We start from the raw sequence: 72089 nt of genomic DNA, 5'->3' as shown, positions 1-72089 counted from the left end.
ACATCAGCCAAGGCTCTAAGCCAAGAAAGCAGAAAGCCCTGTGGAATTCTTCCTGGAAGCCACTTTGAGATGTCCCTCCAATAAGATCTTCTGGCAGCCATCCTCTGCTGCCATTATTATTATTATTATTATTATTATTATTATTATTATTATTATTATATCCTCTTGTGGAACATGGCCTTTTTAGACTCTGGAGAACTGCTGGAGGCTAAGGAAATGACAGATGGTCTAGCAATGCAGAAATGGCTATGAAGAAAGTAACTCTGTCATGGGATGAGAACAAAACAACAGTCCTAGAAGAGGCCCTAGAAGAGAGCAGGACCCGGGAGCTCTTGGGACCCTCTTGGTCCCACCTCTATCGCCCCATTGCCTCCACAACTTCAGTAGAATTGGAGCAGCCCCATCTAAGGAGAGCACAGCTATTACCCAACCCTTGAACAGACCAGATATTTATGGCTGTGTAAACACAGCACGGGCTCCTTCCGCATGATTTGGAGCTAAATGCAGTGTTACTTAATTAATGCACATGCAGCACAGGAAACCATGACACCTATTAGAGTCCACAGGAAATTGGGATCCTCCCGGGGCCTCTGTAGATGGATGCTGGTGGAAAGACAAAGGGCCTGCCAGGCTGGCCAGGAGAAAAAGAGAGCCCCCCCCCACTAGGATCTGAGGAGCACCCAGGGGGAGCTTGACCAGGCACAGCAGCAGGAGGAAAGCTGAAGCTGCTGCACTGCTAGAGGGGCAGCCCAGGAAAGCTCCCTCTGAGATGCAGTGGGGCTGGGAGGATCCCTTTCCTTGATGGGGTGAGGCAGCTTGAGATGTGCCTGCTTCCTGGGGGCTGCCCCCGCCAGTTGATGGGCATTGCCAAAACGATGTCATCAATTGTGTGTGGTGGGGCTTACCTTCACCCCCCTCCAATATTCGATTCAAGTTGGCACCTCTGTTCCTGAAGCACTCCAGGAGAAGCAGCATGCCAGCGCCCTCCGTCCTCCTCCTCCTCCTCCTCCTGCTGCTGCTGCTGCTGGGAGTGGTGGCTGCCTTTCCTGGGTGCCTTCGAAGAGGCTGGGCTCCTCTCCAGGTGGGCTGACCCTTTTTGCTGAAATGGGCAGTGCATGGATCAGGCTGTGAGCTCATCAAGGTGCCCCTGGGAACCTTGAGAAGGAACCTTTTCAAGCCACAGGCCTTGCAGAGAAGAGGAGCATTTTGCAGGAATGAGAAAGAAAGGTCTGTCAGTGCAAATCAGAAATGCATGGGGGCGGGGAGAGAGAAAGGGAGAGATCTCTGGGGGCTGAAGGCTAGTACAGCTGCAACAACAAAGAAAACATATGGAGAGTAGTGGGGGGGGGGCGATGATCCCCCTCATGCTTCTCTCAGTCTCCGGCCAGTTGTTGATTTAAAACTGTTTTTCTTCTATTCCCCCTGAGGGGTGGGCTCTGAGCTGGGCAAAGCATCTGAGATGCCCATTTCCTTCTTTGGAGAACTTTGGAAAGGAGAAACTCCCAGGCTGGCTGCCCCCAGTCTCTGAGAGTGTCTGCAGCCTCCGACCTTGGCTCAAATGGGACATCCCCTGGGAAAGCTGAGAGTAGGTGGTGGAGATTCTCACACTACGGACTCTGCTGTGAAAGGGAAAGCCTTGGGGAGGAACAAGACCAAGGAAAAAGCTGCTCTACAAAATTAAAGAGCCCCGAAGTCCATCCACCGTATTGCCCAGAGGAGTTGGTACCTGGAACCTGGTGGTGGGTTCCCTGCTCCTGATCCAAGTGGGGGCCACCACAGTACAATCAAGAACAACTCACAAAGACCTCTCAAAACACCAGAGGGTTGAGATACCTCCTTCTGACCTTGAACTAACCTCTGGTTTCTTGACCCATAAAGGGAGGAAAGACCAAACGCAGAGGTGAATACTGCAATCTTTGCATTCACTCAGATCACATTCCCAGTGTGCTCCCTCCTGTTCTGGGCATGGGCAGCACATTGTGTAAGTTTGTAGGAGTCCCTTGCTCAGCCTTTGCAGAGAGAGAGGCCTACTTTGAGATGAATTGTCATCATAAGCTTTGCTTAGCATGAGCTGCTCCAGAAATCAGACATAGGGCAGGCAAGGCCCATTTTGTTCCCATGGAGCAGCTCCCGTTTTGCAGTTGCATCTTAGCTGAGGACTCATCCACATTTCCGCTCGTCCCGTACCTAGAAGACACGGGTCCAAGTCATTTTCTGCTTGTCCCGTCCTTTCTAGTAGTGGCGTAGCATGGGGGGGCTGAGGGAGCATGGTCCCAGGCACATTTTTTGAGGGGGCGCAGTTAGGTGCCGTTTCCTTGTGCCTGGCCACCGTTCTGCTCCCAGGTGTTCCCAAAGTGCGCTTTGTTAGGGGTGTGCCCAAAGTGAGCTTTGCCCTGTGTGCCCACCCCAGGTAGTGTTTGTGTATGTGCCACCACTGCTCTCTAGGCATGGGACTGAGTGCCCTGCACTTTCCTTAGGAAAACATGCTCTTTACTGCTGAATCGGAACAAACTTGCCATTTGTTCTGATTCAGCGGCAGACCCTGATGGAAAGTGGCAGGACAAACAGAGGTGTGGACAAGCCCTAATCTGGGGTGAAATGTTGTTTTGCCTCTCTTCTAAACTTTTATAAAATTCTGATTTATTCTCATATGGGTGCATAGAATCCCACCAGGTGGGATTACTTTTACACCAGTTATTGTAATCTCCATAACAATAATTCTACCTTTACAATCTTTAAAAATCTGCTTCGGATCTAATTTAGCATTTACATATAGGACCACTCCTCTCATCTTTCTTTTTTACTTATCAGATGTTATAAATTCCACTTTTGAAAAGCCAAACTGAACTGCCCTTTGGCCAGCGTAAAGGCAGAGTTGGACAACTGCATTTCAAATATCAGGGCTTAAAAGCAGAAGGGGAGAAGCTGCACACCTGTGAAACCTCCCTTCTTTGGGAAGCAAGGAGGCAAACAGAAAGCTCCCCCAGCCCCTTCTGGTGGAGCTCTGCCCCCCATCTCCTCTCTTCCCCCTGCGCTATGCCTGGAGAAGGCCTGGCTTTTATTAAACCCATTTGGAGGTTCAGCTCAGGCCTTGACAGCTGACCACACTTGCTCAAAAGAAATAAGAAAACTCTTGTCGGGATTCCCCCGCCCCCCCACCCCGCCCATCCTTAGATGTGTAATGGGTTTCTTATGTACCAGCAAAGAAAATCTCTCTCAACTGGATCACCCATTTTCTTGTCAAAAACTCTTCGGACAAAAGCTAATCATGAATAAAATGCCTTGCCATTTTTCAAAAGAGTTCCCCTATTTGAAGTCAGAATGTTTTGTGAGAGAGAGAGAGTTTAAAGGAGTCTAGAGAATCTGAGGATAATGCAGACCAGAGAAGGGGTGAAGGCAAAGCTCTTGGGGGCCCCCTGCTCCCCAAGAGAACAGCAGCAGGAGCTCTGCTTCTCCGGAGGCTCTGGCTCACTCGCAGGGCACCTCGTTCTTCTGCCTCTTTGGGTGGATCCAGATCCACAGCGGAGGGTGGGAGCCATCCCTTGACGGCTGCCAAGTGGACAGCAGAGAGCCCCCCGTCTCCTGGCTGGCCTCCGGCATTTCACAACATGAGCTTTTGCGATGGGCCTGAAGCCACGCTCATCTCCAGCAGCTCACCTGAATGCCTCCAGCTGCAGCCAGCTCCCCTCTCTGGAGCCACAGAAGGGACAATGAGGGCCCCCAGCTGTGCTTATAGGGGTTGTGAGAACTGCATGATCTGATTCGAATCCTGCAGCATCAGCTCATGCCGCAAGAAGAGCGGGCTTCGTGGCTTCGGCCCTGAAAGACTGAAAGCTCATAATGAAAACAGTTCCCTGTTTTCTTAGTATTACTTCAGTTTAACAACTCCCCCCCCCCCCCCCCGCCCAGCACTTTCTGTGCTACCTCTCACAAACAAAGACTGCTTTCATGAGGCACTGGTGACTATGGCTTCCCCAAATCCCCCACCATATTCACTCTGGAGAAATGTATGGGGCCTGTTTTGCAGAAGATTCTCTGGGCCCATGAAATGCTCCAGTTTCTTTGGGGAAGCACACCAAGAGCAGCTGCAGAGCTCAGCTCTGGGAATCACCTGCTTTTCATCTTCCTGAGACTGCACTGCCACTGTGAGCCACAACCACAGAGTTTCCGTGTTCACTCCCCAGCCACTATTTTGTATCTTCCCAGAGCCCAGGTGTCATTCTGGACTATGGGAGGAAAATAGGCAGGAATCATGCAGAGGAAAACAGTATGTGCATCTGATTCTTCCTGCCTAAGTGCAGAACCTTACATTTGTCCCTACTGAAGTTCACTTTGTTAGCTTGGACATAGTTCTCCAATCTGTTAAGGTCATTTTGAATTCTGATTCTGTCTTTTGCAGCATTAGCTACCCCTCCCAGTTTGGTGTCATCTGCAAATTTGATGATCGTCCCCTCAATTCCTTCATCCAAGTTATTTACAGTATAAAGATTTTTTTTTTATTAAAGATTTTCTTGTTTTACAGAAGTAAGTTGAACAACAACAGGACCAGGGCAGAACCCTGGGTAGACAGAAGGGTTGTTGTTTCCACCACAATGGGCATTTTGCTAGTTAGAGCAGGAATTATTCTATCCACCTGAACCACAACCCTGTATGGAGATAATCAAAATTTTCATTTCACAGATGTAGTCCTGAGGCTGAGTGTGACTTTCAGCTTGGATAGCTGAGCAGATACTCTGCCCTCTGCCCTCTTCCAGTCCTCACCTTCTCCTTGATGCAACCCTTATTTCAGATCAGCTGTTTTCAGTTTAGAGGATTTCAAAAGCGAACTCCCTTCCCACATCTGGAACTCAAGAAGAGCAAGGTTCTTTCTCCCTAATAGCAGAGATACAGAAGGACGCAAATCGATTGAGCTGAGTTGTAGCCCTTGGACAATAATGGATCACACAGTTGACACCAAAGTAATCTTTCTTGACTACCCTGTGCTTGACAAAGAGATGGGGCAAATTATCCTTGATTGTTTTAATTATTCAAACTCTGATTTGTCTGACAGTTACAAAGCATGGCAAGAGGGAGGGAGCGGACGAAGCAAATCTCTGATGCGGATGGGGAAGAGAATCAGAAACCCGGGGGGGGGGGGGGGAGAGGGTTGTGTTTGTGGGTATATGCTGGCCCAATACATTTTGGCACCTAAGGCGAACCACAACATGCCTCTGCCCTCCCCCCTCCAGGGAAGAAGGAGTGAGTGAATATCTACATTGGGAACAAGGGAGGAATAAAGATCTCTGGGGAGGTGGGGAAGGGAAAGAGGAGACCAGCAGTGCCTCCTGTTCACCAAGAGGCCACTGTGGTGCTGGCATTGGGGGAGGCTGCCAGGAGGTGGCGCTGCCACCATGGCAGCAGCAGCAGCAGCAGCAGCAGCAGCAATGCATTCCTTGGAGGCTGAATCTATGGCCCCTGTGGAGCTTGTCACCTGAGGCAGTCACCTCACTTTGTCACATGGGTGGGTGGCCCTGTGTATGTGTGTATGTACACACACAAACAGAGAAACAATCCTGCCATGCTCCATGTGCGAAGGTGCTGATTTTCTGGCTCCTTAGCATCCTTGGATGGTGCAGAAGGTGGTGGTGACTGGGGATCACCGTGGAGTGGAATCTCACACTCCAATCAGCGCAAAAGCACCAGCTGAGTCATAGGTTTTTTTGGGGGGGGCTCCCCTCTAGTGAGGGAGGGTGATGCACCTAACCTGATTTTTTCCTTATGACAGAAAGCTTCACCTTGGAGCATGATATCTGAGAACTTCCTGCCATCCTCCCTAGCTTGGCTCCCCAGTGGCTGGCCTGGGGCTGGAAGCTCCCTGTCTTGTATCCCCATGAAAGAGTCCTGTGTGACTTAGAAGCTTGCTTGCAGCAGACTCTGGCTGGCCCCAGTGTTTTCCCAGGTGCTCTGCAATTATTAGAAGAGGCCACAACACGTTCAGTGCCCCCCTCCCCTGAAAGATGAGAGAAGGTGGGGTCTGTTGGTGATACTGTCTCTGTGCTTCTCTCCTCGCCTGCCCACCTACCCCCAACCTTTCCCAGCCCTTCGAAAGAAAAGCTCTTCCAAGGGCAGATTTAATGAAAGCCATAATTATCTGGCTCTCCCTCCTTTCCTGGGCAGTTGCTCAGGACAATGGGGCGCATTGAGCGCCAATGGCATCTGGGCTGAGCAGGCTGAGCAGATAAGAGGGCTCCCTTGTGCTGACCATCTGTGGAGCTGCATCTTGGAGATCTGGCTTGGAGCAAAAGTGGGGGGGGGGGGGGAGCTAGCAGCAATAGGAGAGGAGGTGGGGGCTCTTTTGCAAGAGATCCTAAAACCAAGTTCTGGATGCCCCCTGATCACAGCCTTGGCTCTATTGCGTGAAGGGGCTTCTGTGTCTGCAGTCTTTCTCCAGGGCTTGTGAGCTGGGTTGCTGGGCAGGGCGAAGCTTTGGAAAAAGACCCTTGGTCCTTTCTGGCAGCCTCCTTTCCTTCTGGACATGGGTGGGTGGGTGGGTGTCAGAGGGAGAGCACCTTAAATAGGGCAGTCAAGAGCATCCCATCCATTGCCACGGTGTTCTGTGTGCGTACAGATCTACATGTGTTTATGGGCTGCCTGTCACCCACCGTTATGCAGGAAATGGCAGGGGCAGCCGGGCCAAGAAGGTGCCTCGCGTGTGAGGCAGGGCAGGAGGAAACCTCAGTTGGAGACACACATCAGAAAACCAGCTCAAGATCCCATTTTGGCTGCGATGGGAAATATTTTGGATCAAAAGGGATTTATTTTAAACAGTTATGAAAGGGTTTAGTGGTTCCTTGCAAAGGAGGCTGCATACATAGCACACTTTCAAAGCCCATTCAAAGTGCATTTCCCACCCTCAAATTCTGAGCACTGTCGTTTGTTAGGGGTTGCTGGGGATTTTAACTCTGTGAGGGGTGAACTACAGCGCCCAGGGGATTTGCTGAAGGAAAGAGGGTGCTTGGAATGTACCCTACGCAGAGTGTATCCTGCCATACAATGAGGTGGGGAAAAGCAAGGACAGATTAAGACTTTTAGAGCCCCTAAACATTGTGAAGATTAGGGTGCCCCACATAAATCATTCAAAATAAAAAGCAACACTAAGACATAAAATAACATTTTATTGGTTACATTTCATCCTGTCTCTTATCTCAGCCGGCTGAAATTTTAAAAAACAAATTACACAGTGATATATATATATATATACTCAGAAGAATATATCAGTAATAAAACTTTGATTACTTATTGCTGCTCATGAGAGGATCTGAGTTCCTTGCATTATTTTGATCTACTCCCCCTAGGTCTATGCTTTAAAAAAAAAAATCAAATTACTGTATTTTTCGCTCTAGTTTTTGGAGGAGGAAAACAAGAAAAAAAAAAATTCTGAATCTCAGAAACCAGAACAGCAAGAGGGATTGCTGCGCAGTGAAAGCAGCAATCCCATTTGCTGTTCTGGCTTCTGTGATAGCTGCACAGCCTGCATTCGCTCCATAAGACGCACACACATTTCCCCTTACTTTTTAGGAGGGAAAAATGAGTCTTATAGAGCAAAAATTACAGTATTTTGTGGCTCTTTGCTGGTGCTCTGAGCATGTGTTTAGCCCACCTATTGGGTAATCCAGCACTGGGGGAAAGTTTGAAATATTCTTGTTTATTGGCTTTTGAGAGTAAATGGAGCTGTGGAGGGGAAAGAGCTGAGGGCTGGGAGAAAGCCGATTGCCTGTGGCAATGCAAGGAGAAAGTGATGTTTCTAGTCCCTGGGATTAAGGCAACAGGTCTCTTTCACACTCAGCAACACTGCAGCCAACACTTTGTCAATTGCTTGTGCAACTGCCTTGACATGAGTGACGTTTAAAGAATCCAGCCTTTGCAAATTCCAAGGCAAATGGACTTGATCTGCACTTTCTGGGCTAATGGGCAGATCATAACTTTAATAATTCACTCTGTTTCACACTTCCCTAATACACCAGTAAAGTCTTCAGCTCAAAAATATATATCAAAATACATTTAGAAATGCATTATTCAGCTATGATATGCCTAAAATATTTATTTATTTTGCATGCATATTTCAATTTGTGCATATGTTAAAACCTTGCAAATTAAGTAATGTGGAAATGCAGATGTGCAGATGTGCATATCTGCAGAGTTATGCAGATGTGACAGACATTGGCTGTAAATAAATGGATGTGTCCCTTTCTCCCTTCTCATGAAGGTGAGTTTTTTTTCAGGATGGGGGAGCCTTCCCAAGGCCCCTCATCTTGTGCTCTGTTGCTCTGTTGTGCTGCTGCAGGTGGGGAGGGTTTCTGGTGGTTGTCCCTTCCCCCCACCCTCTCTCTTTTTAAAAAATCATGTATTAGTTAAAGAGGGGACCATTACGAATAGAATTCCTTTGTGGCACAAATTGCCAATAGTTTAATTCTGAAGAAATGCCCAACAAACAGAACCTGGATGATTAGGGACAAAAATAAGTGGCTCAGGTTCCATATGTGTCAGTGAGGAGAAGAAATTGGAACTGCAGAGGCCCCAGGGAGGCATGGCAGGAGGTGCCCGTGGAGAGGAAGGGCCGCTGCCCTCAAGGGACTGGCAAAAAGGTAATGGCAGCAATGCAAGGTGCAGGAGACCCAAGGAGAAGCTCCTAGAAGGGAAGCTCAGGGAGGCTCTGGAGCCTGAAGCAGCAGAGGGCAGTGGAACAGTCAATGTGAAGGATATGGAGCATCTCAGCTGAAAGCATCTCAGACCTGAGAGCTTTCACCTTCATCTCCATCGCATCCCCCACTGCACCTGTGCCCAAATCCAGAGAATGGAATCTGCCCGTGGAAAAGGGATTGTGCACCAAGAGAATTCCATGCATGGGGGGGGGGGGCAGTGAGTGTGTGTGGAGAGAACCAGTCTGAACCAGCAAGCTAGGAATGCGCATGGAAAGGCCCTCGCATACCTGGAGGGTGGGGATTCACCTGGACACCAGCTTGTGCAGTGGGAACCCCAGGATGCTGAAAGGAAGCATTATGGTAACACTGAAACCTTCTGCTTCTGCAGAGGGTGGGAGAGGAACAGAAGAAATGCACAAAAATGTGTGTGTGTGTGTGTGTGTGTGAGAGAGAGAGAGAGAGAGGGAGGGAGGGAGGGAGGGAGAACTCCTACAGCCAACCTTGCTATAAAAATGGAACAGAAGAATGGCACAATTCTCTTCAGAGCATCATCCAACATTTAAGAAAATTTATCTTAACATTTGAAACATCAATCAAAACAAATAAAACAGGGAGCAGCTCAAAACCACCTATAAATTATTGTAATATTTGCAAGAAGAACCACATCTTAGGTAAACATGTACAATGTAAAGGTTCTGTCTGCCGGACCCAAGTGCCCCTGGGGATGGGAAGGGTCCTTTGGCAGCCTCTGGAAATGGGGCACTTTCTTGGCTCTTGCAGGGTCCCCCCCCCCCCATCTAACTGCTTGATTCACAAAACCGCAAATGCCACCAGTCTTTTGCTCAGTCCTAGAGAGGGTCTTCAGCAGTCTGATGTCACCTGGAACATGGCATGGCTGCAACCAGCTACTCAGTGCCTGAGCAAACATTTGGCAGGGCCAATTCTCGCTCCCACAGCCATGGGTAAGACAGGTTTGCATTTGTTTTCATTAGTGGCTTGCTAAAGTATTTATTAGCCATTACATCTCAATTGCAAATTGATGAGGTTTCCATATCTCCGTATGCAAATATAATACGTCTGGCTTGAATATTGATGGACTGGCAGGAGATCAGGCTAATTCTCATAATCCCTGGGAGCCCATCCTTGAGTTATTTGCATTGGAGTCTCCCTACGAAAGACCACCCACTTTTTCCAGCAGCGCTTCGGCCCTTGGATGTGGCCAGGCAGGAGCAGAGTCCAAGGAGGAGGAGGAGGAGGAGGAGGAGGAGGTGGAGAACACTGGAGCCCTTTGACAGAGAAGCCGAGGCCCAAGAGCTGTTCCCCGGCAGCTTTGAGAGGAGCTTTAGAGAAAGAGGCAGATTTGAGTCCAGCTGTGTAAATGTTTTCAGTTTCACTGCTGAGGCCCTGATTTTGAGCTTGTGCCAAGACAAGCTGTGCTCAAGTTGTTTTTGGCAACGCCTCCCGGCTGAGGAATGTCAGCATCACTTTCAAAATATGATGGTTTGTAATTTGGACCACAGGATGAAATCTGAGCTGCTGCTGGGTGCCTTGCTATCATCTCATTACCTGCCCCCCCCCCGTCTCCCCTCCCACTCTCACCATGGCAGCCTATCCCCACTGCAGGCCATGGGCCACATCCCCCTGGCCACATCCCCCTGGGCACATGCCTCAAGCTGCACACACCCATCTCCATAAGGGGCACCAGTGGTCCTTCCTGCACACATCCCTTCCCCCTCCGTGGGAAAGCAGCTCTGGAGAAGGCAGGTTGCTTCACTGTGCACAGCACAAGGGCCTTTGCTAGGCTCACTCGAGGCATCTGTGCAATTATCCCATTAGGTAAAGCTGGCTCTTCAAGCATTATACCCCCTCCCAAAGAATCCTGGGAATGATAGTTTAAGGTGCTGGGAATTGTAGGTCTGTGAGGGGTAAACTATAGTCCTCAGGGTTCTTGGGGTGGAGGAGATGTGCTTTGGATGTGCAATAAGTTTTCAGCCCATCTGTACATTCCTGGCTGTGCTGACTGTAGCCTCATCCACACTGGAGCTTAATGTAGATTTAAAGGTGCCTAGAGGCTTGTGCCTATAGGGATTCTTTTGGTGGCATCCACACAACATCTTCCTCATCCAAGTGGCAGCCTGTAATTCTGTGGGGTAACCAGCCTCATATAACAAACATGCTTATCCTAATTAATGCATGAAGGGGTTAATGCCATAGAGTAAGCTGTCTTGCCAGGCTTAGCTAGGTCACTCCCCCTCACCTTGGAGAAAAGGTAATCAAGCCTATTGTTCACCCTCAGTCTACCTGAGACGCTCAGCATGTAAAGAGATCTGAGCGGCTTGCTCCAAGCTCAGACCTCATGGCTCTTACAAACCACTCCTCAATTCCTATACCGATAATTATTTAGGAACTTTTACCACTGTAACTAAGCCAAGTTTTACTGCCTCTGCAACTTTTTTTGAACGCTGTATGGAAAAGCACATGATTCTGACCATTGGAGAGTTTGTAAGTAAACCATTTTTACTTGCAAACCATTTTAAACCTACCAAGCGTGTGGTCTTTTTCTTTGCTGAGGGAAGAGGCAACTATTTGGGAACTCACAAGGGCATATTTTAAAGGTTTAACCGTCTATATTTGCACTGCACATAGTGTGATTTTAAATCTCTGCTGGGGTTGTCTCACCAAAGAGTACTTGCCCCAATCCTGGATCTTGGCACCCAGGAAATTCTTTTTATATCTTTTTTCCCCTTGCCACCAACAAATTCCCTCACCCACTCAAATCCAAATTTTCTCAATCTGTGGATAATCCAAGAAGAGAAGTAAATCCAATAGAGAATTGCTGTGGGCGCATGTGGAGTGAGCAGGGCTTTCTACAAGGGTGGCAACATTTTGCTGGGTGCGTTCTATCCCTCCCCGCCCCCCGCCCCAGCCAGGTGGCCCTTCTTGACCCATTGTTGGTGAAGGCACATTCCCTGTGCTTTTATTTTTAAAACAGCTCCTTTGCACAGAAGTGCTTTTGCACAAAACAGCTGTATTAAAATAAAAAAAATTAAATTTCCCCTTGCAGGCACAGAAGGCGGGAAAGGAAGTGGCAGCATTTGGTGCAAACAATTGCAGAGGCTTGCCTGTCTTGGAGGAACATGTGTTTTCAACCATTTTTTCACTGTTATTTCATGCCAATCTGAGATATCAAGAAATATGTGTTTCAAAAACAATAAAAAATGTTTTCAAGGTGCACATGCCAAGTTAAATAAGTCCCCATGTGCATGCACACAACGGACATCAGCGTGGGCAGGGACGTACTCATGGAGGGGACACAGCGTCAAAAAATCAAGTACTACCTACTAGCAGGGAGGGGAATACCCTGGTTTAGACCTGGCAGTGCTCATGGGGGGACGAAGGCCCACCAATGGCCACATGGCAACAGTGACCCAGGTGTGCACAAATGCCCTGGTGTAGCATAGTGACCATGAGATATTTGGGCCCTGTAAATGATGACACTGTGGGAGGCAGTGGAAGACAGGGGTGCCTGGCGTGCTCTGGTCCAGGGGGTCACGAAGAGTCAGACACGACTCAACGACTAATGATGACATTGAAGTTATTTCTACCAGAGCCAGAAGTCCACTGGTGTTTTTTGTACACAGAGATGATCCCCACAGAAGAAAGGAGGAGTATATTCCCTGCTCCATACCTTTGTTTTTCTCGCTTTACATGTATGTGGTTTGACCATCAAGGAAATTTCCAAGAAATCCTGGGAGAGGTTCCCTGAAGGAGTTCTCCAGAATCCTTTCTTTGAATTCCCTAGTCCTCCCACAGAACCACAGCTTGCAGAATCCCTTGGGTGGGTGGGGTGGTGAGGATTGTGAACTAGGATGTCAGTTGCCTTTGAAAGTGGGGTGCAGGCAGGCTCCGAGGATCAGGAAGCCAGGGGGGTCCTGATGTTGCTTGCTCCTTCTGCACTGGAGATGACCGTCACTTGGGAAGAGACGCAAGGAGGAGGGATCAGGGAGGCTTGCTACTCACAGGGTACACAAACAAGCCTTTTAATTTAGGCAATGGGGATTTTCACCACTGTGCTCCCTCATTTATGGCAGCAGCAGGTGGGGACTTGGAGCAAACGGATCTGGGTTATCCTCTGAGCTGGCTGTGGAGAGACTTCTTAATAGAGAGATCCCAGCCTCCGTGCTGCATCTGTGCTTAGGTTCATAAGCCATGCCAGAGCGATCGTCTTCCCATCCACCCCACTGGGATAAGCCTCTGAATGTGCTCTTGTTCACGAAGCAAATATGCAAGGAGCAGGCAGCCTCTATAAATAGGACTAGGCATATGGGAACGCTGGATCTGAGAGGTGGCTGACGGCCCTGTGACAGCTGCCCTTTGCTCTTTGGTAAGGCAGCGGGAAATGGGATCCCACACCCTGGGTCCTGTTCGAGGCTAGAGAAACGGCAGCGGGAAGGAATTCTAATCTGTACCCCCTTTCCTTGGTTCAACCAAAAGCCACGATCTACTTTCTGCCCCCCCCCCACGCTCCCCACCATGTCCTTGCATGAGACGCCTGACTGAGAGGCCTCAGAAGCAGTGGAGGAGGCATGTTCTGGCCATCTGGAGTTCTGGAGAAGACCCTCTTCGCCTTCGACCCAGCCACTTTCTAGCATAGGGATTTGGTGGGAGGGGGTGTGGTGTGCAAGGAGGGAGATGAGAAAAGCAGGGGGGTGCGGGGAGCTTCGTATGTGAAGAGGCACAGCTTCTGCCTGGCACTGCCACCTTCTCCACCTTCACCTGCCCTCTTTTTTGATGTTCAAAATATGGCAACTCTTAATATCTTAATATATATATATATTTCTCACCTACCTGGAGATTTAAGCCCGCCACCTGGAGGGGACCAGGCAAACCTGAAGGTTTCAAGTCAGACCCGGCGGTCTGGCTACCCTAACTCTGGCAGGTGGTAGGCTGAAGGCACACAGCGATGGATCCAGGGATCATGTTGTGCTGGGTTTATGGCCCACACGCCATGGAACAGGGCCTTGGCAGCTGCCTGACTGGCTCTGGCACTTGCAGATTCTCCCTCTTGTCAAGCTGAAGGGCAGCAGCTCATCTGGGGCTGCCCAGTCATTCTCTTCCTACGTGCAGAACCCCCTCCCCAACAGGGAGGAGGCCCCTGCTGAGGGTATGTGCGAGGGTCGATATTGTCAGTCAAAAGACAATGATAAACCATGAAATAAAAATGTGGAAACATTTATTTATTTATTTGTGTGTTTATGGAGTTTTCAGAAATAACAGAGTACAAACAACAGAAACAAAGAGCAAAAACTGCATGAAGCACATTCTTCTGATGCATTGAGGGTTTGGAACACTCCTCAGCATAGACATCACAGAGAAATAGATTTTGCCAAGGGACATTTTTGGAAGCCAGAGTTGCAGATCGATAAGGCAGCCTCACCACACAGAGACAAGTGTCGTTGCAAATCTATTGACGCTTGGTTCTAATCCTAACCTTTTAAATCTCCAAACACAGTTAAGAAATTCTGTTAAATTCAGCGAATTTAGACCCAGGGCTGTAGAACCAAGCTTCTCTGTTGCCAGCAGTCAGGGCCAAGGAGGCCAGGGCAGCCCATCCTGTTTTGCCACCTGAGGCAAAATGGGAAGCATAGAACCATAGAGCTGGAAATACCCCTAAGGGTCATCTACTGCAACCCCCTGCATTGCAGGAATATGCAGTTGTCCCAAACCTGCAGCCTTGGCATTATTAGCATCACACGCTAACCAACTGAGCAATCCAGGTGCTGCTGCCCTGTGCCAAAGTATCCCTCACCTGGGTTGTGTGGCTGCGTCAGCAGAGCAATGGCGGGTTCTGGTGAGCTCTTGCAAGCTCTCGCTGAGCTCTTGCAACATCTCATGGAGCACAGGAGATACAATGAAAAGTTGGCGAGAATGCGTGAGATGCTGGTGAGATCTGGCTGGAAGCCAGCCGTGGCGGAGGGGGGCACTGGCGGGGGTGCTGCCTCTTGGTGTCCTGCCCCCTGAGGCTGCTGCCTCAGCCCACCTCATGGATGGGTTATGTGGGAATGTCCTTTTTTTTTTTTAAGTAATATTTATTAGATGTTTTATAGTTACAAAAAGAAAAAAGGTAAAGAAAAACAATATAAAAATTCAACAAACAATACATCAAAAATAAAAAAGAAACAATACAACAAAATAACAAGAAAAAACAAAAACATTTAAACACATCCAAATTTCATATCTTTATCTTTCATTTGCTTGTTTCCTCGATTTCCTCACACCTCCCTTTTTTGTATTCTAATTCAAATTAACTGGTTCAGCAAATCCTTTCCCTCTTTCTCAGTTTTTTGATCTATAATTTATCTTAACACAGTCTTGCTTTCAATTTTCCACTTTTGCGCATTAACAATCAGTTAATGTGGGAATGTTCAGGGAGGCAGGAGAGGATATATTGTTTATTAATATCCTTCCTAACTTGTGTTAGCAAGTTTTATAACTTAGCAGAGTTTTAATATTCCCCTTTAAACACACAGCGGGTAGCTGGTTGCAAGCTTGTTTAAGTTTCTCAATACAGATTCCTGGTAAGGTCCCGTAAAGGTAAAGGACCCCTGACGGTTAAGTCCAGTCGTGAACGACTCTGTGGTTGCGGCGCTCATCTTGCTTTACTGGCCGAGTGAGCCGACGTTTGTCAGCAGACAGTATTTCTGGGTCATGTGGCCAGCATGACTAAGCCGCTTCTGGTGAAACCAGAGCAGCACATGGAAACACTGTTTACCTTCCCAGCAGAGGTCCCAGCAGAGACCTATTTATCTACTTGCACTTTGACGTGCTTTCAAACTGCTAGAATGGCAGGAGCTGGGAATGAGCAATGGGAGCTCACCCCATTCTGGGGATTCGAACCACTGACCTTCCGCCACAAGTTATTTAAAGATATAAAAGTAGTTTACTCACATCATCAGTTCACAGTTGGATCCCTGAAGGCAGACTTAGTTACAGATATATACATGCGAGTCTATCCCATATGGAGATAGTCTCTTTGTCCTCTGTTGGCTGAAAGCCAACAGGGCATCTCTAGCTAAAAAGCTGCTCCAACGATGAGAGGAAGTCAAAGAGAAAGATGGCTGCATGCCTAGTGCTTTTATTACCTGCACAGGTAAGGTCACACCCATATTTAGTCACATGCAAGAGGAAGGATGCTCCAGGTCAGGAGGAAACAGGAAGTTTTTGACTGGCTGGAACAAACATCCCCTTTGCATATCCACTCTAGGCAAACAAGGAATGTTGTACTTGACTGCTACTTATGTATCACATCCCACAGGTCAGACCTGACTGTGGTCTAATCTTTGCCTGTGACATCAGAGCAGTCAAGCCAATGGGAGCCTGGCTAATGAGATGCTATCTCAGCGTGTCGAAGAAGCTGCTTTGGAAGAAAAAGGTCCAGGAGGCTGGGTGGGGCGGACAGGGCTAGCTGTTTGCAGTATGGCCCTCAGAAATGCCATGGGAGAGGGAGGCTGTGTGGAAGCACTTCAGTGGGCAGAGTGAAAGCCCATCGCATGAGAAGTGGGGTGGGGGCAGGCAGGGGCTATTGCTTCTTGCAAAAGGCAAAGCTGGCAAAAAGCAAGGAGCTGAGCTGGAGGTAGGCAAAGGGCAGGTGGTGATGGGCAGCTCTCAAAGCCCAGCCTGCTGAGATATGTATACGTGTCTGTAGGTATGTACACAAACACACACACACACCCGGCTGATAAGGTTTACGGCAACAGTGCCAAATATTATGGTGCCAATTCAATGCCTCGATGCACCCCATATTCCTCACCCCGTCCTCACATTGGATGGCATCACACAACTGGGATTTTGTAGAATGACAGCAATAACAACAATAATCTTAAATCAGAAGAATTTTTGGCAAGCAAATCCACACATTCCAGCACCAAAGGGCCACCGTCTCCTCCTGTGGCAGCTCCTTCCCTTGGCAGGCCTCACCTGCTCCTTGTGCCCCCCTACTGCTCCCCGAGTCCCAGCACCCCACATTCTGTCTCTAAGTTGCACTTTGCTTTTCATGGATGAATGAAGTCATCCTCTCTTTGGTTCTGTGCCTCATCCCTGAGAGGAGCTGTGAAATCTCAGCTGCGTTTCCTCTCTCCTGCGCATGAGACAGCATCTTCTCCCAGGCCTCTCTCCCGGCATCTGTCTTGTGCGCAGAGTGGAGAAAGTGCCCACGAGCTGAGCCAGGCAAAGCAATTGCATGACATGCTCCATCATGTAGGACCAAATCAGGCGCTCCCTCCATAAATCCACAGCCAAATCACTTTGTTGCCACATAAGAATCTCACGCTGGGTACAGCTAAAGGAGGAGATAATCAGGCGGCTGCTGAGATGTTTATCGCAAATGGTTGCAGGCTTCTCTGCCGTCAGCAAAAGCGGGTGGTGGGTGCACACAGGAGTAGCACAGAGCCTGTGGCAGTTTCAGATCATAGAACGACCAGACACCTGCCAGGTGAGTGCCAATAAAAATGTGAGATTCTCCCTCCCTCTCTAAGCCCCTTGGCTCTCTCTCCGCCCTTGTCTCTCTCCTTCCTGCCAGCAACAGTGCATGGCTCCTCTAGCAAGAGGTTTCCTCGCAGATGCTCTCTTCTTCGCCCCCCCCCCTTTTCCTTGAGTGCCCCTGCACCAGCCTCCTCTCAGACTGGTGAGAAAAGGAATCATCCCCTCCTCGGGAACGCTGGGCAAAATGTAGGGACTGCCTTCCTGGAAATGGGGGCGACATGCTGCTCTCCCCACTGCTCTCCTTCCATCCCTCATTGCTGGGGCTGGGGGGGGGGAATGGAAGGGGAGAGGAGAAGGTTAGGGATATATGTGCACGTGGAAAAGAGTGGGGGAGAGGGAGAGAAATAAAATGGTAGAAAGCTATATACAGGATGCTTTTGCTTGCTTGATTTCCCTTCCCTAGCCTGGTGCCCTCCACATACCAACAGCATCTCCCATCAGATGCAGCCAGCAAGGTCAGGGGTCAGGGGTGAGGGGAGCTGAAGTCCAGCATTATGCCAGATAGCCCCCGCTTAGGGGAGGGGGCTCCAGGAAGTTGCTGGCACCAGAAATAGTCTTTGCCCTTCAAACCAATCCCTTCACTGATCATGCAGTGACGTTGACACCATGGAGCAGTTAAGGGCCTCACATCATGCACCCCACACAGTCACATACAAAACCCAGAGACAAAAGAGTCAAATGTGTGAAATGTCCTCTCTTTCACACAGGTTTTGAAAAAGGCCATTCTTTTCCTGTGAGCAAAACCTTGATCACACTTCCACCAAAACAGGACTGGATTCAAATGAGCAATGTTGTCAAAAGTTGAGAATGGAGGACAACTTCTAAAGCGCATTCCTGGACTGCTAAGCTCCCAGCCAGGGTGGCCATGTTCTACTGCACTGTGACTCTGAAGGCCAGTTTCGTGTGCAGGTCGGGGGTGGGGAGTGAGGAAAGCACTGCTGTTGCTGCTGTGTGCATGGGCTGTTTGTGGGCTTCCCAATAGGGGCAAAGAGAATGCTGGACTGGGTGGGTCCCCTTTGGTCTGATCCAGCTGTTGCAGGGCTCATCGGAGGTGAGGGAGGCCTTTGGCTTCATGCCTTTGGCTTCCCATTGGGACATCTGGTTGGCTTCATGCCTTTGGCCTGATCCGGCCTCAGGATTCTCCTTATGCTCTTCACTGATGACAACTGGAACGCAAGTGGCCATGAAGCTGAGACCTACTGCCCCTGGCGAGGCCTCGGAGGGTTCATCTGCTCTGTCTCACCCCACAGATATTGGCACCTACAGCTTGGATGGAGGAAGAGAAGGAAAGGGTTTGACATGGGCTGGTTGGGCTGTTGCTCTGCGCTGCATAAGTTTCCGTAACCTCAGCTGGCTCCGTCCCTCCCACCCCCCAACAAAATGTCCCAGGTGTTTGGAACTCTGAAGTAGTGAGTTTCCCAAAGACCCCTGGAGCTGTACTTCTGTCTGCCACCCTGCAGATGACATTGCTTGCCCATGGCTCATTTCACCGGAGCCCGTTCTGAAGAGAGCCAAGATGAGATCACCCATCGCTAAGAAAAAGCATTATGGCAAGTTGTCAGATCCTTCTTGGACTATCTCGGGGGAAGATAGTTAAGCTCCTTCAGAAAAAAAATGTGTCCTACTACTACCAATGATGAGAGACGGTGGCAGTGTCAGACTAGGACCTTGGGAGACAGGGCTTCAAATCCCCACTCAGCCAGGAAGCTCACTGGGTGGCCTTGGGGCCAGGCCCTGCCTCTCAGCCTAACCCACTTTAAAGGGTGGTTGGGGGCAGGGTTAGATGAGAGGGGACCTATGTATGCCATGTTGTGCTCCTTGGAGGTGAGATATAAACACAATAAGAAATAATAGCACAATAAGGAAGTTCTGGCTGACACTTTTCCTACCTCTTGGTAGTGGGAAATCCCTGCTTCTAATTCTGCAGCAGTGGCTTAAGGGGAACCCCCAAGATCCAGGAAAAGGCTTCTAGGACAGGGAGTGCCCCTGTTACGGCTGCACACGAGTAAGCTGCCCCTTTTCTCTGTTCTTGCTCAGAAGAGCAGCCTTAATAAATTCCACAGAAAGGGGGAACAAGTCTGGTTTCCTTAAAAGTGATGTTATCCATAATTATCTATGACACAACATGCTACATATTAGTTATTTTTCCCTTAGCAGATGATCAGAGCACAGCCAAGCATTGCAGCCCAGGTAATTGAATGTCTTCTTTAAACAATGTGCCAAGTGAGCATCTCCCGACAACTTCAAGGACGAATCCCTCCCAGGCATCATTGGGAACCTTGTTTTCAAAAACGAGGAAGACCGAACGGTTGAGTGTCTCCAAGGCAGACCTAGAGCCCACCTGGACTACAACTCCCATCCACCACAGTGAGCACGACCAGGCTCCCATCATATGTCCCTGCTAGTTGGGGCTGATGGGAGTTGTAGTCCTAAAATCTGGAGGGCACAAAGTTGGCCTGGGCTGTTCACCTGTGATGGGTGCTCGCTCTCTGTGCCTGGAGTTGGGGGGGCTGGGGGTCCATCTGCAGTGGCTCCATGGGATGGGCCACTCGTGTAGACAGGACATCATTCTGATGTGGAGTAAGGGTGCTGTTTATATCACCCACTATGAAGAACACACGGTACTTGAGTCAGTAGCTTTGAAGCCCACAGATGTTTCCAATGGTGCCCACAGACTACCCTCCTTGCTGAAGAGGTACAACCTGCAGCAGCAGCAGCATAGGAAGAGCGAGGGCTTTGCAGGGCCCATGGCAGCTCATCTGTGCCCAATGCACAGATTGCAGGGGATGCTACTGAGGGCTGTTCCAACTAGGGGGAATGGTGAAATGGAGTCCCCAGTGTTATTGCAGCCATGGAGAAAGCCAGAACTTTCTGACACTTAGAACCAGGCCCCAGCAAAACCAAAGCAAGTCAACAAAGCTAGCAACTGAGAGAGAGTGTTTGAATCCCGCTTGTGGGTTTCCTGTAGGCATCTGGTGAGCCACTGTGAGAACAGGATGCTGGACTAGGAGGTTAAGGGGTGATATGATAGCCATGTTCAAATATATAAAAGGATGTCACATAGAGGAGGGAGAAAGGTTGTTTTCTGCTGCTCCAGAGAAGCGGACACAGAGCAATGGATCCAAACTACAAGAAAGAAGATTCCACCTAAACATTAGGAAGAACTTCCTGACAGTAAGAGCTGTTCGACAGTGGAATTTGCTGCCAAGGAGTGTGGTGGAGTCTCCTTCTTTGGAGGTCTTTAAGCAGAGGCTTGAGAACCATATGTCAGGAGTGCTCTGATGGTGTTTCCTGCTTGGCAGGGGGGTTGGACTCGATGGCCCTTGTGGTCTCTTCCAACTCTATGATTCTATGATTCTAACTCACCCCACCCCACTATCTCCATTGCTCAGGGAGACCCTGCTTCCTTCTGGGCTTCTGTGTGGAGGCATATTTTATGAGTGAAATCTTCTCATGAAACTGAACTTCCACTTTTATTCTGCCCACTATCAATGTGTGCACTTTGTCACAAACAATTTTTCTGGATTCTTCCTTGCATTTGCCTTCTGTCAGTGAGAGACCAGATGTCTCGGAGGCTCAGGGTGGATACCTTACACAACCCCCTCCTCTGCATGTGGGCATGCTGGGTTGTATCCAGCGTGGCTTGTGGAAGGGAGGAGTTTCAATAGGAGTTGTTTGGGTGTGGGAGAGCAAAGCTAGAAATCTGGCTACCTTTCAGAAATGGATCCTGACGTTAGAAAGTGCAGAGAATAGGCAGGTGAGTAGTTCAGGTCCTTGTACAAGGAGAAAGCTAATGTAGGCCTTATCCCCTGAAGACAAATGATTGAATTTACAAGTCCTGGTATGCAGAGTTTGTTGAAGGGTATATGTTACTTCCCCTTCATGGATCACTGCCTTGCCGTGGTGAAGGGGCTTGAATAACTCAGAGAAGCTATGAGCTATGCCGAGCAGGGCACCCAAGATGAACAGGCCATAGTGGAGAGTTTTGACCAAACGTGATCCACCTGGAGGAGGAACCGGCAAGCCACTCCAGTATCCCTGCCAAGAAAACTCCATTTGCAAAGACAACAGGCGTATAAAAGTTATGACGCTGGAAGATGAGCCCCTCAGGTCGGAAGGCGTCCAACATGCTACTGAGGAAGAGCGGATGACAAGTTCAAGTAGATTCAGAGCTGATGAAGCGGCTGGGCCAAAACCAAAAGGACGCTCAGTTGCGGATATGCCTGGAAGCGAAAGGAAAGTCCAATGCTGACTTCCGGGTTGAGCGCCATCGATCATGGCGGCTTCCCTCTGAGCAGCGGAGGGGAGAGCTCCGAAAAAATAGGGTTCTACCGCTACGGCGACGCGGTGAACCCCTGGAAACGTAGGCGGAGGAAGCCTACGTCCGTGGGACTCGGCGGGCACCATTAGCGCTCCCCCAAAATGTTTCTGGGGCTCGGTAAGAGCTCCGGAGTGCAGCGGGGGTTGGCGCGATGCTGAGAGTCAATCGCTTCTTTTTTGGAGAGACGTCGCGTAGCTGTGATCGGAGCAGCGCTCAACTTCTTCTTGAACAATTTGGATTAAAAAGAAGGATCCGTGAGTAGGAAAAGTACAAATCTTTTAAAGGAATTTATGAAATTAGGCAAGAATTGGGACTTAATTGGACTTAATTGGACTTAAATAAGTAATGCAATCTGACACCGAAGCGGGAAGGTTTAAACAGGAAGTCAGCCTTCCGCCTGTAAATAGTGGAAAGCAAAGACTTGAGGACTAAAACCCTGTAAAAATAAGGATTGAAAGGGTTGAAATCTGACGTCTTTGGAGAGAAGTTCCCCCCTCAGGAGGCAGGGAAAGAGGGGGGAGAACTTGAAATTCTTTTGCCTGCGTTAAAAGGAGTTAAGCAACATCAAAGTTCACTGCCTGGACTCCCGGTCCTGACCTGTCAAAATTGAAAGTGAAGTTTTGCGGACTGTGAAAGTGCTTAAAGGAACTTTTTATTAGGATAAGAGAACTCTATTTGAAACTGAGAGTTGTGGATACTGTGAAGGAACATTATTGTTACAAATTTGCCATGAGAGGAGAGACGGGAGACATATTATCCTTCCACCATTAATGTCTGTTAGGTCCCCCTGGTGGACATTGAGACTGTTACAGAGTAACAAAGTAACTGAGGAAAATTCCATTGTTTCTCTTTGAGCTGATAAATAAGTTGCAGCTGCAGAGTAACCTTGAAACTGTTGGCTTATGGCACAGGAAAAAGGGAAAACACAGCAATTTCAAGACAAAACAACAAGATCTGGCAAATCCTTTCACACGGGAAGGAGGGGATCCTTTCCGGAATCAACAGGAGGTGCCTCTGTTTTACCTAAAGCAAAAGGAATGTCTTCAACAGAAGACCTTATTACAGCAGGATTTGCAAAACTACAAGGATCAATAGACAAATTGACAGAAGTGGGAGAAACAAAAAGACAAGTCGCAGAAACAAATAAAGGAGTAACAGAGGCATCTTTAAAAATAGATCAAAATACTGCAAGTATAAAACAAAATACAGATTCAATTAAGGAATTATTGGAGGCATCGGCAGAAACAAGAAAAATTGCTGAGGAGGCAAGGGAAGCTGCAGCAGCTACAGAGGAGAAATTACCACCGATGAATAAACAACTTGAGCACTATAGAGCAAGATTTTCTATGATTGAGTTAAAAGACAAACAAACCAACCTGAGAATCAGAAGCGTGCCAGAAATTGAGGAAGGAATCCTGCGGGACCTCCTTACACAAGAATTTGAGAAATTTTGGAAATTGGAGCCGGAAAAAGAGGAATTTAAGATTCTAAGCGCGTTTCGACTGGGAAAAACAAGTAAAAGAATTAAAATTTGAGACTGTCTGGTTACGTTCAGAACCAAAGAAGAAAGAGATAAGATTTTGGGACTACACTTTCAAAAACCATTGGTAATTAACCAATCCAAAGCTGAAATTTTCAAGGACATCCCAAAACACCTCTTGGACCTCAGGTCAAATTATAAAGACTTGGTTATCCAATTGAGAAAAAACAACATCATCTTTAGGTGGGAATTTCCGGGAGGGCTCTCTTTCAGCATCAAGGGAAGAAAGATAAAAATAAAATTAGTGGAAGACAAGGACACATTCTTAGAAGTCTACGAGGAGGATCTACGGAAAGGAAAGTGACAGACCCATCGGAGTCATCAGAGGAAGGAAGTGAAGACGTGACAGGAGCAAAACCGAAACGGAATCGGAAGAAAAGGACACCGCCGGATTCGGCAGATAAAGACAAGACATTGGGTGCATCTGGAGGAACATAAATAGAACAAATTCATCATGTCTCTGCAACTTTTAAGTTGGAATTGCAACGGTCTAAACTCGGTTCGAAGGAGGAAATCGATTTTTCACATCTTAAAAAAAGAACAATTGGACTTGATTTGTTTACAGGAAACACATGTGACTAGGCTCCATAGGAAAATTTTAATTAATAAAAGATTGGGTCAAGAATTTATTTCATCTGACAAGGTAAAAAAAAAGAGGAGTAGTAATTTATGCTAAAGAGAGCCTTTCACCAAAATTTATCTTTAAGGATGAACAAGGAAGATATTTGGCAATTGAAATACAGTATCATGGGCAGAAGTATTTGATAGTAGGTGTTTATGCACCAAATGAAGGAAAATCCGAGTTCTTTAAGAAGCTGCATGAGACATTGAATGACTATTTGGAGTACAATGTGATCTTGATGGGAGATATGAATGGAGTTGTTTCAACAAATATGGACAAGGCACAACGACAGGTAGTCACCAAAGATGGTAGACTACCGAAAACCTTTTTTGAATTGACTGATAACTTGGACTTGATCGATATCTGGAGAACTAAAAATCCTTTAGGAAGAGAGGGAACCTTCTTTTCTGAAGCCAAAATGACCTGGACACGACTCGACCAAATTTGGATCACTAGAGGACTGGCACCGAAGATAAAAAAAGTGGAAATCTGCCCAAAGACTTGCTCCGACCATAATGCAGTAAAGATGGCAATGAATCTACTACCAATTGGTTCCTTTAGATGGAGAATGAATGACTCTCTTTTTAGAGATAAAGAAGTAAATAAAAAGGCCCAGAAAACCCTGAAAGACTATTTTGAGATAAATTTGAACACTACGGTGGAGAAAAGAACTGTATGGGACGCAAGTAAAGCTGTTATGAGAGGGTTCTTGATACAACAAAATATGCTTAAAAAGAGACTACAAAAGGAAAAAAGAGAGAAGATTCTGGAAAAGATTAATGAGGGAGAAAAGAGATTGAGAACAAAACCAAAATCACAGGAAATCTTAAGAGAGATTAAGTTATATCAAGTTGAATATATGCAAATGATAAATCAAGAAATTGAATGGAAGATTAGGCAAATGGGACAGAGAACTTTTGAATCGGCAAATAAATGTGGAAAGTTATTGGCATGGCAAATAAAGAAGAGACAAAAAATGAATACAATAACAAACTTGGAAGTGGAAGGAAGAATCATACAGAACCCAGTTGAAATAAGGACTGCTTTTCAAAAATATTTTAAACAGTTTTACTCTCAGCAACCCCAGAAGGAAGCAGATATAGAGGAATTTCTGAAAGTGAATGGGCTACCGAAAATATCTCAAGAAAGTAGATTAAAACTGAGCTACAGGATAACAGACCAAGAGGTTGAGAGTGCCATTCAGAATATGCAACTGGGCAAGTCCCCAGGACCTGATGGGCTGACTGCTAGATATTATAAATCACTGAAAGACTGGTTAATTCAGCCATTGAAAGAAGTCTGTAATGATATGCTTCAGGGGAAAAGAGCACCAGAAACGTGGAAAGAAGCTTTTGTCACACTTATACCAAAGATAGAGTCTGAAAAACATCAACTTAAAAACTACCGCCCTATATCATTGCTTAATGTGGATTACAAAATTTTTGCAGATATTTTGGCTAGAAGATTTAAGAAAGTTTAAATAGAGGAGATTCACAAGGACCAAGCAGGCTTTCTCCCAGGGAGACATCTATCAGACAACGTGAGGAATATAATAGACATTTTGGAATTTTTACAAGAAAAAATAAATACAAAAGCAGTTTTGATATTTGTGGATGCGGAGAAAGCCTTTGACAATATTTCTTGGAGCTTTATGAAGAAGAATCTCCAAGGTATGGGGGTAGGCCAAGAATTTGAAAATGGTATAGGTGCAATCTATTTTGAACAAAAAGCTAAATTAATTGTTAACAATGTAGTGACTGAGGAGTTCAGAATAGAGAAAGGAACACGACAAGGTTGCCCAATTTCCCCTTTGCTTTTTATATCAGTCCTGGAGGTGTTGTTGAACATGATTAGAAAGGACCAATTGGTCAGAGGGATACAGGTCGGAGTTAAACAATACAAATTAAGAGCATTTGCAGATGATCTAGTTTTGACATTGCAGGAGCCAGAATCCAGTGTGAAAAGAGTTTTAGAACTGATTCAGGAGTTTGGTCGATTGGCAGGTTTTAAACTAAATAAAACAAAAACAAAGGTCTTGGTAAAGAACTTAACAGAAATTGAGAAAGAAAGGTTTCAGAATGAGACAGGTTTGACATTAGTGAAAAAAGTGAAATATTTGGAAATTATTATGACTGCTAAAAATGGGAATTTATATAAAGACAATTATGACAAATGCTGGTCGGAGATAAAGAAAGATCTACAAATATGGTCTAATTTGAAACTCTCATTAATGGGTCGTATTGCCGTGATAAAGATGAATGTATTGCCAAGAATGCTGTTTTTATTTCAGACATTGCAGATTATAGACAAAACTGATTGTTTCAAGAAGTGGCAAAACGACATATCTAGATTTGTCTGGCAGGGCAAAAAGCCAAGGATAAAATTTAAAATATTAACTGATGCAAAGGAAAGAGGAGGCTCTGCCCTGCCAGATTTGAAACTATATTATGATGCAGCAGCTTTTTGCTGGCTAAAAGAATGGCTACTTCTCGAAAACACAGACATTTTGGATCTAGAAGGATTTAATAATGTTTTTGGTTGGCATGCATATCTATGGTATGACAAGGTTAAAGTGCATAGAATGTTTAAATTTCACATTGTTAGGAATGCATTGTTTAAGGTTTGGACGAGGTATAAAGATTTACTTGAAAACAAGACTCCAAGGTGGTTGTCCCCAATGGAAGCAAAAACATTAAAAAAACTCAATATGGAGGCCAACTGGCCAAAATATTGGGAGATTCTAGAACAAGATGGAGAAAAATGGAAATTACAGAGTTTTGACAAATTGAAAAATAGAGTTCGTGATCGGCTTCATTATCATCAGATAATGGAGGCTTATAAAATGGACAGAAAAATTGGCTTCCAGGTGGAAAAATAAAAATTGGAAACAGAATTGCTAGAACCCAAAACTAAGATTTTGTCAAGAATGTATAACTTGCTGTTGAAATGGAATACACAGGATGAGGAAGTGAAATCAGTGATGATTAAATGGGCACAAGATCTGGGTCATAATATAATGTTTGCTGACTGGGAACGGTTATGGACCACTGGTATGAAATTTACGGCATCTAATGCTTTAAGAGAGAATATTATGAAAATGATATACAGGTGGTACATGACACCAGTCAAGCTTGCAAAATTTACCATTTGCTCGATAATAAATGTTGGAAATGTAAAGAGGTTGAAGGTACATTCTTTCACCTTTGGTGGACGTGCCCAAAGATTAAGGCATTCTGGGGGATGATGTATAATGAGCTGAAAAAAGTATTTAAATACACATTCCCGAAGAAACCAGAAGCCTTTCTCCTGGGTATGGTCGGCCAACAGGTGCACAAGAAGGATAGGACATTCTTTATGTATGCCACAGCAGCAGCAAGAATACTCATCGCACAGCATTGGAAGACACAAGAGCTACCCACCCTGGAAGAATGGCAGATGAAAGTTACCGACTACATGGAATTGGCAGAAATGACCGGCAGAATCAGAGACCAGGGAGAAGAGACGGTGAAGGAAGATTGGAGGAAATTTAAAGACTACTTACAGAAACATTATAAGATAATGAACGTTTGATGATATTGGATTGATGGTGAATGGTTATTAGTAAAAAAGTGAATAGAAAAAGACCCAACATTTTTCAGATTTAAGGAAATGCAATTATCTATTATGCATTAAAATTACTAGGAAATTAAAAAATGATAGAGGGAAAGAATTTGCAGACAGAATATTAGATTTGGAATACAGAGAAGGGAGGTCTGGGGAAGTCGGAGAAATAAGTTAATGCAAAGAATGTAAGAAGACAAAAATTGTTTTTAATATTTTTATTTTTCTTTTTTGTATTTAACTGTTTTTGCGTTTGTGTGTCGTAGTGTTTTCTTTTCTGTTATTTTGTTGTGAGGTTGTTTGTTTTTGTTGTTTCATGTTTATTGTAAAACCCAATAAAATATTATATATAAAAAAAGGAAAGTCCAATGCTGTAAAGAAATATATTTCATAGGAACCTGGAATGTAAGAACCATGAACCTGGGTAAGTTGGATGTGGTCAAAAATGAGATGGCAAGAATAAATGTTGACATCCTGGGCATCAGTGAACTAAAATGGACGGGAATGGGCAAATTCAGTTCGGATGACCATCATATCTACTACTGTGGGCAAGAATCCCGTAAAAGAAATGGAGTGGCCCTCATAGTCAACAAAAGAGTGGCAAAAGCTGTACTGGGTTGCAATCTCAAAAATGATAGAATGATCTCAATACGAATCCAAGGCAGACCTTTTAACATCACAGTAATCCAAGTTTATGCACCAACTACTGGTGCTGAAGAAACTGAAATTGACCAATTCTATGAAGACTTACAAGACCTTATAGAAGTGACACCAAAGAAGGATGTTCTTCTCATTATAGGGGATTGGAATGCTAAAGTAGGGAATCAAGAGATAAAAGGAACAACTGGCAAGTTTGGCCTTGGAGATCAAAACGAAGCAGGGCAAAGGCTAATAGAGTTCTGTCAAGAGAACAAGCTGGTCATCACAAACACGCTTTTCCAACAACACAAGAGATGACTCTACACATGGACACAACCAGATGGGCAGCATCGAAATCAGATTGATTATATTCTCTGCAGCCAAAGATGGAGAAGCTCTACACAGTCAGCAAAAACAAGACCTGGAGCTGACTATGGCTCAGATTATCAGCTTCTTATAGCAAAATTCAAGCTTAAACTGAAGAAAGCAGGAAAAACCACTGGGCCGGTAAGATACAATCTAAACCAAATCCCTTATGAATACACAGTGGAAGTGAGGAACAGGTTTAAGGATTTAGATTTGCTGGACAGAGTGCCTGAAGAACTATGGATGGAGGCTCACAACATTATACAGGAGGCAGCAGCGAAAACCATCCCAATGAAAAGGAAATGCAAGAAAGCAAAGTGGCTGTCCAACAAGGCCTTACAAATAGCGGGGGAGAGAAGGCAAGCAAAATGCGAGGGAGATAGTGAAAAATACAGGAAATTGAATGCAGATTTCCAAAAAATAGCAAGGAGAGACAAGAAGGCCTTCTTAAACGAGCAATGCAAAGAAATAGAGGAAAACAACAGAATGGGAAGAACCAGAGATCTGTTCAAGAAAATTGGAGATATGAAAGGAACATTTCGTACAAAGATTACCATAATAAAGGACAAAAGTGGTAAGGACCTAACAGAAGCAGAAGACATCAAGAAGAGTTGGCAAGAATACACAGAGGAATTATCCTGAGAAATCTCTATGTGGGACAAGAAGCTACAGTTAGAACTGGATATGGAACAACTGATTGGTTCAAAATTGGGAAAGGAGTATGACAAGGCTGTATATTGTCTCCCTGTTTATTTAACTTATATGCAGAATTCATCATGCGAAAGGCTGGGCTGGATGAATCCCTAGCCGGATTTAAGATTGCCGGAAGAAATATCAGCAACCTCAGATATGCAGATGACACAACCTCGATGGCAGAAAGTGAGGAGGAATTAAAGAACCTTTTATTGAGGGTGAAAGAGGAGAGCGCAAAATATGGTCTGAAGCTCAACATCAAAAAAACGAAGATCATGGCCACTGGTCCCATCACCTCCTGGCAAATAGAAGGGGAAGAAATGGAGGCAGTGAGAGATTTTACTTTCTTCGGCTCCATGATCACTGCAGATGGTGACAGCAGTCACGAAATTAAAAGATGCCTGCTTCTTGGGAGAAAAGCAATGAAAAACCTAGACAGCATCACCTTGCCAACAAAGGTCTGCATAGTTAAAGCCATGGTTTTTCCAGTAGTGATGTATGGAAGTGAAAGCTGGACCATAAAGAAGGCTGATCGCCGAAGAATTGATGCTTTTGAATTATGGTGCTGGAGGAGACTCTTGAGAGTCTCATGGACTGCAAGAAGATCAAACGTATCCATTCTGAAGGAAATCAGCCCTGAGTGCTCACTGGAAGGACAGATCGTGAAGCTGAGGCTCCAATACTTTGGCCACCTCATGAGAAGAGAAGACTCCCTGGAAAAGACCCTGATGTTGGGAAAGATGGAGGGCACAAGGAGAAGGGGATGACGGAGGACGAGTTAACCCACAATTAAAAGCTAGTAACAAGAACTAAACCAACCATGCAACAATGTTTAGTCAGTCAATGCATGAAATACTGTCCTGTCTGAAGTTTCAGCTTTCCTTGGTTCCCCCAAGCCACACTTGCAGCCAGAGCCAGGATTCTGAGGGTCTACCCACTGTCACCCCCCATCTTGGTGAAAAGCACCAGCCTCCTTCCCTCTTCCTCCTCCTTTATCTTCAGCACACACAGCTTAAGACCATTGCTCCACTAGATTGGGATTGAGATTCGCAAAATTTAAGGGCTTCTTGGTTTTGTATAATTGTCATGTCCTCTCCTGGAATGATCATGTTGGAGTGCCCTGGCCCTACTCCCAGAGCAGCATTTTCCTGGGGAAAATGGAACAGATGCCTCCTTTCTTCAACTGATAGGTCAGGACAAGCAAGAATCTCTCCCCGCCCCCTGTCCCCCCCCCATCTTCTTGTTCAACTGCCTGTTCAACACACCCTCCGCAGCTCAGCAGGAACTATGCCTGGCAAACTGAGCTCAGAGGCCTTAACCTGGAAGGATGAGACATCTTCTTCCATCGTGGCTGTTGCCATCCTTGCAGGGACAGCGCTGGCTCCTCCTGGACTTCCAAGAGTGTGCAAAGGGCTCCAATAGCCATGCCTTGTATAAATAATCACTTCCATTCTCTGTAGAACTACCTCAAAAGCATCCAGTGGGTCAGCTGGAAGGGTACTAGTTCAGTAGTACAGCTGCTTTGCATGAAGGTCCCAGTTTCAAAGCCTCTTCCAGCGATAATAAACGGGCTCCTCTTGAGCCTAGTGGACAACTTCAAGCAACATGAAAGAGCATCTGACCACAAAACGAACAATTCCTCTGGTCCAGATGCTATAAATCACACATTACATACCAACAAATCATTGGGGGGGGGGGGATCAGAGCCCAAGAAGAAGAAAAGCAAAAACATTAAAAATTTAAGGATGTCCAGGATAATTTACCACACCTGTAAGAAGCAGTGGCAGAAACTTTTTAACCTATTATCATCTCTTGCCACAACTGGAACAAATAAAGCCAACTCACGAGATATTAAAGAGACATGCAAAGCAGGCACATTTAAGACAAAATCTAAGCTCCGACCTGAGAAAACAACTCCAAGCGTGATCAAAGAAACTATGCCATCCATGGCCGTACCCCACCAGAGCCCTCCCAGGACATCTCTAAAAACCGCAGATAGAAGCGAGTCAGTAACCCTAAATATTGATGGGAATTCATCGCAGGATTGGCTAGCATTGTGCCCCCAAAAAGGATGGAACTTGGTTATTTTACCAGGTATTTTACCAGGGGTGGTAAAAACATCTGACACAGTTGCCATAGAGTACTTATATCAAGACGATCACTCGGTACGAACTCTGATCACATTTCTAGATCATAACCTGGTAAATTTTATTTTTAGAGCAAGAAATTTATTTAAAAACGAAAGGATAGAGCTACTAAGAATTTTTGAAAACAGAGCACCAATAGCTCCCCTCGTGGCTCCCAGGGGTGATAGGATGCTAGGAACAGAGGATCAAAAAGGGGGGAAATCTAAACAACAAAACAGATCCCAAATGAGCCAGCTGGACCATCACAAACAAGATCCATCAACCTTAAAAATGAAAGATATATCCCGCCTTGATGTTCAACCTCCTACAAGAGACAGCGAGGACTCCGTTTCGGCAGAAGAACACGCCTTAATAAACTGTTTCTGATCATTGCAGCCCTCAGCTCAAAACAAAATCTTGGATAGACTAGACATACTCAGAAGCAGACTGGTCAAGAAGAACGAACAAAATGAGACATCGGAGGGACTACATTTGTGGCCCATATCCCCTAATTGCCTAGTGGATAAGAGGAAGGTGGGAGGCTCATTTAAATGCATAGATCCAGATCTCCAACCGCAGCCCCCATTGATGTATGACAAGGCAGGATCAAATCAGGAAGACAAACCCCCGAGATCAGGGCTTAGTTACCTTAAGCTGTCCCCAAACGGATTAGCTACACCTCCAACTCCACACCCCATTCCTAAGATGCAGAAAACTGAGGTACATTGTAACCTCATTAAGCAGACACCCATCGATAGAGCCAATGAGAGTGGTTTTTTAGACACAAAAGGGTTGCTGGACAGGGTAGAAATGACGAATCAGTATTACGGAGGGACGGGGGCCTAAAGCTGCTATCCTGGAATATCGCAGGATGGCGTGCAAAGAAAAACAATCAACATTTAATGTCCTATTTTAAGCAATTTGATATTATTTTTCTTCAGGAGACATGGCATAGTGATTCCATATTGCTCAATGGCTATAGTAGCCATTCTTTACCTGCCACCCCATCCTTGAGAGGAGGCAGGCCCTGTGCAGGCTTAGCTTGCTTTGTCCCCACAAAGCTAGAACACTCCATAATACCTTTACCCAGCTGCAACTCACTAGCAACGGCCGCCTTACTCAAACTCAAGAGAGCCTCTTTAGTGCTGGTTAATGTCTATCCCCCCCCCCCCCGTAAAAAAAAATCGGCAATTAAGGCCCATGGGCAGATTTAGAGGCCTTCCTAGAGCCTCTCGAATCTACCTACCCTACTGCTCCAGTCGTTATCTGCGGAGACTTCAATGCCTGAATGCAAACAGATGATAACTGTCTATATACTCAGTACACTCAGTTCCTGGACCAGGATAGCCAGACACACATAGGCGTTACACGCTTCTCTAAAGATCGCAGATGCAACTTTTCAAGGCTCTGCTTAGCAAGCCCTGGTCGCATAACGGAGGGAACTGTTGATATTAAACAGCATCAGAGAGGGGGACTGACCTGGGGAATACACACATTTTCCAAGGCTGGCGGTAGCGTTATAGATTATATTCTAATCTCAAGATTCGCGTATGGTTTTGTCACAAAGTTCCAAGTGGGACATAATACTGACAGTGACCATCTCCCTCTAACTTTAGTGTTTGAAGGCCCACCTTTCGAAAAACCCATTGCCAATCCACAATATACTCCCACGGTGAATTTGGGTATACCAGCTCCCAAAAGAATTAAATGGTCCCCCATGCTGAATGCAAACTTAATCCTCCTCCTTCAATCAGTGGAGCTAAAGAATATACATTCTGCTATTGTTTCGACTAACTCCACAGCTGTGGTCCTAGAGCTTTTTAAGATACTTATAGAAAAGCTGAAAACACAATTATCATCTGCGATACAGAATACAGCCACAAAGAGGGCGCAGGATCTAGCAAGCTGGTTTGATGCCGAGTGCGGACAAACAAGGAAGCATCTGAGAACAATTTATCGCAAATAAAAGAATACTGGGGCACCCCCTTTATTTACCACATATATTGTTATGTACTGAAGTTCTCACCCTGGGCCAGCAGGGGGATACTGTAGTTATGCAAATGAAGGATCGAAAGTGACGTTCAGTGATTGGATAGTTTTAGAAAATGGCAACAGTTACATTGTTCTGGAGCTCTATATAAGCAGGCTGACTGAGCTCCTCAGTCAGTTCTGTTCCAGCTTACAAATAAAGAGCTGCTTTGGAAGAATCGCTGTGTCGTCTGATATGTTCACCCACAACTTAACATATATCTCCATAAGACGGAACTACAAACAACTATTAAAGAAGAGAAAGCAAAAAGCCGAGTGAATCGCATGGCAAAGCCTGGTCAAGGCTTCACACGAGAAAGACCCAACTTCCTTTTGGCATACCATATCTGGCCTACTGGACCAGGAGTGTAACGGACCCATTTGTACTGTTGAACCCCAAGAGTGGATCCGATACTTTCAGTCATTGTTTTATGATAAGGAAGCTCAGTTTAACAAGCCAAGCGTTCAACCAGAGGTTTCACCTCACTGACCAACTGTAACCACAGAGGAAGTAGAGAATTTGATCGCACAGCTAAAGAACAAGAAGGCCCCTGGCATAGATTATATTCCCGCAGAACTTCTGAAGACCAACACTGGGTGGTGGGCCCCCCTGCTGGTGACAGTACTCTCCTACATTGATTCAACAGGCCTATTTCCTGAAGGGTGGGCCGGGGCGATAATCATCCCAATTTATAAAAAGGGCCCCACATCGGACCCGGCGAGTTACAGACCTATTAGTCTTTTACCTATACCTAGCAAATTATATGCAAAACACCTCTATATCAAATTAACCAGTTGGATGGACACTGAGGCTATCTTGGCGGAGGAGCCAGCTGGATTTAGGCAAGGCAGATCTACCATAGATCACTGTTTTGTCTTAGCACATCTTATTGACAAATGCGCCAAGAAAACCCATGGGGTCTTATATGCAGCCTTCATTGATTTGAAAGCTGCGTTTGATTCAATTTCACAAGTAAGACTCTGGGCTAAATTGAATACATCCAGTATAGATAAAAGATTATTATTTTTGTTTAATGGCCTATATAAAGATACTGTGTTGTACATAAGATCCTCCACAAATGGCCAACTCATAGGCCCTGTACCAGCCACCAAGGGGGTTAATAAAGGCTGCATTTTAGCCCAAGCATTATTTAACCTATATATCAATGACATGGTTAAAAGCTTAACATCTCTGGAGTTCCATGCTCCTAAATTGGCCACAAAACCAATCTCACTGCTCTTATATGCTGATGATGCGGTCCTCCTATCCTGAACAAAAATAGGCCTAAAAAGGTTGTTAGGAGAATTCTCAGCATACTGCAGGAGAGAACAGCTGGTGGTAAACTATCAGAAAACCAAAGTCATGGTTTTCTCAAGGAAACATAGATTACATAGCTGAAGCATGGACAATCACCCAATTGAGCAGGTTAAAGCCTTTAAATACCTGGGCATAGTCTTCCAGGCATCAGGGTCATGGGATGTACACCAAAAATGTGTTAAAGAAAAAGTAGCCCAAAGTGCTAAGATGCTGTCCTGTTTTTTCCATACGAAGGGTAGCAAATACATCCCAGAAGCCCTAGAAGTTTTCCAAGCCAAATCTTTGGCGCAGATACTTTACAGGGCCCAAATTTGGACAGGTAATCATTGCAGTATTCTTGAAACTGTCCAATCCAAATTTTCAAGGCAGATTTTTTTCTGTATCACCTTGTGTCCCGAATGCAGCATTACGACTGGAGGCAAGTCTTCCCTCTGTAGAAGCTCGGTCCTGGCAAAGAACTCTTAATTATTGGCTCTGTCTAAATCTAAATCCTCCCAGTCTACTGCCCTTAGTGACACAAGACCCCCATAAAAGTGTGTGGTCCAAAATTGTGCACCAAAAACTCCTCTCCTGCGGACTCCACCCACATCAGCTTCTCACGATGGGCTTTATTAAAGCAAAAAGGCTAATTGGACAGCGTCTGAAGGACATAGAGCAACAGAACAATCTGGCCATTATAAAGAAACTCTGTCCTTGGTATGCCTTTTGCGCCCCGCCCCCCTCAGTTTGATTCCCTGGCACCATATTTGTATAAATTAACTATCCCGAAATACAGACGTGCCTTCACACTGGCCAGACTGAATGCGATGCCCTCTGCCATACTTGAGGGCAGATACCAAAAGATTCCAACTGAGAAACGACTCTGCCCCTGTGGAGATGGCAATCTGGAAACAGTGGCTCATGTTCTCCTGTCCTGCCCCCTTTATAAAGATCTGAGGAATGAGATCATTACCCCACACCTACTTACCATCCCAGGCCACCCCTCTGCGGCCACATTGTTCTTTCTGTTATCAGATCAAAAGGATCAGACAACAGCAAAGGTTGCTAGGTTTATCAAGGGTGCAGTGAGATTAAGGGCCACTATCTGAATGATAATCTTGGTCATTTGGTTGTCCTTTTTATTCACTGTTGTCTTTTTAGTTGTATATATTGCTTGTTTTATGTTGCTATGGCCGTTGGCTAATGAGAATAAAGTTTATCTATCTAAACTTCTTCCAGCCCCTGCAGGCAACACCACTGACTAGGATAAGCCTTTCTCAACCTTGGGTCCCCAGATGTTCTTGAACTACAACTCCCATCATCCCTGACCACCGGTCATGCTGACTAGGAATGGTGGGACTTGTAGTCCAACAACATCTGGGGACCCAAGGCTGAGAAAGGCTGGACTAGGTAGACCAATGGCCTGGTGTGCTATAAGCAGCTCCTTAAGACCCAAAGGGAGAGATGGGATTTCATTTTTAAAAATATTTATGATTTTCAATTTTATACATTTCAATAATTTTACAATCATTTTTACATTCCAAAACTTGACTTACTTCCCCCTCTTTCTGTGGTTCTTAAATTTATTTTTAATATTTTCTGCATATCCAAATTAACTTAATTTGCTCATTTATTCATCTACTTTAAATATATACTCTGATAAAACTGCAGATTATTACAATAATCCTTTCAATGCTCTTATCTGTTTACAGTTTGTTTGTAAATATTCAATAAACCATTTCCCTTCTTTTATAAAAAGCTTGTTATCTTGATTTCTTATTTTCCCCCAGTAAGTTTCACCATGTTCCATAAGTTTTTGTATCCATCCTTTTTTTGCTGGGACTTCTTCTTTCCATTTTTGGAGAGATGAGATTTCAACCCTCGTTTCCTGGACTCAAGTCCAGCCTTCAAGTCTGAGGCAACCTTTGCCAAACACCTGCTTGCGACATACTGCTGCCCCCCCCCACCTGAAGAGTTTCTCTTCTTTTTCCTTGTGCATAAGCTCAGGCAGACAAGGGAGGGATGGGGAAAAGGCACCAGTCATGGGTGCAAGCAGATTGCTTTGGTTTAAGGAACAGATGTTAAGTTTTCTCATTAGCATGGAGAGCATGAAGGCCTCTAGCTGGAAGGCCAAGAAAGTGCTGTATCTTCACACAGCGGAGGAAGGTGGCCTCATCCTGCCCTCAGCGCTCAGAGGACAAGAAAGCTCAAGCGCTTCCCTCCCCTCTTTTCCGTCTTCTTGGGAGCAGTGGACTGCAGAGTTTCTCAGAGCATGAACACAGCGAGAACTCTTATAGCATGGTCCAGTGCGGCTTCCTTGCAGAAATGTTGAAAATGGACCACACTCGTTCAGGAGTGTCTTTTTGTATCTGTGACCTAGGCCCGTGACCTCACATTCCCAGGCTGGGGAGAATACCTGCCAGCTGTTCTTGAAGGGCAGACGCTTTTGCTGCACCCAGGCCAGAGTCACTGCAGAGTCTGTCCAGGGATGGAACTTCCAAAGGTGATTAATCCACAAAGCCCCCATTATTACCTTACAGCAATGTGCTTAGCAGCCGGCGCCTTCCCCACCCTGCTTGGGACAGCAACAACTGAGATTTGCTTGCAAGGGATGGCAAGGCAAATCATTTCTCCCTCTCTCTCTCTCTCTCTCCAGCCACTGATCTGGCTGCAAATCCAGAAGGGGGAGGGGCTGGGGAGGGTGCGGGAGGATGGAGGGGGGTGTCTGGGGATGGATGGAGAGGAGGCTGCGTTTGCAGCAAGAAAAGGAGGAGAAACTCCTTTGCTGGAAAGGCTAGGAGCTCATTTACATACTCCTAGCTTAATTCTCCTAGGGTATGCAAATATATGCAAACAGCAATCCAGAGAGAGTCAGAAATAGCAGAGAACATTAAAATCACCCTACTTGAATATTGTTTTATGCAAACGATCTACGTGCGCAGTGTGTCATTTATTTAAATAGAAGCAATGTCAGCATGCCAGTTATTTACCCTTCCAACCATCTTACGGGGCCTTTTTTCTTCCTCCCCCCCCCCCTTTTTAAATAACAAAAAAAAAAGGTATTGAAAACTTATCTCAAATAGGTGCCAGGATTGCAAGCAGTGGGAAAATGTTAAATGCCTTAAGAGACGCTTGGAAAGAAGGGGGGGTGGGGGTGGAGACATGCCTCTATCGCCAGACAGTTTGGGTCAAAATGATATAAAACTACAAAGAATCAACCCATAGACTTTGACACAGTGAATCTACTACTACTGTACTAATAATACCAATGTCATTCTTGCAAAGACAGGAGAAATAAGACTATATTAATCGCAAGAATAAAATGTCCACATTGTGTCCATTCACCACACATTATTCCTGCAAGATGAGCACCTGGAGACAGGTGAGCCCCTTGCAGGAGCTCTCAGCAGGTAGGAGCGTGTGCAGGGAGTGGGTGGGAAGCATCAAGGCAGGAGGGGCCTTTGACCACCCGCACATGGACAGGGGAGGTTCATGGGGTTTCTATCTTATCTTTAAAAGACATCTGAAGGCAGCTCTGTTTAGGGAAGTTTTTAATATTTAATGCTGTATTGTTTTTAACACTCAATTGAGAGCCACTCAGAGTGGCTGGGGAAACTCAGCCAGATGGGCGGGGTATAAATAATAAATTATTATTATTATTATTATTATTATTATTATTATTATTATTATACTGCTCTTAAAACCTTCCTCCACCTCTTCCTTCTAGCCGGTTGTTCAACCATCTTCCGTCTCCTTATTATATAACTTTGTTAGCAGTCCTAATTTTAACAACATCCTCACAACCCCTTCAATAAAATTAAGAGCGCAAATAATTCTTAAAAAAAGGGGGGGAAATTGCATTTAATATATGTATCCAGAATTGTATTGATCTTAATGTAAGCCTTCCCTCGGAAGGAGCGAGCACCCTCACGCCTGGCCACGGCCACTGGAGGAGGCTGCGAGCAGAAGGAGCCCAGGTTGAGCTTGGAGGGTCCCCAGTTCCGAACGCCCGAGTGGGTTGAGCTGGAGCTGGAGGGAGCCCGTGCTCACCTCTCAGGATAGATGCCAGACCTGGTCCATGGGGGCTGGGGGGCTGGCTTCCTCCCACCCACCCACCAATCACAGGAGCTGACGAAGGGCACCTGAAGAGGGCATTGAGGTCTGAGAATGAACACGCACTTCATGATAGCTCAGAACTCCTGGATCAAGCCTCAGCATCCTTCAGATTGGGCCTGCTTTCAGGCAGTCCTTTCCAGACTGCTACACAGCAAAGCTCTTTGAGACATGGAAGCTGGTGGCTTTGCTCGGATGCCCACATTTTTTTTGGGGGGGGGGGGACTGTAGGCGCCTCCCTAGGGCGGTGTGTGAGGGAAGTGCAGGCTGTGGGTGCTGCAAGGGCCCTGGGAAATGGAGGGACTTTCCAGTGAAAGAGGGACACCCCGTAAAACTCCTCAGAAGGATAGACTGACCTGCCTCTGTAAGATGCAAAGAGCCACAGTGAGCTATAGAGGGGTGGGGTGGGGTGGGGGAGTGCGCACTTGAGCACACACACACACACACACACACACAGCTCAGCGCTCATCAACGGGGTTCTCTTCTCTCCTTCATCTCTCTCCACACCTCTGGCCAAACCATCCTCGCACATCTGGTGAAGGCAGAGGGACAGGGATTGTGTGTGTGCTTTGTGGGGGGAGAGTCAAGACAACTTCTCCCATGGGATCAGGAAGGGCAGCCAGAGGAGATGACAGCTTCCCCCAAAAATGTGCTCGCTGGAGGCGGTTTGTGTGTCTTTTCAGGAAGTCTTCCAAGGAGCTCCTCATGCGAGCTCAGAGGGGAAGGGGGCAGGTCCTTCTACTGAGGTTCCCTCAGTTTGCACATTTAGCACCCTCAAACGCCAGAATGATGTCCCCACTGATATTCAAGGACCCAGGAGTGCGTCTCAAGGGTGTGAAAAGCAACTGGGGAAGGGAGAGAGAGGCCAGCAAGGGCCTCTTGCTTTGTCCCATTTTTAAATGTTGTTCTGCTTTTGCTCTATTTTTAGGGTGACTTTATATTAATCGTTGGTATTATTATTTCTACCCTGGTAGTTGAAAGAGCCCCTGGATGAAGGGGTGGAGCACAGAAGTGCTCAAAGCCCATCCTCAGCAGGAGCCCCCTCCCTTCCTCTCCCTAGCTCTGCTTTTCCATTCCTTTGCTTCTAGGCTGCCCTCCTCTTCCTCCTTGCATCTTAGAGGGGTGTGTTGCAGCATACCCTCCAAGTGTCCTATTTTAAGTCCTGCTTCTACCGGAGAAGAGCAAACAGGGCTGTACAAAAAGGTGGCTGAGATTTTTTTGGCAGGGGGAGGTAACCTGCACCATAAACCCCTTTCAAATGCAAACCTGCTCTCAGGGGAGACTGAAGATGGTGGGCAACACAAAGAGAGGGTTCAAAGGGACAACTTTTTTGCTGCTGAAATGTAACACACAAATCTGACTTGAGCAAGTTTCACAGGAGGCCCAGGTAAGTCGGGGGGGGGGGCTTTGCTGCTGCTGTCCCACCCCACCCCACCCCACCCCACCCCGCAAGGCTTGCACAGCTACTGGTCTGGAGCTGAGGACCTGGTTTGGCCCAGCACTTTGCCAGCAGCAGCCCCTCGTTAATTTTAAATGTTACCATCCAGCTGCCAGACTATTTGAGTGATTACGGCTGGGGAGGAAATGTCTGTACAAGGCGTCTTTCAATCAACCTCACAACCCTATTTTTATCATCCTTTCTAGTAAAAGCTCATTAGAGAGACAGCCTCTCTCCCTTCCTCCCTCTCTCTTCCCCCTTTCAAAAGCCATCAGTGAGTGAAGCTGAAGTTGCTTCTATGGGACTCCCATAGGGAGGGCTGTTTAGGCTTGCTCCATTTAGGAGGCCAGGTAAACTGGCAATACAGAAGTTGGAGAAAGCAGACTTGTGTGGTGCCTAAACCTGCCTCCCATTTTTTGAAACACTTCCTTCCTTGCAAAAGAGGCTTCTATGTTTCTGTGCTGTTCTCTTATCATTGCAAGAGGGCAGGGGTAATTTGTGTGACTGTCTTTCTAGGAAGCATTTCCCAGCACTCCTTGCAGCCTCCCTGGCTGTCCACCTTTCCTTGTCTGAAAAAGCCTCGTGATCAAACAGATGCCTCAGTAGGGGTTTCCCCTGAAGCCCGGGCACCCAGGAAGGCTGCAAGGGGTCATGGAGAAGAGACCTATCAGTGGCTTCTAGTCATGATGGAGGCTCTGCTTGGCATCCATAGTTGGACGCAGAAATGCTTCTGAATCTCAGTTACTGGAAAACACGGGAGGAGAGAGCATTGCTCTTCTGCTTGAATCCGGCTTGTGGGTTTCCCATCTGGTTGGCCACACTGAGAACAGGGTGCTGGACTGGATGGACCACCGGTCTGATCCTGCAGGCTCTTCTGGATAAAGAGTGAAGGCTACTGCTGGGGTGATTTGTAGGATGAAAGGACACACCACCATATTATTATTAGTAGTAGTAGAAGTAGAAGTAGCACCTCACCCATCTGACTGGGTTTCCCCCGCCACTCTAGGCGGCTTCCAGCAAAATATAAAAACACAGTAAAACGTCAAACAATAAAAACTTTCTGATAAAGGGCTGCCTTTCAGATGTCTTCTAAAAGATGTGTAGTTCTTTATCTCCCTGACATCTGATGGGAGGGCGTTCCACAGGGCAGGCGCCACTACCGAGAAGTCCCTCTGCCTGGTTCCCTGTAACTTTGCTTCTCACAGTGAGGGAACTGTTAGAAGACCCTCAGAGCTGGACCTCAGTTTGTGCTCAGAAACGTACTGGGAGCCAATGTAGGTCTTTCAGGACCAGTGTTACGAGGTCTCGGTGGCCACTCCCCGTTGCCAGTCTAGCTGCCACATCCAAAGACCCCCTCAGCCAAAAGTACAGTAAGCACAACAAAATGCCTGCAGTCCATCCAAGAGAATTTTCCTTAAATGTAATTTTTCTTCTCATTAATTGATGGAGAATGATGGGCAGGTGGGTGGCAGGAGTTGAGGATGCAAGAAAAATGTCCAGCCCAACACTATTGATAACGGAGTTACATAGGCTCACTTGGAACCTCCTATAAGGCTGATACACTAGGGGGTGTTACATTTTTTCAAATTCTGAAAATGAGAGGTGTAACATGACTTGGGAATTCAAAAGATATTTTGGTTAAATTCATATAATTTAATTAAGCTTGGTAGTAAAATTGCATAGAAATCATTAAAATGATAGTCAAGTCCTTGCAGTTATATTACTATTTACTTACTTACTTACTTACTTACTTACTTACATTGGTTGACATTTTCAGAAGGTAAAATTAAAATTCTTTGGTTTTCCAAAAGCAGTTTATGTGCTTCTTCATCAAATGCAGACTTACCAAGCTAAATGTTGTGCGGTCACAAAAATAATAGCAGATTTGAATTCCTCACACCCCAAAACATATTTTTAAGACCCCTCACTGAAGAAATTTGCAAAAATTAAGTTTCACCCCCTAAAATCACCCCTACTGATACGTGTCACCTTCACGGCCTCTTCATTGGGGCCATGTGGTGTTAAAAACAATGAACTTGCCATCATCACCCACCCAGGCTGCAGGGAGAGGTGAGGATGCCGCTCTGAGATGCAAGTTGATCCCCCCCCCCCGTGCCAGCCCTGGGGACTGTAGCAACCCAGTTGGGGTCTGGGAAGGAGATGGCAGGAACACGGTTACCTCTTGGCCTCGCTGTTCGCTGGGATGCGGGCGGGGGGTGCTTCAGCTGGGAACCTGGGTGTTTATTCAGGGCAATCTTCGCTGCCGTAACCTTCCTGAACTACCGAATTCCTTTTAATTATGACTGACAGGTCATGGAAATTTGGGCCCTTGATTGACAGCTGAAGCCGCTCGCTTCCTTCCCACAATTCTTCAGTTCCCTTCCCATCACAGACATAATGTTGGCTACTTTTCTGGGATAAATAGCAGCCCTCCCCGCAGCCCACTCCCCTCCTTTGGCAAGAGTTCAACGCTTCATTCTTTTCGGAGGGGGCCCTTGGCAGCCAGAATCTGAAAGGCAGCCCCCTCCTCTTTCTCTCCCCTGCACTCAGCCCGGGAGGGAACCCTTTTGTGACTGAACAGACAAAGCCCCCTTCGCTGGCAGCTCTTTCTGGATTTCATTTGAAAACCATTTTCACCCCTTTGGAGTGAAATATCCTGGTTCTCCCCCCTCTCCTGCCTTTTCCGCTTAATTTCTTATGCTTAGCTGGGCCCTTACCTCCCCTAATATTTTAAGTCGTTGGAAAAACTCAAGGCACCTCCGGCTGAATCAAGGAATCAAGACTTTTGGGGTGGCTCTGAGTCCCCCCCCCCAATAATTCCTACAGGCCACGTATAGTTCCTGCCTGCTTTATACTTTTGAACACAAGTTCAGCTCTGAAGCCTTCCTTCCTTCCTTCCTTCCTTCCTTCCTTCCTTCCTTCCTCTTTCTTTCTTTCTTTCTTTCTCCCTCCCGCCCTCCCTGAACACACTGCGTTGTGCTGGGGTATCGTGCCATACCCGGGCTCAAAATATGTAAAGAACATTATTTCTGTAAATACAAATGCCCCTATTGTCCAGGGGCAGTCCCGGATTTACAGACGCCTTCCCGGTTTCTGATTTGATCCTGGAATGTCCCAATTTTCTTTAGGACATCCCTATTTCCATCAGAGAAATGTTGGAGGATATGGAGTTATGCGACCCCCGAGCCAAGTAGCTATACAACCTTTAGGAGACATCTGAAGGCAGCACTGGACAGGGAAGGTTTTTTATGTTTAATGGATGACACCTAAATAATAAAATAAATTATTATTATTATTATTATTAAATAGGACATCCCTATTTTCATTGGATAAATGTTGGAGGGTATGTGAAAGAACTAAGCAGATATCCACCTAAGCACTTCCGGAGATGGGGCAAACTGATTTTGTTTGCACTGTAATCTGTGGTTATGGCTCAAAATTCACACACTGAATGCATGTTAGGGATACTGGAGAAACTGTTTGGGCCTCAGATCAATATGCAAATCGAAACACAGCTATCTATTTTCACATAGCTCCAAATTTTGCAATATGGTTCTCCAACAAAGAAGCAGAGGGGGAAGCAAGTGTCAAAATGCCTGTCTAAGGGCTCATCCAGATTTCCCCATGTCCCATGCATAGCAAGCACAGGGCTGAGCACTTTCCTCCTTGCCCCACTCCTTTCCTAGGGAAAACCCACCCTTCAGCTTTAAATCAGGGCAAACATCAACATAGAAGTTCCCACTCCCTGAAAGTTCTACGCAGTGATGCAGAGCCGGAGGACCTTTCCAACTCTACAAATCTACGATTCTACAATTCTTTGATTTCACAGCCATTTGGTGGACCTTTATAACAATCATAAACAAGTGTCCTCATCTGAACACTGGATCTGCCAGATATGGCTTCATATGGAAATCCATGTGACTTTTACCTCTACTAACCTTGTGGAACCTGCCCCAGCCTTTGCACATGCCGGGCATTCCATCAAGCCACACACAACTCCACTTTGATGGCGCTGAAAAAACCTTTGCTGGACTTCCCTTTATTTGCTTTGCCTCCATGTTTCCGTGATGCATTCTTCTCTCATTTCTGTCAGTCCTTGGGAAGAACCTCACCTGGAGTACTGTGTCCAGTTCTGGGCACCACAGTTCAAGAAGGACACTGACAAACTGGAACGTGTCCAGAGGAGGGCAACCAAAATGGTCAAAGGCCTGGAAACGATGCCTTATGAGGAACGGCTAAGGGAGCTGGGCATGTTTAGCCTGGAGAAGAGGAGGTTAAGGGGTGATATGATAGCCATGTTCAAAAATATAAAAGGATGTCACATAGAGGAGGGAGAAAGGTTGTTTTCTGCTGCTCCAGAGAAGCGGACACGGAGCAATGGATCCAAACTACAAGAAAGAAGATTCCACCTCAACATTAGGAAGAACTTCCTGACAGTAAGAGCTGTTCGACAGTGGAATTTGCTGCCAAGGAGTGTGGTGGAGTCTCCTTCTTTGGAGGTCTTTAAGCAGAGGCTTGAGAACCATATGTCAGGAGTGCTCTGATGGTGTTTCCTGCTTGGCAGGGGGTTGGACTCGATGGCCCTTGTGGTCTCTTCCAACTCTATGATTCTATGATTCATTCAAGGAAGAAAGGAAGGAAGGAAGGAAGGAAGGAAGGAAGGAAGGGCTTTAATGCAAATGTTGAACAAACAAACAAATCCCAGCATACAGAAGTGGGCCAAACTAAGCTGATAAAAGTAACTGAGATGAAGTGAAATTGACAGATTCATTGATCCCTACAATGAAAAAGAAAATATTCCAAGGCTCCCTGCTCCCTGCCAGTCCAATGCAGCTCATTTTCTTGACATGTTACCATCGAGTCTGATTTTTATCTGGAAATTTTGCAAGCTCTCTGACTGTCACACACACACTCAATCTCTGATGCATCACACTCACATTACGGGCACAACATCCAGAGAATACAGGGGCTGAGATGGGCCAGGAGGAGGCCAGTTATGATCCTGATGTGTGTTCAAGTCATATTTGACATTTGAAACCAATTTGTCACAATGTTTTTAGTACCAGCTCATGTTTTCCAGTGCTTACATCTGGCATAAACTGGGTCCACCTCCACCCCATAAAAAGGGACCCAGAGCCTCAAAAGCTTCCACAGGCTTGTAGCTTGGTTATTGATGGAGACTTGAGTTCTCCATTCTGTCAGTCCTTGGGAAGAACAGAGACTCCCCAGCATTTGGGCATTCAGGCACAGGGTTGGACCTTCTGAAAATGCCCCAGGGGAGAAACGCTCAGTTGCCGCTCCCAATTGGGTGCGGAAGTTGCCTCTCCTCCTTTAGTGAATGCATCAAAAGTGCCTCTGTGGCTTGAGTGGCAGCTGCAATATGGCTGTCTAAACTCAAGGACAAAATTTACAGCTGTAAATTCTTCTCACTTCAGGGTGGTTAATTATCTTAATTACTTTTATTATCTTTTATCTTTCAGGATCCTAAATTGCTTATTTCTGCTTGTGTCGCCACAGGGTGTTGTTTTTTTCTTTTTATTGGTGCACGGCAAGGGAAGGCAGCAAGTATATCCATTTGGGTGTGCATGTGATGTGTCTGCCTGGGACACTTGAATGGGAGGACTTTGATTTATCACGAGGCTCCTCCTTGGGATTCTAATTGTGCTTTAAAAAGAGGGAAGGAAAGAAGGAAAGAGAGAAAACAAACTTTGGTGAAATATTGACTAGAGCGACAATAAGTGTCTCTCCTCATACCCCCCCCCACTGTACCCACTTGTCTTGCCCCCTGCCAGAAGCAGGAGCCCAAGGAGATGAGTTATGGCCACCACAAATGTCACCTCATCCATTCGGGAGGAAAATTCAACAGCTGTTTCATCCAAAGTAAATTGGCTAGTCTAAAACCAGTCTGAATGTGGACAATGACCTCTGAAGGGGATTGTCAGGGGTGTGTGTGAAAGACCCCCCCCCCACACACATCAGGCACCCCCCTCTCACTTCCCTTTAAGTCTGGTGGAATAGTGATGGTGCATCTATACTTAAACAGAATTAAAACTGGTTTATCAGCTGCTTCCCCTTCCCAGGAAACTCCCAAAGCGGGCGAGGGAAGAATTCTGCCCACTTCAGGTCACATTTTAATGCAAATCTACCTCATTTGCACTCTTGCAACAGTATGTGAACAGAAACACAGCTACACTTCAAAATTTGCACTTTTCTAAACTCAGCTGATGCACACTGCTGGAACTGCCCATCTGTCAATCACAGGAGGTCAGGCACCCCATTTGTGAGAGCACATCCTTTGCAAGGCATTTAGCCTCTACAGAGGTGAAGAGACCAAACACCCCCCCCCCTCTGGCAGAGCAAGCCCCCTTCTCTCTCCCTTCCCGTTTCCAAGTGAAAATGCAATGGAGCTGCTCTGATGCAATATGCCAGGCACAGTCGGGACTTCCTTGCTAAATGGCATTTCTCTAGATGGAATGGTATTTATGGGGTCGCCAGGGGCAAGTGGGGACTGAATCACACTGACCCATTTGTGGCACAGAAATGTAGTTTTTTTCAGCCCAGAATTGTCCATTCTCATCTCCAGCATGCTGGTTTCACTCTAGATTTTCTCTTTTTTAAAAATAATATTTTTTATTGAATTTCAAAAATATAAACATACAACATAAAACAGTACAAAATCCAAATATCAAGATTACAGTGGTACCTCGGGTTAAGTACTTAATTCGTTTTGGAGATCCCTAACCCTGAAGCACCACTTTAGCTAATGGGGCCTCCTGCTGCTGCCGCGCCGCCGGAGCACGATTTCTGTTCTCATCCTGAAGCAAAGTTCTTAACCCGAGGTACTATTTCTGGGTTAGCGGAGTCTGTAACCTGAAGCATATGTAACCTGAAGCGTCTGTAACCTAAGGTACCACTGTACTCTGAATCTCCTGACTTCTGCCCCATTCCTTCCATGGGTCCTTTTGATTCTATTTTCACCTGCATATCAGTAATTCTACAATTTTTCATCTTCCTAAGTTATCTGTAAGGCCTGTTACATTACCAATGTATTTAAAATCCTGCTAATATTTTGACCTGTTTACAATAATTTTGTATATACATTATAAACATTTCCCATTCTTTAAAAAAATTTCTTGTCTTCTTGATTCCTGAGCTTCCCAGTTAGTTTTGACATTTTGGCAGAGTCCATCAACTTGATCTGCCATTCTTCTCTGGTTAGGGCTGTCTCTTCCTTCCATCTCTGGGCTAGTAACATTCGAGCGGCCGTTGTAACATACATGAACAGTTTCCTCTGGTTCTTTGGAATTCCTAATAAAAAAACTTCCGGTTTTTTAACAAAAGTTATTTTGAACATTTTTTTCATTTCATTATATCTCATCTCCCAGAATGTTTTAGTTGTATTACAGGTCCACCACATATGATAAAAGGTAAAGGTAAAGGTAAAGGTACCCCGCCCGTATGGGCCAGTCTTGCCAGACTCTAGGGTTGTGTGCCCATCTCACTTAAGAGGCCGGGAGCCAGCGCTGTCCGCAGACACTTCCGGGTCACGTGGCCAGCGTGACAAGCTGCATCTGGCGAGCCAGCACAGCACACGGAACGCTGTTTACCTTCCCGCTGGTAAGCGGTCCATATTTATCTACTTGCACCCAGAGGTGCTTTCGACATGCATAATATTTATTGAATATTTTATAATTATAAAAAGAAAGACAATAAAGAAAAACAATACATAGATTCAACAAACAATACATCAACAATAAAAAAGAATACAATACAACAGTACAACATAAAGAAAACAAAAACATTTAAAGACATCCAAATTTTATATCTATATCTTTCATTTGCTTATTTCCTCAACTTCCTCGCACCTCCCTTTTTTGTATTCTAGTTCAAATTAGCTGATTCAACAAATCCTTTCCCTCTTCTTCAATTTTTGTTCTATAATTTATCCTAACCCAATTTAACTTTAAATTTTCCACTTTAACACATTAACAATTAGTATTCATATAATTCTTAATAACACTTCTGCTAAAACCTTATAACTTCATTCCAATATTCTTCTAACATTCATTAATTTTGCAATATTTCTGTAAATATACTTTAAATTTTTTCCAGTCTTCCTCCATCGACTCTTCTCCCTGGTCTCAGATTTTGCCAGTCATTTCCGCCATTTCCATGTAGTCCATCAGTTTCATAGAATCATAGAGTTGGAAGAGACCACAAGGGCCATTGAGTCCAACCCCCTGCCAAGCAGGAAACACCATCAGAGCACTCCTGACATATGGTTCTCAAGCCTCTGCTTAAAGACCTCCAAAGAAGGAGACTCCACCACACTCCTTGGCAGCAAATTCCACTGTCGAACAGCTCTTCCTGTCAGGAAGTTCTTCCTAATGTTTAGGTGGAATCTTCTTTCTTGTAGTTTGGATCCATTGCTCCGTGTCCGCTTCTCTGGAGCAGCAGAAAACAACCTTTCTCCCTCCTCTATGTGACATCCTTTTATATATTTGAACATGGCTATCATATCACCCCTTAACCTCCTCTTCTCCAGGCTAAACATGCCCAGCTCCCTTAGCCGTTCCTCATAAGGCATCGTTTCCAGGCCTTTGACCATTTTGGTTGCCCTCCTCTGGACACGTTCCAGTTTGTCAGTGTCCTTCTTGAACTGTGGTGCCCAGAACTGGACACAGTACTCCAGCTGAGGTCTGACCAGAGCAGAATACAGTGGCACTATTACTTCCCTTGATCTAGATGCTATACTCCTATTGATGCAGCCCAGAATTGCATTGGCTTTTTTAGCTGCCGCGTCACACTGTTGGCTCATGTCAAGTTTGTGGTCAACCAATACTCCTAGATCCTTTTCACATGTACTGCTCTCAAGCCAGGTGTCACCCATCTTGTATTTGTGCCTCTCATTTTTTTTGCCCAAGTGCAATACTTTACATTTCTCCCTGTTAAAATTCATCTTGTTTGTTTTGGCCCAGTTCTCTAATCTGTCAAGGTCGTTTTGAAGTGTGATCCTGTCCTCTGGGGTGTCAGCCACCCCTCCCAGTTTGGTGTCATCTGCAAATTTGATCAGGATGCCCTTGAGTCCATCATCCAAGTCGTTGATAAAGATGTTGAATAAGACCGGGCCCAAGACAGAACCCTGTGGCACCCCACTAGTCACTCTTCTCCAGTAACCCTAACCCTAACCATTGATGAGCACCCTTTGGGTCCGGTCAGTCAGCCAGTTACAAATCCACTGAGTGGTCTGCCGGGACTTCGCCTGTTCTCCAGGAATTCTCAAAGATGACTGCCAGTGGTTCTGAGATCACATCTGCCAGTTCTTTTAATACTCTTGGATGCCGTTCATCTGGCCCTGGAGACTTGAATACATCTAAACTATTCATCTAATACATCTAATACATCTAAACTATTCATCTGCCATTCTTCCCGGGTGGGTAGCTCTTGTGTCTTCCAATACTTTGCGATGAGTATTCTTGCTGCTGTTGTGGCATACATAAAAAAGGTTCTATGTTTCCTTAACACCAATTGGCCGACCATGCCCAGGAGAAAGGCCTCTGGTTTCTTCAAGAAGGTATACTTAAATACCTTTTTCATTTCATTATATATCATCTCCCAAAAAGCCTTAATCCTTGGGCACGTCCACCAAAGGTGAAAGAAGGTACCTTCCGTTTCTTTACATTTCCAGCATTTATTGTCGGGCAAATGATAGATTTTTGCAAGCTTGACTGGTGTTAAGTACCACCTATACATCATTTTCATTAAATTCTCCTTTAAGGCATTACATGCCGTAAATTTCATACCGGTGGTCCAAAACTGTTCCCAGTCAACCATCATGATGTTGTGTCCGACATCCTGTGCCCATTTAATCATAACAGATTTCACCATTTCATCTTGAGTATTCCATTTCAACAGCAAGTTATACATTCTTGACAAATTTTTGACTTTGGGTTCTAACAATTCTGTTTCCAACTTTGATTTTTCCACCTGGAAGCCTAATTTTTTGTCCAATTTATATGCCTCCATTATTTGATAATAATGGAGCCAATCTCTCACTCTGTTTTTTAATTTTTCAAAACTCTGCAGTTTTAGCCTGTCTCCCTCTTGCTCCAAAATTTCCCAATATTTCGGCCACTTGGCCTCCATATTGAGTTTTTTCAATGCTTTCGCTTCCATTGGTGACAACCATCTTGGGGTTTTATTTTCTAGCAAATCCTTATACCTTATCCAAACATTAAACAGTGCTTTCCTGATAATATGGTTCTTAAAGGCCCTATGAACCTTAACCTTATCATACCACAGATATGCATGCCAACCAAATACATTATTAAAACCTTCCAAATCCAAAACATCAGTGTTTTCAAGAAGCATTCGAACTGCTAGGTTGGCAGGCGCTGGGACCGAACGACGGGAGCGCACCCCACCGCGGGGATTCGAACCGCCGACCATGCGATCGGCAAGTCCTAAGCGCTGAGGTTTTATCCACAGCGCCACCCGCGTCCCATGATAAAAGGTACCTTCTTTTTTTTACATTTCCAGCATATATTGGTACTTGTTCTATACATTTTTGCTAGTTTTACAGGGGACAAATACCACCGGTACATCATCTTCATATTTTTTTTTCAATGAAGAACATGCCGTAAATTTCACTCTAGATTCTCAATCCTGCTGTAAACAAGGCCAATACATGTTTGAAAACCCTCCCCTGGATTTTTGCCTTTTCCTCCTTTCAGATTTTCCCCAGGGGGGATGAAAAAGGAAATGGGTATTGCGATCTCGATATAAAGCCTCATTGGGCCGGTGTGGATAAATCCCGTCCCCACTGCTGGGAGCGCCTACATCCAGCGCAGGATCCATCTGCCATGAGCGTTTATTTTCTGCATAAAACCAGTTTCTCAAGAAGTGCTTTTCAGAGGCTTGAAATATGCCATAGATCTAGATTGGGTGTGGACTACGTAGAAAAAACAAGTCCTCAGTTACCACTGGTTCCAGAATAAAATGTTGTTGTGCATGCAGCCTGGGAATCATGTTTCACGGAGTGTGCACTGGGTGCTCCAACTCTCCGCCCCTATTAATCTGGTCAGCCTCTGCCTCTGCTCTTATTTTGGAAGGCGTCGTCAGATAATTTTATCAGTGAAGGTTGAGATTCTTTTGGGTTCAGGCCTTCCCCCCACCCACCTGGGATGAGGGATTGGGGCTTCCAGCGGGCCTGGGAGCCTGCTAGCAGATGACATTCTGCAAGACACCAGCAATTCCTGGCCTGCCCAGCCTGGCTTAAGAAAACACACAGCCTCCTCCCTCTGCAGCCCCCCCTTGCAACCACTATTTTTCTTTCTTTTCTAAACAAAAACCAAAAAACAAACCTCTCCCCTTTTTCTTTTTGTTCTGAAAGGCGGTGCGGCTCCTTGGAGAGTAAAAGACCAGTAAAGCAGCAGATTGGGGAGGGGGTGGCAGAGGAGGAATGGCAGAACAGGCATTCTGGAGGTCTTCCAGAGAAACCTCCCTGAATGTGCCAAAGTGTTTCCCCCTCCCCGGAGGTTGCTTTGCAAAGCCATTCCTCCCCCAGAGGCTGTCCAGGAGGCCGGGAGGAAGCCCTTCTCCAAGGCAAGATTTGCCTAAATGTTGCATGTGACACTGTTTCTGATCTTGCAGCAGCACTGTGGTGCTCATGCCTTGCGTGGGTCTTCCCAGAGGGACCCGGTAACCTCCTGTGGGAACAGAATGTTTGACTAGATGGGCCCCTTGGTGTGACTCGGCTGGTGCCGGAGGGCTCTTTGTAGAGAGAGGGAGAGGGAGAGAGCTTGGAATGGCCAAACAAAAGTAGATTCTCTCTTCCCCCTGTCCTCCCACCCCTTTCCTGATGGTGGAGGGCGGGAGCATATGAGCGAGGAACCGATCTGTCCATTTCAGGTTCTCTTAGTTTCTCTTTTTTCAGACCTTAAGTTTACTTCCCTTCCCTTCATAGTTGGCCTTTCTGAAATCTTTCCTCCCCACAAGCACAGTTCCATTTATCCACGTTTCTGCACCCATGGGGGTGGGCTGACAAATATGGCTTGTGTGGGTTGTTACTTTGCCACGCAGCTTAGGCTGGGGCAGTTTATTTCCTTTCTAGAAGGCAACTCTCGATTTTTCCTTAGCCAGCAGCTGCTTCCTGGGATGGAAGGAGATTCTCTGCAGCAGCAGCAGCAGCAGCAGAAAAAGAATGGGCAGGATTCTGCTCTAAAAGGCTGAAGCAGGCGAGAGCACCCAGACGGTGGCCCTTGGCTCCCAGTCAAGCTGCAGGCTGCCTTTCTGGATGGAAGTGGGCGCCTTGGCACAGCAGAGCCCCCCCCCCCCCCCAGACTTCATCTGCTTTGAGGAAACAAGGAAGAGAGGAGAGGGAGGTCCCAGGAAGCCACAGTGGGCGGCCTGCCTGTCAAAGGCCCCCCCCCCCCCGCATCTTTTAATGCAGTGCATTTTTTAAAAGGCCCATAATTAGCAGCCTGCCTCCTCCTCCTCCTGCCTTTATAAGCATTCGACACGCAGCACTTCCAGACACTTTTTAATAGAATCGCTTAAAACAATTAATTACCAGAGTTTTCATTCAAGCTGCAGTGAAGAAGATATGCCGGCAATAAAAGGCATTTATTCCTTGGTTTCTGGAGGCCTGTTTGTTATTAACATGTAAATTAAATCATCACAGATGTTCCATTTTTAATCTGGGGATGTGAAGTGTGGGGCCAACGGCAGCCCAAAACAGCCTGATTCCATTACAGGCACATTCATTAGGAACTGGCGGCATTATTGGAGATCATTTTTCTTTGATGCATTTTTTAAACCAATTATCAGGATAATTTGCTCATTTCCCACCAATTTGTTTGGCCCATGCCAGTGGCTTGTGATTCTCCTACCCAGCCCAAAGCCCATCGCAGCTGCTCTTTGCTCTTCAGGGCCCTGGCTTCAACATGGCAGGTGTGGAGGCAGGCAGGCAGGCAGGCAGGCAGGCAGGCAGGCAGGCGGACAGGGTCTTCATGCAAGAGGGAAGGAAGGGACGGGGTCCGGGACAAAAGCGCAGCGGAGCCTCTTCTGACTGCCTGTCCTCTTCCAGGCTGCTCTGTGGTTTGCTGCCAACACTTTTAATGGGGTGTTGTGTGTATGTGTAAAGGAGCTGTGTGGGCCATTTCGCTTGCTGGAAAAGTGGCTTTGAACTGGCTTCTGAATGAACTGACCTGCTTCCCAAACAAGCCTCTGCATCTCTTCAGAACTTCTCTGCTGCAGCATCCTGAGGTAAGGGGGTAGAGAGACACCTGGCTCCGGGATGAAGCTACAGAAGTACAGATCCCACTGCAAGGAACTTTTTTGGACAGAGCAGCTCTCCTCTCTTGCAGAGCTTGGAACGGAATGAATTTGGGGAGAAACAGATTCTCCTTGCTTACACAAATTCAAACCTACTATGCTGTGCTTCCCCATCTCCAAATAGTGAGAGATTCCAGGGGTTCCCACACTTTCCCAGGGTTCAGTTTCCTTGGAATGAAGGACAATGGAGACTGTGGCATCTTTAGAATATATGGTTTTATTTGGACATATTCACAACCTGAGCCTAGAATGGAGGGGTCACAGAATTTAAAAAAACAAAGTATCTTTACTGATTTTCAACTTATGAAAACACAACAACACAAAAAATTTGGCAGCCACAGCTCCATACAGCATAAAGGATGCAGGGTTCACATATGGCAGATAAGTCCAAAAGCTCTCTGCATCTTCTTCCATGAGTTTGTAGCAGAATCCTCCTTGCCATATATATTCATTAAATGGCCACCAAGTGTTATTGAAAGAAAGGGGATTTGACTTCCATTTTGTGACATGAATTGGACAAGTCAGTTTCTCGGCTTGTACCATTGCCCAAACTTGAGTGAACCAAGATTCAGTATTTAAGCTTTCAGCAGAGCACCAACACCTGGCTGTTTCCAGATGCACTGCTGCCACCAATAGAAGAATTAGGGGATCTTTACAGGCAGTGCTTTTTTTCTAAAAAAAAATGTTTAGCAGTATTCTCATTTTCCTACTCATATTGAAATACCGCCCCTTGATGAGGCCAAACCTAGATTCACAAAATGTTTAGGGGTATGTGTACCCCTGTGTCCCCCCCTCCCCAGGAAAAAAAGCACTGCTTACAGGTGATTTGCTGATTTGAGGCATCCAGCATTTCCAGTTACACTAAGTTAGGGAAAGCATGTGTCTTTGTTTTGTATATTAAGTCCAGCTCCTTAAAGACCTCGGACCACAAGAACTGAACAGCTTCTAAGTGCCACCACATGTGTATGAAAGTCCCTGTCCCCTCGCATAATCTCCAAAAATTAGGAGTGGCTCCGCTCAAGATATGGGCTATATCATACAGGTGTGAAACACCAGCTGTGCAGGAGTGTTACAGGTGACTCTTATCTGAACAGAAACCAATTTTAATGGCTTCTTAGACCAAAGTGAATGCCACTGCTCATTGGTAATATCAAATCAGGTCCCCAAGGGATCTTGGCAATGGCAAGATTGCTATATTTTGCCTGGTCACCAATCACTTGGATGATGCTGTGAAATTTGCTATAATACTTTCTGTGGCTGACAGTTTCCTGCAAGCCTGAGTGGCACTATTTGATTTCCAGAAGAAAAACATCAACCAATTAAAATGAAACCAGGACCATTTGAGACTGGGGGAGTTTGGTGATAAGGGGCTCACAGCATTAGCACCCGAACAGACCTTGCCATTTGGTTTCCAGGGAAGCTCCAAAGTCCAGCACAGAGCAAAACATGCCTCTGCCTCTCTCCAGCTTCCAGACTCAGCCAAAACTTGCACACATGACATGCCATTTGTCTCTATGGCAACAGGGTATCCTCCGGTCTAATGTAAATGTAAATGCAAATGCCAGTACTTAACTGGCTAACTAAGGAACCTTGACAAAGGAACTGATTTGACTGGTTTCCTCTTATAGATTCTACCTTCATCTATACAGGATCACAGGTTTGGAAGCGACACACAGTTATCATCCAGACAGACCCCCTAAATCCACAACAGCACACCATATTTGGCCCTCTCCTCCCCCAGAATCTGCTTCCAGTCAGCACTGGCAGAGGAAGAGGAGTGGGGGGGGGGAGTGCACCGCCCCCTGGACACGCTCCGGCACTGCCCCTGCCTGCTCTCTGCCCCCCCACCCACCGCTGGAGCATGAAGCTCCGCCACTGCCAGTTAGCTGCCATCCCACCTGACTGCACCCATGGGAGAGGTGGGGCACCCAGAGCCCTTTATAGGCTTGGCTCAGACCCTCAGCCACTTGCTACCCCATTCCGAATCTGCTTCCAATTTGCAGCTATTCCAGCTAGCACTGAAAGAACAGCATTGCAACTTTTTGTAACTTTAAGAATTGGTACCTAGCAGTTGATATGTGGGATGCCACAGGGCAGTCCCCAGTGTGATAGATGGTAGATTAGATAGATAGATGATGGGTATAGATAGATAATATAGATGATAGATAGATAGATAGATAGATAGATAGATAGATAGATAGATGATAGATAGATAGATGATAGCTAGCTAGCTAGCTAGCTAGCTAGCTAGATATAGATAGATGATAGATAGATAGATAGATAGATAGATAGATAGATAGATAGATAGATAGATAGATATAGATGATAGATAGATGATAGAAATAGATAGATGATAGATAGATAGATGATAGATATAGATAGATAATGATATAGATATAGATAGATGATAGATAGATAGATAGATGATAGATAGATTGATAGATATAGATGGATAGATAAACTTTAAGAAAAGAACCCTAAGTATTGTACATAAAATAAAATGAAAGTTATCAATAATACACAGGTAAAATTAGCACAGTTTTGAAAAGAAATTATATGCCTTGCTGAAATTAAAACAAAAACAAAAAACTCAGATTGTTGACTGGGGCAGCTTATAGGGAGCAGACGACTCCCGGGCTAGAACACCTCCACTGACAATTCCATAATTCAAACTGTGCTGGTTATGACCTACAAACCCTACCCAGCTTAGGTCCAGGCTTTCTGAAAGACCCTCTTCCCTCATAAGAACTTGCCCCAGGCTCTGAGACCTTTGGGGGAAGCCCTTCTCTCAGTCTCAGTCTCACCACCCTCCCAGGCAGGCTGGGTGGGGACGCAGGAGAGGGCCTTCTTGGTGGTGGCTTCTGCCAGGCAACTTTGAAACTCCCTCCCAGGAGAAGCTGGGCAGGCTCCCTCCTTGCTGTCCTTCTGACAACAGTTGGAGACTTTTCTTGTTTCAGCAGGCTTTGGGAACTGAATGCTTTTAATGAAAGGGCTGGTGCTGTGCTGTTTCTACTGTAATTATTGGTATAGTTTAAATAGATTTTTAAGTGTATATATAAAATTTTAATTCTATCAATGTTTGATCATTTTTAATAATGTTTTTTCCCTCTGTTTTTTGCAGTTTGTACTTTTATCTGCAAGGTTCCTTGAGTCCCTGCCAGGGGGAAAATAAATAAATGCAGTGTGCAGATGCAGCCACGAGTCTATCATCCCCACCAGATAGACATTTGATCTGTCTAGCAATACAGGCCAGATGCCTAAGTGATATGTGAAGCTCACTTAGGCATCTGCCCTGTATTGCTAGACAGATCAAGCGTCTACCTGGTGGGGGTGACAGACTTGTGGCTGCATGCTGCATCTCTCCTGGAGCCTTCAAGAAACCTAGAGAGACCCAGAGTTGATCTGGGTATTCTCTCAATGCATGAATGATATGCCTCCAAACAGCTCAGGCTCTTGCAATTCTTCTAACTCTTAACTCTCTCTTTTTTTGGGGGGGGGAGGGTGTTGTACATTTATGAAATACAGCTGCATTTTGTTTTTATCTTTTTTTATCTTACTTTTGGGAAATTATAATATTCTAATAAATAAACAATGTGCTTGCTTTCCTCTTCCATCACTGTTCCTGCCTTATCTTTTAAATCTCTGCCTAACATTTAAAAATGTTTAGGTGCACAGCCAATTAATGTAACAATATTATCTCTTGATTTGGAGGTTTGTTACAAACAGGCAAGGCATGGACGTTGGCAAATTAATAGATTGTATTATTGCCTTTAACAATCAATCTTCCTTAATTAATAATTTTTAAAATTATTATTTTTAAAAAAATAATTTTATTTTCAAATTTCCCTCTGAAATTTCTGGATCCCCTAGAAATGCACACATTTTCATTGCAGGTATAATTAGTTGTTTACTTCAATTACTAACTTACAAGCTTGTTGCATCTTGGTAAACAAATGAATGGACATAAACAAGTTTAAAGGGGTGGGGGAGGGAGGCAAAGCAACCCCGTTTGAGAGAGAGGACGGTGAACTAAACCAGAGGCGATAATCCAGCAAATAGTAGGATTGTTCCCTGGAAATCAAGACCCCGGGGTTGGCTTCCATGGGATTCAGCCTCATTCACATGGCCATTGTAAGACTGCACCCCCCCCTTTTTTTAAGGTTGGCAGAACTTGCAGGCAGGTGCCACTGCCCCCGCCCCCTGAAGGCAGGCCCCTTGCTCACTCTCTGGCACACTCCCTTCAGGTTCTGCTTCCTTCCGGCTGGGCTGGGCGGTTCTTGCTGGCAGATGCAGCGTTGTAGCTGACAGGCATGATGGATGTATCAGACAAGCAAGGGCTTCCCAACCAAACACTGTGCATTACAATCCAGGCAACGGGAGCAATTTAAATGTTGTTAGAGTCATTAATGATCTGTGCAAAAGCTGCTGTGATAAGCAAGGAGCAAATCATCCCTGCAATTTGGGGTGCTGATTTTTTTTACCTCTGCAGCCCTCGCCAGGGCCTGCCCTGAGCTCCGGAGGCAGGCACTGCCACCTTCTCCTTTGCATGCTTTTGCCAGCATAACCTTGAAGGATGCCTCCTGCCTTGATGCCTGCGGTCCATGGGCTGGCTCCTCCAGGCAGAAACAACCCTGGGGATTGGATCTGGCTCCCTGAGGATCCTCCTCCTTTCCCTGGAGGCTGAGCTGTCGCAATCAGAAGCTGAGTGCTTCCCAGAGAGCCTGTAAACTGGCAGGTTTCATCTTCCTATGAATGCCAAAAGTGGAGTGAATTCTGAGCCTTACCCTGAGCTGCTTATTTTGACTGGCCTCAGGCAGGGTTACCTGTTAACCACAGCTGGATCCTTTTGATGGAAGGAGCTGCCAGAAATTGAACCGGAGGCCTTCTGTGTGCAGGGCACAATGGTTCCTTGCACTCTTGTGATGTCTTCCATTTATGCCCCCCCCCCCTTCCTTGGAAGAGCTCAGAGTGGGTCTTCAAGGCAGCCCCTCCCAATCACCAGAAAACCACAGACCCCTTTTCTTGGCCCACTTTCTCTGTAACAATCCAGTACTCCCCACCCCACCCACATGAAGTACACCCAAGCAGGGACTGGCCCTTCCAGTCCCTCGTGTGAGAAGCTGAAAAAAGTCCAAAGAAGCAACAAAGAGACAAAAGTTCAGCATCTTCTTCCTCCAAGGGGCCAACCAAACGCCTCTGAGAAGTTCAGTGGGAGCCCCGGCTCACTCCCTGGCATCTCCATGAGCAGGAGACGCCTTGTTTGCACCCGAAGCCCTGGAGAGCTGCTGTCGCTCAGCGCAGGCAAGGCAACCTTGTTTTCAATGCAGTGTGTTTTTGACTCGTTTTAAACTCCGAGTGGGGGTTGTTTTATTTGAAAAAATGTGCCTGTTTTGTTTTTAATTATTTACTTGGTTTTATCCTGTATTTTATTCTGTGAGGTGCCCTGAGATCTTATGATGAAGAGCAGTATATAAATCAATCAATCAATCAAACAAACAAGCATATGAATAAATGAATGCTGAGCTCGAAGGACCAAAGGTCTGACTCAGGGTATGGTCATTTCTCACGTTCCTCATCCCACAAGCTGCTGCTCCCCCCCCCCATGGTTGCTTCTCAGCAGCTGGTATTTAGAGCCCTGCCTTCATTGCTTCATTTGGATTTATCTACAACCTGATCCTGACAGGACAGCTGAAGGTAGAGAACAGCAATATTTAATCATTTTGTTTATGGAGTGAATGTCCATTAAAGGGTGAACAGTGAACAGAGGACACTTAACACCTGGGTGGGGGATGAACTGGTAGGGGACTGATTTTAAGGATTAAGCACAAACATTTTTTGTTCCTGGGGGTGACCTGTCTCCCTCTCCAGAGTGGCTTTCATCATGTAGCCTGGGTGCATCTTCTGCTGTGTGCGTTTTGCATCCCACAAAATATGTGTCAAATTCTTTCCCTTCCCAGACTTTGGGTGGTGAGCTGGAGCATTGTGGAACCTGCAGAAGGCGCCTCTCCTGGGTGAGCTCAAAAGAGCCCAGCGTTTGCCAGGCTCCCTTTCAAGCAGCGCAGCGTCTCCTGTCTTGTCAAGTCTCCTGCCAGTTATTTCAAGCCAATCTAATGCTGACGGGCCTGCTCACCCCCACCCCACCCCCACCCCGCTCTGTGCTTTCGAAACGGCTAGGAGCCCCATTCAAAGGAAGTCACCCACCAAAGAATGATCAGTCTATTTTAAGTCTGGCTCATTGGCTTAGTGCAAAATTATGCATCTTATATCCAGGTAAAGCCATCACAAATTCCCATCTGACGGTTTAGATGATGCCTGTCACAGTTCTGGGTGTCAGAACACAGACACAATGTGGCTATTAAGAAGTTGGAAGGGTGGTGGGGGGGGGGAGGCAGGAGGCTCCCGCCAGCCTGGGCCTTTAAGGGAGAGAGTTCTCAACCAAGGCCCCAATCCCTTTGTCTCCACAGGAGCAGAGGTTCATGCTGGCAGGAAGCTCCGAACGTGATGCTCTGTGTGTGAAGGTGAAGGGGCCCATCTAGAGGGGGCCCCTGGTGGCTCTTCTGGGAGCCAAACAAACATCAAGCCCTTTGTGAAGAAAGGTTGAGAGCATATAAAACCTCTTTTTGCTATTTCTGAAAAGCATTGAAACACACATATATGCAATGGTTTTTTGTTTTTCATATGCTGCGTGCAATGTTCATCTTCTAAATGGATTTCCTCCCCTTTTCTTTGGTAGAATAAATTTTTGTATCAGCTTTTTCAATGTTAGTTGCTTGGTGACCTTTCAGGTGATAATAATGATAGTAATAATTTATTTTGTGGGTTAATGCAGGGCCCCAATAGGAAGGAAACAATGGGTCTTGCCAACCTGCTTGTGCCCCCCAGGTGCAAGGGCTGCCCAGCTGAACTTGGCCTGTAGCGGGTTCTCCTGTTCAAAGGCCACGTAAGTGTTCCCAGCCACCTGGCATTTGCCCTGTGTAACATAGCGCTTGTTGTGACATGATGACTCACGGCTGCTGTCCACATTAAAGGGCCTGGTATTTCTTCAAGGGTCAGACACATGGATCAGTGGGGTGCGATTCTGATGTTTTTCTGCCTTCCCCTGCAGTGCACCACGGTGAGCCTTGTCAGCCTCTGTTCCTTGGCGCTCTCTGCTTGTGGACTTCTTGATGGTGCTGGTTGATCTGCAGATGGACCTGATGGGTCGGTGGCCTGACCTCACAGGAGAATGTCCCTTACACCCCGGGCGTATCTTGGGAGGCAGCCATGCTTCTGAGCACCAGTTGCTGGAAACCACAGGATGGAAGTTGGGACTGCTCTTGGGCTCGGGGCTCCTGCTTATGGGATTCCTACCTAGGTGAGCACTGCTGGTCTGATCCAGCAGGATCTTCTTATGTTCTGACAAGTCAGTAGCCTTTGTTGACTCTTTCCAACCGTAGTCCTCCATGGTCTCAGTATCCAACATCTTCCCATTCATCGCCAATATTTGACCATATCTGTAGCTAAGAGAGTACTCTGCTGTGGACCCAAGAAACAGCTCTTTTCTGCAAAAGCCACCAAAAATGTCCCCGAATATGTTGTTTGCCCATCTCCCAGGAAGGGACTCTGAGCTCTGACTACTAACCCCGTCCCTGTACCCCTCCAAAGCAAAGAACAAAGGACTGGTATTCAGAAGAAGGCTGCCTCCAACACGGGAGGTACAACATAGAACTCATGGCAAGAAGCCACGGAGAGTCTTCTCCTCCATGATAACTCCCATCCTTCCTACCCAACACAGCTAATGGTCTCTTTTTAGAAAGTTAAAAACAGACATCAATTAACAATTGGAAGGATGTACTGCCTGCATGGCAGGCATTTAAAAGTTGGCTTGCTGAATCTCTAGTGGCAGAGTGTTCCACAGGCTCAATTTCTCATTGTTGTCCAATGAGCCTCACCAGCTTCGGGAATGACCAAGGATGCCCTGGCAGATGACCTCAGTGATCGAGCTGGGATCTAGGGCTTCAGGTAACCCCTGAGGTACCCTGGACCTAAGTTGCTTAACTGCAGGCAGGGGAGGGGGGTTGGAGCAAGGGAAAGATACCCAGCCCTCTGATGAAGTATTTCTTTGTCACAAACAACAGTGTCATTGACATGTGTGGCACTTTTGGAAACAGAAGGGGAAAGGGCGTTTGTCTCCTGTGAATATTCCATGCAGGTTTGCTGGGGAAAGCGGGAAGGCAGCCAACTGCTCAGCCCAAGACAGGCCATCTCCTCCGTGTGAGAAGCTGGCTTGGCAAGCCTGACTGAAGAGCCCCTGCCTGGGCAGATGGGCCTAGCCAGGGGTTTGCAGCCTCCCTGACTGCTGGGGATCAGGGTGAATTGGCCACCACCTGCAGGGCGCTGAGTGAAGCTGGGCACAGAGAACAGCGCTTCTGCCACTTTTTAAAGAGAGGTCTGAGCACTTGGAGTGAAGTCAATGTGTTGTGCTGAGTGCTCTGTTTGGCAAAGCAAAGGAGAGTGGGGGAGGGGAGAAAAGAAAAGAAAAAGAGGATTAAATGGGAATGTTACCTTTACTCTTGTCAAATCCCTAGTAGAAACATTGCTTAATGCCCTTAAAAAAGGCCCATTACCACAGGGCAGCGAGTCAAAGAGCCCAGCTGCCCTCCTGCTCAGTTATCTCGTTCCCGGATAATGGAATGACCCCTCGCCTGCCCAGGCGCTGCCGCACTATAATAGCATGAGCCGTGCGAATAAAGCAGTTATTTTTGGAATCCAATTGAAACTGCGCCGGAGCCAGCGTGTGACAGGGGAAGGGTTGAACAAGATGCAATGTTCTAGAGGAAGAAGAGGACAAAATTGAATTTGGGGGAAGGTGCTGCCGGCAGTGAACTGTGGAAGGGAAGAGGCAGCCCAGGCTGGAGTGTGTAGCTGGTGGGGTGGAGAGGGGCTGCCGTGGGCTGCTTGCAGGAGGTTTCGAACAAGAGCAGAAAGAAGAGAGGCAGAGGAACAGCACACAGGAAACCAGCAAAGGGTTTCTGACTCCTGATGGTGTCACACTAAGAACCACCAAGAGGATTGTGGCCCCTTGGAGGCCAATAAATGGATGCTGGCACCATCCGCTGTCAAAGGCTCAAGCAGGCAAGGACAACCTCAGATGCAAGAAGCAAACTTTCAGCTGGCAGGAATGTGCAGGAGAAAAGGGTCAGGTGGGAGCTGAATAGCCAGGAGGGGCAGCAGTTGCATCCGGTGACCACGAGAGATTAATGCATGTTACATAGACACACCTTCCTGGGCTCATCTAGACTTCCGCTTCCCCCTGGAGAAACCTGCTCTTTAGCACTGAATCAGAGCATATGTCAACGGGGTTTCCTGTGAATTGATGGTTGCTCCAATTCAGCACTGAAGAGCCGGTTTTCCCAGGGACAACCAGAAAACAAGCAGAAAAGCACTCAGACCCACGGTTTCTAGGCATGGGAGGTATGGACGAGCCCTAACCTTTATAGCAGCAGCTCAGTGGTAATTTACTCAGGCTTTCTTATTATTACATCCTACTGTAGGATCCCTGTTAGGACCCCTGTTTGCACACCCAGACATTATTGAAGGTCATCCCAGGGAATGGTCATGGTGTGGACGGGGCATTTGGCTCTGCCCTCCCCCTCCCTGGCGCCCATCCTTCTGCGTTTGGCTTGGCCTTCTCCAGTCATGCTTTTGCACCTGACACCTGGTCCATCTAGCTTAGTTTGACTGTACTGACTGACAGCAGCTTCCCAGGGTTTTTGACGGGAATCATTCCTAGGTGGGGATGCTGCCACTCAGCAAAGGTGCGGCCCTTATCCCTTGACCTGAAGGGCATAGGAACATGCCCAGCAGTGCTCTGTGGCACCGGGGCAGGGAGGACCTGAAGCAGGAGCCCCATCAGGTGCCTCAAGTGAATAGCATAGCTCCTCCTGGCACCTGGCCAGGCAGAAGGTTGTGTGTTGCTTTGATTTAAAGAATGGGAACAGCTTCCAAGTTTCACAAGGGCAGGCAGGCAGGCATACACTTGGGGACAGGCAGGAGTGGGGAGTGGGCTCCAGGGCCCTGCAAAGCTCCTTGCCCCCCGAAAGGCTGGAAATAGGGGAAGGGTCCCCCGCAAGAGTAATAATAAACATGCAAGTCAATTGCCTTCCTTTGCATAATTTCTTTAGGCTGAATAATTTTTGTGACCTTCCCCAGAGAATACAAGTCAATCTCCTTGCTGCTTTGGCCACTGGTTTTCACATCTGAGCCATATTTAACAATGTGCCTAATTCTTTGGGGGGGGGCAGCTGCAGAGAATGGCAAGCATCGCCCCTCCTACAGTGCATCTAGTGCAGCTTGTCCTGCAGGGTAGAGAGAAGCTGCTTCTTTTGAAATTTCCCCTGAAAGGGTAACTTGCCAACCTTCATTTGCTTCATTGCAGGCATGGGATGAGACGGAAGAGAGTTGCTGCCCTGATTCTCAGGGTGTGAAATAAGGCTCAGAAGAGACCTTGGTGTGGCACAGGCCAAGGGGGCATTGTGCCACCCGGGATGGCAAACTAGGGTGCGTGTGCTGCTTGGGGTGGGAGATCCCGCAGCTGCTGGCCTGTAAGGAGAAGAAGGGAAGATGCTTGGCTGGGAGATGGGACAGCCCTTTGGGGAGGAAGCCAAGAGGAGTGTGAGGAGGCAGCAGCTTGGCAGGCTGTGACTCTGCAAGCCCAGCCAGCCTCTCCTCCGGATTCTCCTCCTACTGTACATCTGCACTGGCGATGAGGGAAGGGCACTCTGTGCATGCTCAGTGTCATTCTCCTTTGTATCACTTCACACATTCAAGGTCAGAGTCTTCACCGATCACAGGGCCATGATTCACGGCTTTGAACCACTGTCTGTTGGGATGCCAGCTTCGTCTGAGGGGGTCTCAAAGCTCGGCGTTTATCACAAGGGCAGCCACGTCTCCCTCCAAGCAACGTTTTGTCACCTCAACAACCCTCCCAGGTAGGCTAGCCTGAAAAGACTTGCTGAAAGGTCATCCTTTCATGGCTGCCTTGAACCCAGGGAGGGCTCCTGCGTCCGTGCTCTAGGCTTTATTCACTACATTGGACCAGCCGTCACCAGGCTGAAGGATCCTTGTGATCTTTCTGGGATTTGCTTAAGGTGTTTGCAAAAAAGGATGCTAATTCCTTTGAGCCTGTCTGATAATTATGCATTTTCTTGATGTAGCACATGCAACAGAATAAATGTTGCAGATTCAAAGCAATTGTATCCTCGCTTTATGTGTCAGGGATTTCTGACACATATGTGGGTTTTGGGTGGAATTAAGCAACCCCCCCCCCCCCATTTCATATACTGTGGTGGCTCTTCTGGTGTCAATCATTTCCCTGGAGACAGATGTCAAGCAACCTGTCTACGATGGGGCGAGGATGATGGGTGGGGAAACCAAGCAGCAAGCCCCACCTGCAGGCACCCAACAAAGACACCCTTGTGGATTTTTGCTGAGAGGTCCCATCATGGGAGTATTTGACAAAATCACTGGGCACAGAATGGTGCTCAGCCTTCACTCCTTGCCTCAGCTCCCCCTCCTGCCCTGGAACCTCATCCAAGCCTTTCTTTCTGGAACAGCACAGAGTGTTTGGGGGCTGCCTTCTGAGAGCAGGATGGCGTTGGATCAGACCTTCTTGCAGAGCCAGTGGGGTGGTCAGATGAGGACTGGAAAGACCCCCGTTCACATCCCCAGTTGGCTGCGAAGGTCAGAAGGCAACCTGCATCTATTATATGCATTTATTCATATTTATGGCATGCTTCATCCAATAAATCATCTAGGTATCATACCAAAGAGAGAGAGAATAATAACATAACAATAAAGTTATGCCACAATCAACTTAAAGGGACAACCAGCTGGCATTTTTACTGTAGTCTGATTTTATAGTTTTAACCAATTTTTGGTTTTTTTGTACTGTATTGTTGTAAACCACTTAGAGACTATTGTAGTTTAGTGGTATATAAACTGCAACAACCACAACCACAACAACAACAGAATCAAACTTGCATTCAAACCAGCACTTTCAAACTACACCCCCCCCATACACCAGGCACCCCAAACTTGGCCCTCCAGCTGTTTTGGGACTATAACTCCCATCATCCCTGACCACTGGTCCTGTTGGCTAGGGATGATGGGAGTTATAGTCCTCAAAACAGCTGGCGGGCCAAGTTTGGGGATGTCTGCTATAGACAGTGCTTTTTTTCTTTAAAAATGTTTAGGGGTAGTCTCATTTTAACTCAAGAAAATCACCATTTTATAGTTCAAATAGGGAAAAATAAATACAGTAAATGGAAAAAAGTACAAAGATTCACAAAATTTTTAGGGTTATGTGTACCCCTACGTCCCCAGAAAAAATCACTGACTATAGATAGTGTGCGGACACGGGTGGCGCTGTGGGGATGCGGGTGGCACTGTGGGTTAAAACACAGAGTCTAGGACTTGCCGATCGGAAGGTTGGCGGTTCGAATCCCTGTGACGGGGATTGCTCGGTCCCTGTTCCTGCCAACCTAGCAGTTTGAAAGCACATCAAAGTGCAAATAGATAGGAAGGTAAACGGCGTTTCCGTGTGCTGCTCTGGTTCGCCAGTCATGCTGGTCACATGACCCAGAAGCTGCACGCTGGCACCCTCAGCTAGTAAAACGAGATGAGCGCTGCAACCCCAGAGTCGGCCACGACTGGACCTAATGGTCAGGGGTCCCTTTACCTTTACCTATAGACAGTGCAGAGACTTCAAAGCAGAGCCCAAAAGGCCTGCAGGGAGAGCAGTCTTCACCTGGTGCCAAAAGCACAACCACACAACAGCCCCCCTAAAAGTTGGAAGCCATGCTGAGTGGCTGGGGCAACCTAGCCAGATGGGTGGGGTATAAATAGCAGCAGCAGCAGCAGCCAGGCTTGCCTGGAGTGAGCATTCCATGCCTGGATCCCCCTGCTCCCCTGGCCCCACCCTGAGCTTCCTCGGGAGAGGGCACAGGCAAAAGGGCTCTTCCAATGGCTTTGGGGAACAGGTTAAGTGCATCGGGAAGAAGGTGTCCTGTTAGGTCATCACTCTTTGCTGATGCAGAAGGAGCTCTCTGGCTGCCGCTGGCTGCTGCCTGGTTGGCACTGACCTGCAATGGGGCCTTCTCGGTGGCTGCTCCCCATTTTTGGAATGCCCTCTCTGGTGGGGTGCATCTCTTGCACTCTTTATTGGCTTTGAGGAGGGACTTAAAAGCCTTCCCACTCACACAGGCATTTAGTTTTCATTTGATTTGTAATTGCATTTTTGGGAAACCACTGATGTGTTTGCCAACTGGGCTTCTTTGGTAGGTGGGGGGCTGGGTAGGAAAATTAGGGTGGTAGCACTGCACGAAGTTTGTTCTCAGGGTGGGCCTGCTGGAAGTAATTGAACACAGCTACCTTAAGACCATTACCCCTCCTAGGTCTACTCTGAGTTAGAGCTGAATCGCACCCTTAATTAATTAAGGTTGGGCTTAGGTGGCGTCCAGAGGCAGCTCCTCTATCCTTCCCGACATGCTCTTGCCAGGGAAGGTCAAATTCCTGTGAGACGCACCTTGGTTTTGCCCCCACGCTCGTCCCCACCGCAGGCGGGTGGGGAGGGGAATGCAAGTAAAGAGGATATTGGTTGGGGAGACAGAAAATTAAGCCCCCCTCCCAACTCAGTCTGGCTCTTCCAAGAGGGTTTCAAGTGCTGCCTGGCTCGGGTCTCTTTTGCAGCAGATTGTAATCTTCCCCTGTCGTATAAGGGTGATTTTTATCAGGATTTGCTTCATTTCAGCCCGTCGTGGGCAAAGTCTCCCTGCTTCCTCTGTTGCTGCTCTTCTTTCACGGCGCTGGAGGAGAGAAAGAATCTCCCCCTTCCGCCCAAGATCCGTCTCCTCCCTCGCTCCACAGCTATTGTGCATATGCAAATGCAGCCAGCCCGGGCCATCTATATATAGCTAGGCTTTTTTTGCTACACTTTGCATTCTCTGCTATTTTTTAAAAGGCAGCCCCCCTCCCCGCCTGCCCCCCCAACCTCTGCCTCTCTGTCTCTCTCTCTCTCTCTCTCTCACACACACACGGACACACAATCCCCCCCGCCATATCAATTTCCCCTCCCCCTGCAGCCGGCCCCGTCGCATGCAACATTGATTGTCTGTTATATTACATTTATTAAGGAGTGATAACTTGTAATAATTGGATGTTAAATTAAGGAACTCTTTCCTAGTTATTGCCGTCTCAATTATAATTGTCATTTGCTGGCAGTTATGATGATATATGAGGGTTGTATTTTACTCAGCCGACCATGACCCGGTGAGTAATATTCCCTCCGCTCGAGGGGCAGCGAGGCGCTCGGTGCCTCCCAGCGCCAGAGCTGCCTGGAATATTAAGTTTCGGGCTGGAGAGGAGGAGGAGGAGGAGGAGAGGGACCGGACCCTCCTCGCAGGATGCTGCTGCAGCTGCGCTGGCCTTGCCCGAGGTCCCACGGACGGCAGCTAGCGCGGGGCGAGGCTGCGAGGCTAGGCGCCCGCGGGGCGAGGAGACGGAGCTGCCTTGGACACCCAGCCGCGCGTTCGAATTCTGCTGCTGCCGCCGCCGCACCCAGCGGTGCTGCTTGGCAGGAAGCGGCGGAAAGTATATGCGGGAGGGCTTGGTTCACCCTCGCAGTAAACTTTTTGTTAACATTAAAATTTAAAAATATAACAAAAAGGAAATAGTTTCATAGTCGAATACAACGCCAATTCCTGCAGAGAGAAAAGAAAATGGTGGTTGCTTTCTTACACTTCAAGAGATACCCCTGCAAACTTAGCAAATGAAGGAAAGAGGGTTTTTGTGTTTGTTTCATGAAAATGTTGTTACGGAAAAATCTAGGCGTGAGCCTACGGGTCCCTGCGGAATAAAGGAAGGATTCCAGCCACCAACCGCAGCAAATAGCTGTAAACCAAAGTTTACTGCGCAGTAGGTTCGAAGAAGAAATTTGAACCCCGAGGATGGGGTGGCAAGGACTTTTAAAACTTTCCCACCATATCCCAGAATACAGTTCATACAGCTTCATTGCTACATCACTGACATGTCACAAAAGGGGAGGGGTAGACAGGGGTTACACTAGTTTAACCTTGGCAAACAGGTCCAGACAAGTCATTGGTACAAGATTAGCATAAGCAGACATGGCAGGGCAAGACCCAGGTATAAGATGAGCCTAGGCAAACACCTCTGAAGTCCCACCACCCAAAGTGCAATAGAACTTCCTTTGCATGTCTGGACCCCTTGGCAAGTCTGGTGATGGGGTTAGGCTTTCCTTGGCCAACAATCAGCTCAGCAATTGTCACCTCTGGGAACTTCCTGGAGTCCTTTTTTCAAGGGGAAAATAGCTTTGGAATGGAGGAAACTGGCAAAGGAGTTGATTTTATATCATTTTTAAAGCTAGGTAACTTCCCTGAGCTGTCATGTTGAAAGGATACCTTCAGGCACAATATTGGTAACATTTAACTTTAAAGATGTGCCCCCCCACCCCCCGTAATTTCCGTAACAGTTTACCCACTGCTTGACCATCAATAAAAAAAAATCCTCAATGGTGTTTGCAAAAAAGATAAAGCAGTAAAAATCAACTATAAGAATAGTTAACAATAATCTACAACTTTCGAAAAGTTGAAATAAATCTAATCTAAAAACATTAAAACTCACATCAACTTTCTGAATGTCTGGATAGACTTTTCTAAGCTAAAATATGCCCAAAAGAGGCCCAGTGAAGGTGCCTGCCAGATATCAGCAGAGTTAAAAGCAGAGTTCTCCTTGCATCCGCAGTACTCATAATTCCAACAAAATAAGAGAAGCCTAAACCCGCCAAAGCGAAAAACCTCACAGGATCCACACCTCCGTTAGCCATGGGACCATCCTTTGCAATTGAAATAAAGGCATGCCATGTTGCAAAAAAATAAAAATAAAATTGGACTCATGTTCTACATCCTTTAGTGACTTTCAATTTATGGGAAATATTTTCTAGAAGCGCAATTTCCAGACTTTTGAATACCAATAATCTAAGTTATTTAATTGAAGGCTTCATTTTTTAATTAAAAAACCCCATTCTTATTTTTCTGACATAAACGGACCTCTTTTAATGCTTTGCAACATGAAATACCAAAAGAAACATGCAGTCTGCAAACCAGTTCCCAATTAAAATGCAACACACGCAATGGAGATGTAAATGACACAACAGCAGCAGCATGAAATCGAGGCCGTTTGTAGGATTCTTGCGGGTGAAGGAGGAAGTGTTTCCTATGTATGGTCTGCATGCATCCCGGGCGTCTAGGCAGCAAGAACCACTGTAGCCCCACAGAGGGGCAGAGAGGAGCCTCGGAGGCTGTGGAGAAGCTGACTGAGCTGGCAGATGCTCTTACCTGCAAATGCTGCTGGAGACTGATCCTGGGACCTTCTGCAAGTGCTTGATGCCTGAGCTGCAGCCCCCACAACCCAGAGGGGGAGAGGGCTGTGTAGGGAGTGGCCTTCTGCTAAGTCCATCTACAGTCGTACCTTGGAAGTCGAACGGAATCCGTTCCAGAAGTCCGTTCCACTTTCAAAACATTTGGAAACCAAAGTGTGGCTCCTGCGGCCAATCGGAAGCCATGGAACCAGACATTTGGCCTCCAAAAATAGTTCACCAACCGGAACAGTCACTTCCGGGTTTGTGGCATTTGGGAGTCAAAACGTTCGAGAACTAAGCTGTTTGAAAACCAAGGTACGACTGTACTTGGGGTGGCTCTCCAGGACTAGGGTTGGACAGGAGTCCTTTCCCTGGAGAAGCTGCCAAGGATTGAACCCGAAACCTTCAGCATGCAGAGCAGATGCTCTGCCCCTGAGCTGCAGCCAGTGCTGAGAAGGAAGCCCACAGGTGCCACTCCCCAGGAAGGCGCATCTGGGAGTGCTCAGAGAGCATGCCCTCCCCAGAACTCACAGAACAGAGAAATAAAAGCAGCCCGTCCCTCCGTCCTTGGGTGCATCTGCACTTCACATTTAAAGCAGCATCATACCAATTAAAACAGCCATTAAAACTCCCCCCAAAGTATCCTGGGAAGTATCTCTCCTCTCCCAAGCTACAGTTCACAGAGTTTCCTGGGAAGAGAATTGCAGCCCTGTGAGGAGAAGGGGGTCTCTCCGAATAACTCTCAGCAACCTGAACAACCTGCACTTCCCAGGATTCGTTGGGGAAGCCAGTGTGGTGTAGTGGTTAAGAGCGGTAGTCTCGTAATCTGGGGAACCGGGTTCGCATCCCCGCTCCTCCACCTGCAGCTGCTGGGTGACCTTGGGCCAGTCACACTTCTCTGAAGTCTCTCAGCCCCGCTCAAAGGTACATTCTTTCACCTTTGGTGGACGTGCCAAAGGATTAAAGCTTTCTGGGAGATGATATATAATGAAATGAAAAAGGTATTTAAATATACCTTCCAGAAGAAACCAGAGGCCTTTCTCCTGGGCATGGTTGGCCAATTGGTGTTAAAGAAGGATAGAACTTACTTTATGTATGCTACAACAGCAGCAAGAATACTCATCGCGAAGTATTGGAAGACACAAGAACTACCCACTCTGGAAGAATGGCAGATGAAGGTGATGGACTATATGGAATTGGCGGAAATGACTGGCAGAATCCGAGACCAGGGAGAAGAGCTGGTGGAAGAAGATTGGAAGAAATTTAAAGACTATCTACAGAAATATTGCAAAATTAATGAAGGTTAGAATGATGCTGGATTGAGGTTAAGGGGTTTTTAGCAATAATGTTATGCAAGAATATGCAAAAATGCAATGTTAACAGGTGGAAAGTTAAAGCTATAATATGTTAAGATCAAGATTAAGATAAGGGTAAAGAGGGAAATGATTTGCTGAATAAATAAACTGACTTGGAATACAAAGAGGGGAGGTGTGGGGAGGTCCGAGAAACAAGCAAATGTAAGATATGTTTTGAAAGATTGACTTGTTTTTAATTGTTTTTTATTTTTTGTATTTTTCCTTTTTTTCTGTTATTTTGTGAAAACCTTAATAAAATATTATATATATATATATATAGCGAGAGAGAGAGAGAGAGAGAGAGAATGCTAGCCGCTTTGAGACTCCTTAAAGGGAGTGAAAGGCGGGATATCAAATCCAAACTCTTCAAAGTGGCAGGAGCTCCTTTGAATGCAGAGTGCAGTTGGTGCCCTGTGAGGGAGGATACAGAATCCAGCCCTGCAGAACCCAGCTGACTTTCCCCACTTCTGGACACCGCGTGCTGCACCAAAATGACCCGCCTCCGCTAATCACAATGGCAATGTTTCTTCCCTCCCAACAGATGGCAGGAAGCTTGCAATGGTCTCCACAGGAAGGATGGAGTGGCAGCAGCTCTCCAGAGTTTCAAGCAGTGAACCCTACCTGGAGATGCTGCCGGTGGAGGGACCTGGGAGGACCTTCTGCATGCTGAGCATCTGCTCTGCCATTGCACTCCAGCCCCTCCCATCAGGAACAATAGCCTTCTTGAACACAGGCAAAGAAACTTCCATGGATGGCATTTGGGGACCTCTATTTTGGGGTAGCAAAATGTCCCAAAACAAGGGCACTCCCCATCTGCTTCTCTAGGTTAGCTTTTGTTTGAAAAATTACAGAGGATACCCCCTCAATACTGCCTAGGACAGGGGTTGTCAACCTGGTCCCTACCGCCCACTAGTGGGCATTTCAGGATTCTAGGTGGGCGGTTGGGGGTTCTACGGCACAAGCTGAATCCTCCTTCCATC

This window comes from Podarcis tiliguerta, assembly GCF_965153285.1.
Source record: "Podarcis tiliguerta genome assembly, chromosome: 16".
Classification (NCBI taxonomy): domain Eukaryota; kingdom Metazoa; phylum Chordata; class Lepidosauria; order Squamata; family Lacertidae; genus Podarcis; species Podarcis tiliguerta.
This window is presented reverse-complemented; position numbering follows the sequence as displayed.